The 72,089-nt window shown below is 41.6% G+C and overlaps 1 protein-coding gene across 1 annotated transcript; it reads right to left on the bottom strand.

Annotated features, from left to right (window-relative positions):
• Nucleotides 1-15,720: 15,720 nt before the first annotated feature.
• On the bottom strand, nt 15,721-56,348 carry KCNJ6 (potassium inwardly rectifying channel subfamily J member 6). The gene is made up of 2 exons (XM_009811070.1): nt 55,421-56,348; nt 15,721-16,046 (listed from the first exon to the last, which is right to left on the bottom strand). Exons 1-2 carry the CDS (start codon nt 56,346-56,348, stop codon nt 15,721-15,723), a joined length of 1,254 nt encoding a protein of 417 aa, XP_009809372.1.
• Nucleotides 56,349-72,089: the final 15,741 nt, after the last annotated feature.

The raw sequence follows: 72,089 nt of genomic DNA, 5'->3' as shown, positions 1-72,089 counted from the left end.
TCTACAATGCTTCAGGAGAACATAATTCAAGAAAGGGAAGACATATGCAGTAGATTAGATAAAGTGCAGAGGCTGCAACTGTCAACACAGAAATAACTGAAAGTGAATTTGAGGTAAGAGATATGAAGGATGAACAGCTATTAATAATAATGAGACACTGAAAAAATCCCACAGCCGTTGATGGAAGAAATCTGAGAACGTAATGCTATTAGAAGGATTTGTAAAAATAGTAAGATATGTTTGCAGGGGATGTTTCTCAGTCATGTCGGTGGAGTAATGGAATATGAAATGCAAGTTTCTAGAGCTGGCGCATCAGAGGTCCATAAGCAAGTTAGATTTCTGGAGTTAACTGAAGGAAGCCAGAGGAAAAACCTTACAGAAATAGCTCAACTGCTGTATCAGATGACTGCAGCGAGACTACATTTGATATAGCATGGAAAGCAGAAACACTTGTACACATCAGTCAAGAGTGAAACGTGACAGGAAGAAAGCGGAGCGGATAAAGCTCAAAGAAAGTAAATAATTTAAGCTAGCCAGAAAAAGAAGAAGAAAAAAATTCTATGAAATCCATCTACTCTTCTGATGCAATTATAATTTTCAATGGGCAGAAACCATTTTTTTTCCAGTCACTGAGTCTGGACATGAATATGGTGTTAAAAAAAAAATAATAGTGCAGGCTCAGCAGAAAAGGTACTGTGCCGTCTGCCCTCAGTGATAACAGGGTTTTTTTTCCATGAAGTACAACTGAAAGAAGAGCTGTCTGGCTGATAGCTCCCTCTTTTCTTCACAGTGAAAGCTAAAGAAATCTGTTTGCATGCGTTTAAGCATCTCTGACCTGATTTGCAATTTATAGGAGAAAACATTTACCAAAAGAAAAAAATTGTTCCTCTCCTTTTCAGTATTAACATAAAAACACAGGATGTCATTATGGTAAATTGTTAACCAACAATAGCGTGACCATTTGGCATAGAGTACCAAATGGCATAGAGGCATTCCTGCATGTCCCTTGGACCTTCAGCTTACAAGCAACCTGAGTCTTAAGAAATTTAAAGGAAAGCATCAATTTTCATGGATTTCACAAGACCAAGGCAAAATAAAAAATCCCCCTATGAAATGGATTATTTCACATAAATACTCCTTGTATTTGCTTTTGTTCACTGAGAACCAGGAGACCCTTACTAAACCAGCAAGATTTTTTTCTTCCAGTTCCAAATGAAGCCTAGAAAAGTTTTCGTCCAGCTCTGCTGATGGCTACTGGTCATTGCATAAAAGCATCCCTCTCTTGGAGGGAGATCTGATCTCTTGGATAGCAAACAGCTACATGCAGGCAGCAGGTTGAGCGTGTCTCTGGAATTAAACTGGTAACTTGCACGCCCTGGTTATTATTGTTCAACGAGGAGTAAATATAACAGCTTTGCAGCCCACCATGTTAAATGGAACTCAGTGATGTGCCATTTACAAAACCAAATGGTTTTAAGATGATCCTGCAATGTGCTGAGTAGCTCTTATAATGTTCATAGGTTCTAATTTGGGAAAGGTATTTGTGCACACCCATGACCTTAAGCGCACAGCTCCATTGCTGTGCTTAAAGAGAAAATTTCCTAAATTAGTGTCACGAAACCTTCAAATCTCAATAGAAAAAAAATCACAGAATTAAAACGAAAATGTTGATGAAAATGTGACTGTCTTTTCTCTTATTCCACCACATTTTAGCAAAGCACAAACAGCATTATTGCTGCATGTTATGCTAATAAAATATGCATGTTGTTTGGAGGGTGTAGGCTCGTGGTTAGTTTGTATAACCGCAACTGTTTTCTTGGGTTTGTGCAACATAATTTTCTCTGAAGAGTTAGCTGATTTTTTTTTGCTATACTTGGTCCTTTTACAGACGTTATCTAATGTGATGTAAAATTTGGTGTGAAGGGAGTGATAATCTATTGACATCTTATAAAACTATATCTGAGTATACTCAGTTCTTTTATACCAGCAGGGGACTGAATCATGGATAATGCTCTTTCTCCTCTTCTTTGTTTCCATAACAAAATAAAATCAAAGAAACTGATTTTCCATTATTTACTAATTTAAGAAAAAAATGAGTATCAGAAGTCAGGTGCGAGGGTTGTTATGCATTTTAATGATTCATATTCCCAGGATTGGGCTTTTTTGCTTCTCCATTCATTTTTGTACATTGAATTTGCTTAAATTCTTACCTACTTTTCATGATTTTTATAAAAAAATAGTTTGAATCCAAGCATTCAATCTGAATATTCAGTTTAGAGGGAATATGGTGCTATCAAGTAGTTTGAAGTCCACTCCCCTGTTATACAGAAAGCAAACAAGAACTAAGTATTTGCAAAAAGGTGAAAACCAGCTTGAACTTTGGGGAAGAGAAGAAACAGCTCATGGAAGGGTAGAAGGACCTTTACTTTTGTCTTCTTCCTTCCCTTGTCCTGAAAGGGCTCCTGTCTGATCTCTCAGACACATTTTTATTCCGTCTTCTCCTTTTTCTTCCCGACTGAGGTTTTTTTGACATTTTATCACAGCACGAGTGCTTTCACCCATCTTCCTCCTTCTGTTCATCTCTCAACTTGCTGAGTGTAACGTTTGTATTCACTGGCATCTTTCTCTTTCCGTGCTGTCCCTTGTCCCACCCTCTCCCTCGGGCAGAAGCACCCTCGTGGTGATGTGGGGAGGTTGGTTTGCAAGCAAATCTTGGAAGGGTGCTCCATCTGCCTCCAGCCTTTGAGTTGGAGGCACATGATGGCCTTTGAAACACCAGATAGCCGTTGCCTTGAATTCTCCCTTCCGCTGGCTTTCTTCTGTGGGGTCTCCTAGAGATCAACTCTGTGGAGTTGCTTTGTCAGCATTTCTACAGAGGTATACCTCACTCCCTCTAGAACTTGCTGTGGGAGTTTAGCGACTCTCTGTCCTTGGACGCCTCCTTCCCAATACATCCCCATTTCTATCCTATCCCATCCTTTGACAAAAAAATCAGCAGCCATCTGTGTGGAAAACTCTGTAATCTACCTCTCTGCTCCAGTTCTGCCTTGTCTGTCTCTAGGGTCAACTTCGCTAAAAAGCAGATTTATGGCCCGTAAATTTAAATAAAATGTATATTTAAATGCAAATTTTAATATTATAAATGTAAGGGTAAATTATCAAAAGTCTTCTCATCTTCCTTGTGTTTCTCTTCTGCATTTGAGAGTAACTCTCCATAAATAGTAACACAATAGTTTTATGTATAGCTTTAATTTTCCTCCTTGTAGCTTCTACTTTTTTGTGACCGTTACAAAAACCTTAATACTGGCTAGTCCACACGTTCACTGATATTGAAGCCTTACCCGACTTAACAATGATTGTGCATTGCTTCCTTTTCTCTTCATATTTTTCTGTTGTCTCTAGTTTTATAACTGAGAATTGTCTACCCAGGAAATTAGTCTAAATTAGTTAATGATATAATGATATAATTTGAAGTGGATTAGTTTGCACTGAATCTGTTTATGGCACTTACTCAAAATATAAATGGCTTTAATTTAATTCAGTTTATTCCACTATCCAAATAATGATCAAATAGTGTTGAGTTAGAGTTAATTCTTATGGGCTTTTCAGAAAAAGCAAATTATAAAGAAGTTGAGCAATGAGAAGGAGAGATTTGCCTTGGGATTTGGTGCAATGGGTGGCTGGAATTCGGTGTGGCAAAAAGAGTGATGAGCCAAGGGACAGGGTACGGAATAGAAAGCTGAGCTGTCACTGAGAAAACTGAATTCTGATAAATTAAAATTTGCGTAACTATAAAGCATATTTAAAGAAATATCTATTGATTTGATATCTGATTATAGTACGTTATGTGATAATCTAGTGTTGTAATATTTAGAGAAAGTATAAAGGAAATTATATTTTGATATAATGTGAAAAAGTGCCACACAAAACTGAAACTGTTGAAAACTGTTGAAACTGTTGAAAAGCAGTTTCAAAATCTCTCAGAGACCCGGACCATTACCCACCAAACCCCATTATTTAACATTCTATATTTGCAGTGTATTAGCTGTTTTTCCCACATAAATCAAAGCAGAATGCCACAAACATATGGGCTATAAAAAATATCTTCATCCTATTGTCCTATAATCCAACGAAGCATTATTAAATTTCAAGTATCGTAGTAGCAATAATGAAGCTCTTCCTAGGACAGTGCTTGGGGGCTGATTTTTCATAACGGGTTCAGGAGCATAAGACCTATTGAAAAGTATCTTGCCATTTTAAATATTATGCCTGTTAAGGTAATCTTGTAACTTTTTACCTTTTTAAGCACTAGAGTTTGTAATGCTGGATAATTGAAAAAGCACCTTTTAAAGGTTGTATTTCACTACTAGGTTACTTAAGTGTTAGAGGGAGAGTGACACTTTTTTTTCCTCCCTTTCTTTCTCCCTTGCTTCTTTTCTTTCAGCAAATTATCAATGTTTACGTGAAACGGTACAACTCCTCAGTGGCTAACAATGAAGAGCTATGTTTATAGAAGAAATGTGACTTGGAAGCACAACACACAAACCTCATCAGTTTTGACCACACGTAGATTCCTGACAGATAATTTCTGTGACCGAGTATCCTCTGTTTTCAGACTCATGTTGGTGCGTATTCCTGTAGTGCCATAAAAGCAGTGACCGATGTATACCTACATGTCTTGCGCCAGCTTTGAACTGGCTGGTTCAAGTCCCAGCAAGGTGCCCACAGAAGCAGACCCTCAGAGACCTCCGGAGCCCTTCAGCCCATGTCTAAGCTGTGTGCGCCGCTAGCATTTGTGGGCCAGATGAAAGTGAGTTTGCAGGCAAACTGGACGCCTTTACTCAGATGGCGTTTTGCTAATTTCCCGATAAAATGATTGCCAAATCAACAGGGAGTGAAACGCAACGTTCTGATGAGGAAGGTAGCTTGCCTTCGGGTGAGGGAAGTAGAACGTGAGTCAATGAAAGATGTGGCCCACTTCCAGACCTGAGGCTGCAGCGAGGTCCTTGTTCACCCACACCTGCTGTGACATCCATCATTTCTCAAAATGTGGAGCCTTGTAGGCAGACCACCTGCAGGTGAACGCAGGCTCGCAAAGCCGCTGCTTGGTCTGCAATAGGGACGGGAAGAAAACCCAGCTCCAGTCATACTCACGCCAAGTTTAATTAATACTGCTGTGAATCAAAGTCCAGTGAAAAGTTGTATTCAAAAATGCTTGTGTGAATTTTTCCCCTTGGTCCTGGAACTGTGTAAGAAATACTCTGGAAAACCAAAGATGCAAAAAAGGGGAGCCTGAACTCGAACTCTAGGCTATGAACTAAGGAAAGCAGATCTTCATTTTCAGCTCTCACCCATAGCTGTCCCTTCTGTTAATAGCACAGTGGTATTTCGGTGAATTAAACACAAGCAAATTAAATCAAGATAGTGTCCCAAGCTGTTTATTGTACCAGAGGAAATAATTTATTTATTTATTAGTATCCCTTTTCTTACAGTGGGTAAACAATTTTCCTAGAACAGTAGTTTCATATATGTTTTATTAAAAAAATTAATTAGTTGTCTAAATACATTATTTTCTTGTGCTTTCTTAATAAATAGGCTTTCATCATTACCCATTCACAGGTGTATCAAAATTGTTTCTAGGAAAAGACAACAGCATGCAAAGGTGGTTTAACAGCCAAACTATTACTTTTGCATGCCTACCTCATATCTTCTCTTATCTGATAGAGTAATGATATAGACTGCTATGGCAGCAAGTAGGTAACTGCACCTTCCGCAGAAGTTTTTTTCTGATTCCTCCGTATTTACTAAGACACTTTCTGCATGCACATGTACAGCTTTACTAATTTATTCATAAACTTTGATGTAAGTATTTTAAGGTACATACAATTTCCCAATTTGCTAACCTAATTGTGTTAACATTCAACTTCTGAGATTTATGCAGAAATGCAGACAAAATGTATTTGATATGTGATTATGGTATAATTTCTTATGCTACTGGGAATGATATAGCAGACTTCAGGCTTTGAAAAATTTGGAATTTGTGACTACTGATAAAGTAGTCTAAACTAAAGTAAAAATTTTCATTCATGTTTATCTAAAGTAGTGGCCTTAATTTCTGTTTGTCCATTTCCTGGATTAAATGGAAGAAAAGATGGTAGTAATTGCCTTTCAGGCTTGGACTCTAGCCATTAGTGATATTAATATGTGATGTTCCTTACAGGAAACTTTAAAATGCTGTCACAACCTTTAAAATACTGTCATTTGGTGGTTTGATTAGCAGTTAAATTACCATTTTGGTATTAAAAATTAACTTTCATAGTTAATTTTTGTAAAATGACCATACTAAACAACAGAAAATTGATTTTAGGTGGTTTTGTGTGTCAAGTGGACATTGTTGATCCATACCATGAAGGTTTTTGGGCACGTAATTTTGAAGATGTTTGCCTTTGTCCTTACTGTACCCACGTGAGGTTCATTCTGTGGCACATGGAAAACGTTGCGAGGAAGGCAACAATGAGGGCTTGTTACCAGCTGGCTACCTGCAGCACAGATTACTGAAGGGCCAAGGAAGCCGAGAGGAAAATGTTCCCTGTTTTGAGGGCTCTACCCAGGACTTCCAAGAAGTGTCGATTATTTGCTGCTACTTACTTGAATTGTCAAGAAAAAACCTTGATAACAAGTTTTAATTTATTATTGCTGAAGGTACTCTAAAGTCACAGTGTTCACCATCAGACAGGTGCTTGTTCCTTAGGAAAAGCGGGCTTCTCTTCTCACAGTGTTTATCAAGAACACCACCAAGAACACAGTTATCAGGCTGAGGTGGTAAAAAAACCCACCAAAACCAAACACCCACCCCCCCCCCCCCCCCCAAACGGAACCCAAAGTATACAAGTTAGTGAGATATTCAGAGCATCATTTGGAGAAAGGGGAGCAAGCCTTTTTTTTCCTTTTTTCTTTTTTTTTCTTTTTCTCCTTTTTATCCTTTTTTTCCCTTTTTTCTCTTTTTTCCTCTTGCCCACTGCCCCCCCCCCCCCTTTATTTTCCTCCTTTTTTTTTTTTTTTTCTTTTTTTTCCCGCAATAGAATTTTTCCATCATGGGACAGCCACGATGTGGAAAAAAAGCAGTCAGTGCTTCTTCAGTGTTTCGGATGAGACTCTGAGGACTGTTGCTGGAATACAGTGGCATTTCCATCCCTGTTTTCATGTAACCCTTCCCCTTTCTCCTGCTGCTCACAGGCTGTCAGCTATGATCATTTTTTAATCATTCATTTCTTAGATGGCTATCCGCTCATTCCAGGTAGACCAGGATAGAGTATTGCCTTTCAGCCTTTAGAAGCACAGCTCCAGTTTCAGCCAGTGACTAGAGAAAGTCTTTGTATCTCACTGTGAATTTAATGGTAGATCTGCCCAGAATTTTTCAACTTAGCCCCAATTATTTTTTTTTTCTTCTTTTCTGGATAGCTCTTCAGAGATTGCCACAGATTAACTGATAATTTGTAACCTGATGGATAGAAACTGCCAGGGGAGGAAGGAGATCTGGCTTGAGCTTCTGCAACTCTGTATTTAAGATGATCTAAGATCAAAAATTTCTGAGTCAGTTACAGCAGGAAGTTGAGCCCACACTTCCTAAATCCCAGGTGGGTCCTTGATGTTTTGGTCCAAACCCTTCACAAGTCCATTTTTGTGAAAATGTACAAAATGTCTTATTGGGAATAGTTTAATTTTAGTTGTAATCAGAGTCATGGCAATGACTAACTCGTACCATAAGGGTGAGCTTGGTGTCAGAATTCTTCACTGCTAGATATCTCCAGCAGTGTATTTTATTAAAAAAAATATTAATACCTATTCATTTTTACAGTAGGTAAACTGACATTAATTCAATGGTGTGAATTAGTTCTTTATCTGCAAAGATGCATAAAAATGGGTTTTTCAACCTACTTCAAGAAAGTCTTCAGCTGAACAAAGCATTTTGTTCTAATACCAAAATGCTTCATTACTTCATTTTGGAAATGTGAGGGGAAAAAACTGTGAATGGAATATTCCCTTCTGAATGTAAAGTGATGTACTTTAATTTTTGTGAATTTTTTCTCTGAAGCAGTTCACTATATAGATCTTGTTCTAATTATCAGTACTAATCCACAGATTACTCAATAATTAATAATTAAAGACCCAAAATAAATTATTTCTTTACAAAACTGGAATTACTTTTGAAAGGACATATTTTTATGGTCACGCAGATTTTTAGCAAATCAATCAGAGTGTTGACACAAAGAGAGAACAAAGTCTCAAACTTGGTGTTACTTTAATGCTTTACTTTACTATATTTATTAATAGTAATTTTGTGCATGTCAAAGAAATGATACTTGTGTATAGAAAGTAAAAAACGGCCAGTAGCATGGCTTAGCTTTGAACTCTTGATTCCAGTGGCCCTGCCCTTTGGCCAAGATTTTGTTGAGTTTCATCTGTAGACTTTGCACTTACTTGTATTCCTTCCTTTCCAGGGATCTTTTGTATTTGCTATGAACCATATCACCTTTTGATTAAAAAGTGCGTTATCTTGCTTTCCTGTGTTTTAAGCATTGAGCTTACTAGAAATGAGGATTGCTGGTTTCTCTGCCAAGTGATGGCTTCCATTTTTTCCTACAGAAGCTACAGCACAAGTGCAAGCTGTGCGGCTTCCTCTTCTTGCCCTGATGCCATGCCTTAAACAGATTTCAATAAAATGACGTTAAGAGAGTCAAGTCATTCTTTGCTCTTGTTTGGTAGCGTCTTTAGCACATTTGACGGTGCCTTTAGCGATCCCTAGGGTGCCTAAAAATGTGTGGCTAAAACCTACTGCAACATGTGTGGGTTCTCTAGGACTTTGGCATGTATTTGATGTGGATGGCATTTCAGTGAGGTGGAGACCTCTCCTAACTCCATCGTCTCCCAGGAAGCCGAAAAGTAGGAGCAAAACGCAGCACCAAGTTCTTAAATCATCATCTGAGCAGATGGTCTCTCTTCACAGAAATGCCTCCTAAATCCTACTGATCTTGGTAAGAGCTGGTAAACGTTCAGCATTCTGAAAATCACAAGCAGAGATTTAAGAGGTTAGCTCTAGCATCCCATCCATCTAAACCAAGTATGTTGCCTTGAAAAGGAAATAACTTCTACACCATCTAAACAAGATTCATTATAATGACTTCGAAGTGCAAGAGTTTGGGTTCCTCACCACTAATCTTACTGATATTTTCAGATTAGAGATTTCTCGTTAAGATTTCATAATTTTTTTTAGAAAAGGTTCTTTTTACTTTAATTTGCTTAGAGTTACATTCTTGGGAAGATTTCCTAGCTGTGTAAAGAGCTCTGCTAGCGGCGCTATGCTCCAGCTCCATTTCCTCAGCTCAGCAGAAGGCTGCGTATGACATGCTGTGCATGTGAAGTGGATCGAACACCGTACATTGCATTGCCATCCTTTCTGAGCTAGAATGGTGCCATGTCAATCACCACATCACACATCCTTTAATACGGCTATTTCAGTGAGGAATTTGGATCCTCTTGGTCACGATGATGGGGAAGCGGCCAGGGAGGGTGTCTGCGAGGATTCGTGCTTGTGTGCCGGGCATCCTCCTCTCCTGAGCTGGAAGAAGTCCAGAGGACTCCAGTCCAACAGACTGTGAAAGGCATGTGGAGGAAAGTGTGGTGGAGTAACAGTTCTCCACCAGTTCTTCCAGTTTAAACCTTCCAGAAAAGTTAATGCAAGTGACTGCCTGTAATCTTTTGAGGGAAAAGAGCTCTATGGCTTGGAAGAGTGGCTGATACAGACTTCAAAGCAAGCTGGTAGCAGGATGGTGCCCGTAGCTTCCAGAGGACTACCCATGAGCTGCAGCTGTGAGTTTGGAGCTGCTGCCTTTGAATTAAATAAAAAAAGTGGGGAGAGCTCTCCCCAGTTCTGCCCTCTGAGAAAAAAACCTCAAAGCAGCTGGTATTATTTGAATTTCTAAAGTTTTTATTCTGTGTTCATAACACACAAGTTAGGGAGGATGAGGGAAGAACTGTGGTTTACACTTGTGAATTTGCTTAGAATAGAAAACAGATTTCACACTTGAGATGAAATAGCAAGATATTCGGGTCTCTTTAGAACGCTGTCTTTGGATGTGATGTCTGTGTGCTGTCTGTGTGAAACTGTATTAGAGCATCAGTATACAGACAATAAATGGGAGAATGGCAAGTGGTAAAATAAGTACGCCATTACACTGAAGTTGCCATAGATGATAATTTCTGGAAATCCAGAGGATCTGAAAAATGGAAATTGGTAGAAGTAAGCTTGAACTAAATGCACAAAATGAAGCATGCCCTGTAATGTCTAACACCAGCCCTCCCCTCCAAAAAGCCAAATCCTAGAAGTTTAAAATTCATTCAGGAAGCATAAAAGAGTGTAATTTAATATGAATAATAAATAACAGCTTTCAGGTCTTGTCTTTAAGAATTATTTACAGTGCAAACCCCAAATTTATGCCTGCTTTCCAAGCGTGTGTTTCCAAACAGCATGTTTACAAGCTGAAAGAACAAGAGTGGAAGAGAAGCCAATTTCTGTTCTTATTTTATTAGGTCTGATTTATAGCCTAAAAAGTGTCTGAGTGAGGTAACGTGGCTGTTAAGGAGGCTGATATTCTGAAAAAAAAGATATTTTGATGGACAGAGAGTACCATAATAATAAAAAGTTTATGTTTCACAGTCAGAAGCTCTGGTGGTAGCTGCTAAGAAATGTCCTACCAAAGGTTCCCGACCCTCCTATTGCCGTATAGACAAATTATGTTTTCAGCATTGAGCCTCTAATTCACATCCGCATTAAATAACTGGAGGGAGTGGTATAAATTCACCACTTGCTTAAATTCAAATCTGCAAAAGACAGGAGTCCCAGACACCCCTTCCTCCTGCCAGCCAGGGATTCTGGGCGTAACATCGTGCATCCTTCTCAGGGCTGCACACCGCTGTACCTGTCTGACAGTGGAGCTGGAGTGAGGTAAAACGACTTGGCTTCCCTCCACCTCCACCTCCCGGTGAGGCTGGCCTGGGAGTGGTATTCGGAGCACACCAACCCTGGCCTTGCGGGATTTGCCTTCCTTGGAGACGCGGTAGCTTGTTGCATTCAGAGACATAGGCAAAGGCCGTGGTGCTGCCCCTCTGCAGATAGCAGCTGACTGCTGGCCATGCGGGCTCAGGAGGTGAGAAACCCAGCACTGTGCCTTCGCCAGCCTGAGGTCTGCCATTTAGCCAGGGAACGCCCTGATCGATAGGGTGGAGGCTGTTACGGATCCGGGGAATGAGGAATTTTCCATTCTTCCATTAAAAACACAAGGACTTAAAGTTTCTTTGAGCTAGCGGGAGAATCCAAGAGCCAGTCAGCCCTTGGTGTAGGTGCTGGGGCTCTGCTGTTGCTGTTATGGCATGGTTAGTTTCTGGGGAGAAGTGGGTTGTGGCTTTGAACCTCCTGGGCTGAAGAGAGCACTGAATCCAGGTCTTCCCTCTCCTAAGTAGCCCAATACTGTGCGGCTCAGCAAAATGGAAGCTTCTGCCCTATAGCTGAAAAGAGAAGAGGGATTTCTTCCCTGGTTTTGAAAGACCTGATTTTCCTCTTTCACTCCAGCAGAGGAACATGAGCAACCCCAGATCTGGGCACCTGTGTGCACCAGGGTTAAATCCAGAGCCTGTCTTGAAGTTAACTTCAAACCATCCGCCAAACAAGATTTTCTCTTGCATTTGCCAACACCTTGTCCCACCTGGTTCGGCAGCTGCTTGCTGGGGACCCTCCTCTGGCATGCCACCTCCTTCCTCTGCCATGCCACCTCCTTCCTCTGCCTTGCAAGGGATGCACAGAGCTCTGACTCAGGGCTGTGCAATCCTCTCTGCATACACTGCAGGTACCTGCATGCTTGCAGCAAGGCATTTCGTAGAAGCAGACATTCCATTTTGATCACAGAAGTTAGATTTGTTGGGATGGCTCTCGTCAATGCCAGTGCCTATGGTTTTGTAGGGCAAAGATCTAGATCATAATAGCTATATACTTCTAAGGGAATGTTTGCTTTTTTTGATGCTTATTTTGAAATAGTTTCTGAAATTTATTTTAGTGCCAGTAAGATGGTATTTATTGCTAAAGAATAAGCCAGAACTTGAAGTATTTACTGAAGGTCAAATTCTTGCCTGGTGTAAATTTGTATTGCTCCATTAAAAGCATTATGTCTATGTCTGTTATCAACACCTGAAAGATCTGGTTTGGAAACTTGGGTGAGGGAGAAAGAATTAGTGTGTTATTCAAAAAAAAAAAAAAAAAGAGAAAGAAAAAAAAAATGAGAAGGAGCCAGAGAGGACTGTGTAACACTGTACATGAAGTCTGTACAAAGAAGTACCTCTGCGGCATTTCTGTTCATTGAAGAAGGAATTAAGAGCTGCAGTAGATTACTGAGAGCTCACATTTATCTCTGGAAATCCTTTTGCTCCTGGAAATCACAAGATACTCTGAGAAAAAGATATCAAAACATATTGGTGAACTATATAGAGATGTAATGGGTCTTGATTAATTATGTAGTCAATTATATTAAACGTTGCATTATTCATGTTCCTTAAATGTGATTCGCCAATAATATTCCCATCGTGCGCTGATATTTCAAAATATATCGTTTAGGATTAGGAGGTGAAGTTTCCAGGTTATTTAGTGTTATAATGAAAACACCACTCAGTATATACGGCTTGAAAATCCATTGTTAATTAACAGCATTCAATTCTTAATCGTCTTTTTACCAGTTCAGTTGAAATCATTGACACAAAATACATTGTTAAACTGCTTAATCAATCATTGTAGAAAAATAGAGGTGTTTGATAGGGACATTCTAGTACAAAGTTTATGTGAAGCTTCCCCGTTGAAAGCTTTGGAGGCTTCTATTTTTTTTTTAAGCTTATGTTACAAAAATGAGATTTCATAAACTTTACAGTCCATACTACAGTATTACCAAAGACAATAAAATACAGGGGGAGAGAGAGAAAGAGACGAACACACACACCTTAAGCTTTAAGTGCCCTATTCACAAAAATATAGCTTACACATGCACATGCCCCAGTGGCGGAAAGTCTATTTTTTTGTGCTAAAGGACACAAAAAAGGTTTAATTAGGGCCCTGAGCTGCTGTTCTAATTAACGCAAACTTTTGTTAAACTGCAGCAATGAATTATAGAGTGGCCCAGTAAATTACAGGAGCAAAAAGCAGGTTTATCCTCAGAGTAATGGTTTGCTTTCAGCTCGTGCACCTTTCGCTAGGACTGACACACGCGGGCGGCTCATAGCTACTGATGCTGCACTCCCCCAGCTCCTCTGCTATAAGGCTTCTGTCTTCCAGTGGAGCTGTGGAGCCACCCTTCCTTAAAAACACTCAGTACCCCTCATAGGCCGCCTTACAGGTGGGTTGTGAAGGGTGAACTGGAGCACTCGACAGCTGCTGATGCTGGGGCAGGAGAATGAGCAAGAACTGTAGCAAAATGAGTGTTATGTCACAGAAGTTAAGTGTAAATAACCTTTACTGAGTTGGTAGAATCAGCCATCCTGGGTGGAGGGAACAAAAATTCATATTCTGCACAGTTCCTTACATCATGCTGCTTTGTTTCAGAGCTGAAACAAAAAACTCCTTCCATCCAGCCTGATCTGCCAGTCCCTGGTGTGCAACCCTTTCCCCACACCCTACTCTGCCCACCTCAGCATGAAGCGCAGCTAGAGGACCTGCAGAAACCCCTCTGATTAGCCACACTCTGTGAAAATGAGCAAGGGGCAGTTGTTTTAGCAAAAAAATTGAAAACAGGTGTGAAATTCTTGTGAAAGCTATATCACAGTGCAAAATTTCCACCTGCCCACTAAGTTTCTCCTGAGGTTATTTTTTTTCTCTTCTGTTTTAACGTAAATGTTTCTGTACAAAAATGCTTCAGATTCTCTTCAGTGTATTCTTCCTTTCCGGAGTAGGCAGGTATAAAAAACAAAATTAAGGCTGCAGCTTCTTCTCCTTCGCTGACAGCAATGCTGTTCTTGATGGGCCTGAGCAAAAGCCCACCAAAAGCAACGCAATCTCTTTTCAATTTCAGTATTTTATGCACGCTGGGTCTGACTGAGCGGTCCTTAGCACTGGGCAATGCCACACCATGTGGGCAGCCCTTTATGGAGCACATCCGTCAAACTGTGACCGTACACATCAGCTCCCCTACTCGCGTGAGTGTTGCCACGTAAGCTATGCAAATTATCACTGCCCTATTAATTTTAAAGTTGTCAAGTCGGAATGTACAGGATCTACACGGCTTCACAACAGCCAAGGAGCTAACCTAAGGTGAAGAAAGTCGTTAGGGAACCAGTCTCCTGAGCACGGGTGGCAGGAATCGTGTGTTTAGCTGATGAAGCATATACCCAGGGATGTCGCACTATCCGTGACTCTGCAGGACCGGCCAAGCACCGGTGTTGTCAACAAATGAATTTCATTGATTACGGCTTCAGATTAAATTCAGCTGTTCCTTTCCCAGCTGAGTAGCTAAAATCCAGCCGCTAAGGTGCAACATTCAGTTTTCGATGGCTTGTGCTGTTTGTGTAGCAAACTACTCTGCTGAAATCCCATGGTTTGAGTGGGGAGAAGGGAGAAGTTTCCCTAGATATTGCACATAAAGGATAATACCTCCACATGAAACATGCTCAGTATATTAAGAGTATACAGGAAATTCTGGTTTGCCATGAGTATGTCACAGCCTAAATTTTAGGTTGCACTGCCAAAAAAATAATCAGGAACAGTTTGCCTTTTTTGTAAACATTTTCACAGTATATCAGTATATATATGTTACAATTTCTCTACCCTGCCCTCTCCCAGACTTATGGCTTTTTAGAGTCAGCAAAATGACCTGTTTGGCAAACAGTGAGGTACTCTAAATAGCTGCCAGTCTGGTACACTGAAGAAAATGTCATGCACTAGAAGAGCCATAGATATAGGGGAAAAAATCAATATTACAATCCAAATATTAGAAGAGAAATGCCTACTGAATGGGTAGTTAGTTTTTGCAGCCCAGTATTTCTAGAATTCTGTTTCTAAACCTACATTAATTACACATCTATGTACATTATTTAGAAGATCTTTACTACAGTACTTTTGTACATGCGGTGTTTATTACTAAATGTAAAGAGAAAGTAATTACATAAGGCATATGTACAGTATCATGTTGGATTGCAGATCCCTCTGCTCACCTTTGTCTTAAAGCTGCAAGGCCCATTTCATAGAGGCTTGTCATTCAGTATGTGAAGCTGTTCTGAAAGACATAAAAACTGGAGCCAAGGCCCATTACTTTGATGAGCATTAATTAGCCTTTACTTTTAAATCCCTTGTATATATTCTCACTGCTTTTGGGTTTTTTTGTTGTTGATATGAACAAACCTGAAGGTCTGAACTCAGAGAGGTGCCGAGGAAGCCAACAGTCCATTACCAGGGTGGGGATTGAGATTCCACCATCGATAATGGGTATTGCAGCTTTAACCCATGCCTTTGCTTAGTCTGTGAATCTCTTGAGTTTAAATTGGGCAGGTAGATATTTCGCATCGTAAGTATTTATTTTCCCGGAATTAAGAATAACAAGGAAGAAAAAAAAAAAGGCATCGGAGAAAGAAAAGGGGAGCAAAGAGGGAGAAGATAAAGGAGGTGGTGTGGCCCTTATGCCTCCAGTGGTTCTACACTTTGGACTCATTCTCCAAGTTGGCCACATCACCATTTCTTTCGTTTTGGTCTTCTTGATTCTTTTCTTCCTCTTCAGTTTCCAGCTCAGCATGCTGGTCCAGCTTGCTGGAAACAGACCACGTCAGGGGAAGTTCTGCTCGGCTGGCCATCTCTGCCAGCTCTTTGGCACTGTAAACTGGTGTGTTGGTCTCATACGTTTCATGAAAACTGTTGTAGTCAACTTCATAAAATCCGTCCTCCAGAGTGAGGACAGGGGTGAAACGGTAACCCCACAGGATCTCACTCGTAATGTATGAACTTCGAGCTTGGCATGTCATTCCTGTAACAGAGAAAGAAGGAGTGCTGTAATAAGGACCCACTGCTTTCCCAAATCCTTAATTATTTATTCATATAGGCAGAGAAGTGTTTGTAAAAAGACACAGGCCAGAAAAGAAATGTTTGGCATACTATGAGGTTGAGCTTGGAAAGCAATTTCACAACATGTAACCTATTTGATGCCCTTTCCTTCTGTGCGTGTATGTAATAACAAGTGGCGAGTCTGTGAACAATGATTAACATTTCTTTATTAAATGCAGTTCTTCTTCCTGTATTTCATCAACGAGTAACTCACCCCCTGATGAGTCTCAGATGGCTTATTGAGAGTGTATGTGACTTGCATTGTGCCATCCTTTGGTTCCCTGGCATGTAACGAACCCACGCTGCCAGGTCCAGCAGTTGCCCAGGCTGAGGAACTTCTGCAAAAGCTTTTCTCTGCTGGAGCTAACCCCTGAGCCTGGAATCCACAGGTTGACTTGGTTCCCCTAAAGGTTGGAGCTGCCTTTTAGTTACGCTGCTTTGAGGTTTGGGCTGGTGGCCAATGCACAAACATTGGCAACACTCCTGAAGGACACTGTGATTGTGTGTGGTGTTGAATTCAGATAACTGGGACTAACTTCTTTGTTACCTTCCCTTCACAGGTCTGCTGAACCTCGCTCTGGGAGCTGCTACAGGGCAAAAATATCTCTAAGATACTATATTTTGCTAAGAGGCATGGAGAGAGGCAGCTGTTCCAAGCTCAAAGTGTAGTCCAGAGAGTCCAGAGTGTCCTCTGGGTGAAGAAACATGCGGCCATGGCAGGGACCTGTGACTTGGAAAACCTGCCCCATCTCAGACAGACAACTTGGGGAAACACTACAATAAAATATTAATGCTCAGTAGTGGAAGGGGAAACCCAGCTGACCAGGAAGAGGGTCAGGAGAAGTGAATTTAAGGGGCAAAAACATGCTGCCAACAAAATGGGAGTACACGGAGAGAATGTGGTGGTTTTCCTTTAATTATTTGCACATTATTAACTACGTATTACTAAGCAAACGTCAGCTATATGGTATATGTCAAATACTTAGTAAATAATGATACATAACCCCTGGACAAGCCTGCCACACATTAGCTATTTAGAAGGTAATCATAAGCAATTAAAATTGTTTAATTTGGGGGCACAAATGGCAGTATGTAGAAATGCACATCATTTCTCTGTGCTGCTGGCATTATATAAAGTCACACGGAGAGTCACAGGAAGAGAAAACATTGGTAGTTTAATGTCTCTGATCTTTTTCAGGGCTGTGCAAACTGCTCTAGATAATTCTGCCCTCATTATCTCGAGCCTCCTCTCCAAGCTCAGATAACTTGTTTCCAATGGGTGAAAATTGCTGTGTCTTGGTACTGTATCTTTTTCACTGATAACATTATGTTTAGAAAGATATTTACCAGCTGTTACCGCACTGTGGTACTTCAGCGCTTCTCCATCGTTTTCCTCCGCTTACTGCAGCGCCTCAGACCCTGCAGAGGGGTGACTGTCAGGGAAAGCTTTAGCATGAAAACTGCTGTACTATACCTACCTGCTACAGCCAGGCAGAAACGGGACCGTACTTCTACTGTGCTTACTGATCTTAATTTCTCTTTCTTTTTGCCTGACAGAAATACTCAAGCCTTTGTTTTTCTCAGTTTTGTGGACAAGACATGTTTGCATTTCAATTCTCAGGTAATGCACAAATGGAAATATAAATATCTTACCATTTTTCTGTTCATTTCACAGGTGGGAAGGGCTGAAGGGCATGAAACCATACGACAAAATCACCTCTTGTGAGATTCCCTGTGTGATTTTTAGTCTAAAGAACTTCTTTCCCACAAAATGACAGAGGCGAACTCAGCAGCTCACAGAGCACTATACATTTGGGAAACGCACTAGTTGTGCAGCAGCTTCCCCAAAGGGTCATTTCTTTTTTTTGCAGTGCTCTTCTGGGCAGACCCAGAAGCATGGGTGCAGTATTTGATGGGATCTCCCTGCCTCAGGACGGAGACATCGGCAGGCTGGGGGCAAGAGAGGGCCAGTAGCAACCAGTGCTGTGGTGGTGTCTTCCCTGCTGCCTCAGGCATCCCGCTGGGCTGCTCTCCTACCAGCCCCTTTGCTGCTCCTTGGTGGCACGCCAAGACCAGTGACCCCTGGATGGGATTCCCCAAAGGAGCGTGCTGTTCCTAAGACTCATGTGTTTCTAATCCCCTTCTCCGCTGCTGAAATTTAACTTCGAAGTGAATGGGAAATTTGGAGTTTTCATTACAAGGGCAATGAGATTAAACAAAAAAAAAAATCAAGTCCCTTTGAAACAGTATTACCTTCCTTTCCTATGCTCAGACCAGTACTCAGTGATCCTGCTTTGGATGGGAAAATTCATTTGACTGGTGGGAAAGAGGGGGGCAATTTTCTGCAGAAGTCAAGAAGATTAATTGAATTATGTTAGAGTTACAGCTCATTAAAAGCAAACCCTCATCTGAAATTTTGACCTTAGTTTTTAATTTAGTCCCCCGTTCAACAATGATTTAATACCTGTTTCTTTTCCACAGCTAGACAAAATACTTTCAGAGCTAGAATGAAAGAGTTAGGATTTTTCAAGCAAGTAAGTTGAAATCAAGAAAAAGACTTTATCTAGTGAGGGATGTGCATATGAGAGAGACCTTATTATGCTCTCTAAAGGCTTGAGAAAACTAATACAGAAAAAAATTGTAAGTGGATCACAAAGATTCCAGATTAAAATGTGCCACAGTTGTGGAGTCCGTTGAAGTGATTGCCAGTGCACCTGCATGGCTCTGGAAGCAGAACAGAGAGATTTCTGCAGTTCTGCATGGTGAGGTTTTACCAGCCTCTGCCTGTGCTGGCTCAGAGGTCCTTCAACTCCACAGTCAACAGAGCTTCTGGACTGTCTTTTCTGCATTTAATCCCTTATCATATATTATGGTCTAATTTACACATGTTTCATTGTACTCCATGGTTTTAATTGTCCTGTAAAAGGAAATGTGAATTTTATTATTTGCTGTAAGTTCTCAACATGCTCTTGGTTGACAGGGGAGGCTGCATCCTGAGTGAAGGCGTTTTAGTCTTCAGGTTTCCAAGTATTGCGTGATTTATTCAGTAATTGTGTGGTTTATATGTAGCCATAGATCTGTTGCACAATGGCTTTAAAAATGATTGTGGTTTGACATTTTGACTAGTGTCTCATTTTAATTGGATCCCTTCAGGGTAGATGAGAGCTGGGGAGCCTTTGGAGCTACTTAGCTCAGCATTAATGGGACTTTTTCAAAATAAGCCGGGAAATTAAGAAACCCAAATAATTCATTCTAAACTAATTAAAACTATAACTGGAAGGAACGGCCTATTTGAGAAGGAGCGTCGAAGCCCAACGAAAACCTCGAGGCTGGACTCTCGGGCCCCACTGTGACGGGCATTGAGTGAAGCCGGGGCAGCGGGCGGTGACGGAGCATTCCCGCTGGGATGGGCAGCTGCTTCCCCCTGCACCTCCCGGCACGGCGCGGGGGCTCCGCAGCTCCCTGCACCATCTGTCCCTGCTGCCTGGCATGGGGGGACGGCAGCGGCAGGATTAGGTTGCCCTGCAGTGGGCTTGCGCTTGCACCTGTTCACCTCACTGCGTACTGTATTTTAAACACGCCGTGAGCTGATGAGACCTCTGATGGTTGCCCTTAACTGTTGTCTCACTCCTTTAAACTCAAAGCATTTTTAATGAGTGGTAATGAGCCTTTGTATATGTTGCAGCTTTCTGTGAGGTCTTGATGACAGTGTTTCAGTCTGTTTGTTTTATGTTTGCACAGGTCAGTCACGACCAAGTGTTGTGCAAATACTTGATTGCTGGGCAAGTCGCATAAGTAGTAGAATTAATTGCTGTCTTACTTCATCATGGGTTTTTTTATTATGTTTAATGTTCAGCTAGAGCTTTGTGGGCTGTAACCAGCATTGTAAGAGTTGCCACTTTTCCGTGAAAGACACATGCCATGGTGGATACTGTTCCTATCACTCCCCTGTCCCCATTCCTGGGTGAGAACTACGCAAGGCGAGTTACAAGCTGAATTTTGGTCCTTGTTATATTGGAGGAGACAAACTAAGTTATGGGGGTTGGGTGAAGGAGACTTTTATTTCTTTGAGGCAGCCAAGCTAACGCAACATTTTTATTGTCTTGCTTTCAGATAGGAACAAAAAAGGTCCTGCTGACAGTGCTGGGATTAGCTCCATGTATCTGAAATCAGCGATTAGTTACTGCTTTGGATAGTCTCGTTACCACAGGACCAGTGTGATTAAAACTTTAATTTATCCTCTAAATGCTTATTATTCCCATTCAACAGGTGAGGAACTGAACTGCACAGAGACTTGAGCAACTCTGCAGAGTGAAGAGTGGCTTGTGAGCAGGAGCCAGCCCGCTAAGCCGCTTTCTGACTGCATTGAATTTGACACACAGCTGGGCTCCTGCCGCAAGGTACCTGTGCTGGGGTGGGGGTGCTGTAGCAGGCTTGGTCACATCCATGACATTATGTCCTGTTTGCCTCAACAAGAAGTTGGGACTGTGCTCTGGTTCCTGATAACACGTGGGCTGTTCCTCTCCAGAGCACAGGCTGCGGTAGCTCCCTCTGCCTGACTGGGAGCATGGATGCTATTTCAGTGTACCCCATCAGCAATTTTCCTTGCAGCTAGAATGAAAGGTTTTATCAAGCTTAATGTTTGCACCATGCAGTCTAAGAAAATGACAGAATAATTCCCCTAAGCTGTTGCTGATATGCGGGTAAGGTTACAACCCCACCTTTGACTGATCAGAATTAATAACAAAGTTGATGCCACCTCCAGATTCATTACTCTTGAAAAGTCGCCCTGTGCAGTTATTTTGAGGTTACAGTTTGTTCATGCTGTCTACTGCTATTTAGGATTATGCTTTGTGCTGTCTTACAATGCTACAAGGGTTTGGTGTGGTGACCCAGAGTGACTTGATGCATTTCCTCACAGCGCACTTAATTTAAGATTTCATAGGAGCTTACACAATAATATGTTGTGTCATGCACTCTTACCATATATTATTTCACTTTGTGATGGGAGCCATCAAAAATAAAATGCTATAAAAAAGTCAGAGGAAAAAGCGTACTTCAGAATCACAGAATCAAATACATGTTGGCCCAAAATACAGTGATTTTCAACTCTGGGTCAACCTACTGCAGATTACACATAGCGACAACCTCATTCAGCTTTTGTTTTACTTGAGGTGGACTTTATTACAACAGGACTTTTTATTTTCAGATTCCACTCCTGTGATAAAAAAAGGACTCTAAATGAAATTAAGGGGGCAAGAATTACAGCCCATTACTGACTGCACCTTTTTGGCTGACAGCCACGATGTCAAGCCGATTTCAAGGTTCAAGGTTCAGCGATTTCCTGCTGGCACTTAGCAGAACGAGGCAGACGTTCTGCTGCACAAAATTGAATGGGATATCCCATAAGAATGACCCGTTTTCGGTCATTGCATGGGAAGTTTGCTTCACAGTTCAGCCTGGAGTAAGACCTCAGCAGCAGAGGACTCATGTGTGCACAGAAAACAGTGGTGCCCCCATTTCTGGGGTGAGTGGAGTTTCACTCATGTACAGGAATACAGAATTTGCTCTGGGGTCTCCAGCTGGGAGCTGAGACTTCCATGTGCACGTGTGATGCTCCTATTATATTGCTTTCACCCTGTCTTAATTCTTTTTTCTTCGTCCTTTGCTGAGGTATCACTGTAGAGGTTTTGGTCTGCTTCATCAGAAGGTTCATTTGTATAGTAAGAACCTTTTAAAAATGAAACCAAACATGTAGGAAATTCTCTGCCCCTTGAGATTAATTCCTACAGCCTATGAGTCAGTGCTCATGATGAAACTATTTTGCTGTAGGAATTATGAAGAAGGGGAGGTGCTGACCCATAGTGTTAGACCTGACTCTTGCACCTTGCCTGGGGCAAGGGTGAGAAGACGGGGGAATTTTGCTTAAACCCTGTGATAATGGCACTAATACTGAGGTAATTAGACGAATGTGCACCTCCTGTCTGAAACTCCAGTATGGTGCTCAAAAAAGCTACAGTGACTTTCTAGGTTTGTATCTGAGATTGCTCCTGTGTTCGTTAAGTATCACCAAGCAGCGTGCGACAAGGCAGAGAGGTGGTTTCTGCCTGGATGACCTTTGGGTCTCAAATATATTTGGTGCAAGATTTTTTCAGTCTGCTATTTTTAGATGTTAAGGAGAATGAGAAGGCAGTGTGTGCTATTAAAAACAAGCAAAAGGCTAGGAGTCAAGAACTCCTGATTGATACCTTGGTTCTCCTGCAGACATTGTGTGGGCTTTGGCAAATTACCTAGCTTTGCTGGGTCTGTTTTATTGGTGTGCCACAAGGGACATGCTGAGATTTAAAGGCGGTGGATGTGCTTGCAGTATATTCTCTTCCTCATCTAGACTTTCACTGTCAAATTTGTACTAAACAATTCTCCCTGGTGTGAAAATGATTGCCTCAAAAAAGAACAGGGATTTAGAATAAAATTTCCATAGTTATTGTCCACCAAGTTATTGTCAGAAACATTCCATATTAGTTAATTTGCTCTCTTTAACCAAGCTAAAAAAAAAAAAGGAAAAAAGTCATGTTGTACCCTGAATGCACCACTTTTTGTAAAGCCCGAAGCATCAGTTGTCATTGCTGGAAAATGTTGCAAATACCATGTTGTAGTAAGACATTTTCCCCCTCCTTTTTGTATTTGTGTACATCTGACAAGAAATCAGTGGTTTTTTTCAGTTTTGAGTAAAAAAAATTAAATATATATAACCTCTTATTCAGAGCTAGCAGTGGGAAATTCCCAGGGGTTCTGATAACTTAATTCAGAACAAACCTGGAAATTGGATGCTTATCTCATCCTGAGCAATGTCTAAAGCTCTTGAAAGGAGTAAAAACTGGAAGGGTGCTGGTGAGCATTTCAATGTATCTGTGTTTCAGCATGCCTGGGAATCTATGCACGACATCCTCGTGCGGTGGGTTATGAACGGTGTGCGTGTCTTCTCCATGTCCCAGCTACATCACAGCATGCCCACTCCCGGTTCTGGTGCAGCAACTGGAGAGAGGAGTGTGTGTGTGAGTGGGAGAGGAAGGGAGGGGGGACAGATGTTTTTTCTATGAGAACATAAGGAATTAACTTTCATTGGCTTTTTTGTTTGTTTTCTTTTTCCTTTTTTAATGTTAATACTGGTGCTTTTTTTCTGTAAATAATTCGAGTAATTTGGTATTTCTATTTTCATATTTCTTACTTAATCAGACCAAGAAGCTGATCGTTATACTTGAAATTTTATAGCTTTGGTCTAATGCCATCTGTGAATTCTGATCAGAGGTCTTTGTGGTAGCTGCTGTCTTCGTCTCACAGCTGATGACGGGACCAGGGGCAAGCTCCACATCAGAAAATGCAAGATGCCATGGAGTGGGTTGGAGCGGCTGGCCTGACCACCACCACCAGTAATAAAATCACATTCCCCAAGGGGAGAAGGCATATATTATTAGGTCATGTTTGCACAAGAGGTGAATATGCATAGGAAATTGAGCTGGTGAGAAGCCATCATTTCGAGTCAGTGGGACTTTCTGACACTCCAAAATCTATTTCTTTCTAAACAAGATGACAACAAATAACAAGTATAAAAAAATGGAATTGATAGTAAGTTAAATTCTAAACAAAGTCTAGCTTGAATCAGTCAAAGCATTCTGTTTTCATTCTGATTTCTTCAAATGTGATATATTGTATAATGCAGCATCTAAATTAGAAAAAGAAGGCCATGTTTTAGTCTTTTTCAAAACATTAAAAAAAATGCACATTTTTTTCCCCCAGTAGGAGATTTCGATGCCAGTGAAATGATATTTTCCGATGGAAAAATGCTGAGTTAGAAATGTTTGATTTATTTGGTTAATATTTTTCCTATCAGGAATTAAATATACTTCATTGAGTATTTTGTGTCTAATTTCTCGCTTTCTAACTGCATGTAGCTTAGTCTGAGAAATGGTACATGCATAAGGCAGAAAAGCTTGTCTGATTCAATCTCAAATGTGCTGCCACTTTTAGCTAACAGGACCATACACATTCTCAATAAACAGCTTCTCAAAGAGATGGTACAATTACTATTCAGCCAATATTTAACCTTCATTTAGCCTTATATTCAGGCCATGCCCAGCAAATCAAGCTGCCTGATGTGTATGAATTTAATCATTTTTTCAGCTGTGCTTTTTTAAATGGATGATGATTACATTTTTCTGTCGACTAAATCTGTGGAAATGTAATATATCAAATAAGGCAGTGTCTGACCAGAGAGAGAAGCTTGTTCCAGAATTGGCACTTGGAGTCCTTGGAAACAGGAGATTCAATTCGGTGGAGCTGGAACATGAAGTACCAGGATTTTGTACCCTACTCTGTGTTTGACTGTTGGGATACATTTATAGATTCAGTGGTTTCTCAGACATTGAATCAGCACCACACAAGTGCTTTATTTCTCCTAGCAGATACCCGCACAGGAGGACATAGGGGAATTTTATTTTAAAGAAGCTGCAGTACACGGTTGTATCTTCGGTGGCTCTGCTTTCAAGACGCGAAGTGCTGAGTAAACAGAAGACCTGTCCTGACCTTTTAAAAATACATTACTATTAATCTGCAGGCTTCCTCCTGAATTCTTGCGTGCAGATGGGGCGCTCTTCTCTGGCTCAGTGTGCAAGCAGCTTGCTCCGCAATTCCCTGACAAACAGCCAGGAGCAGGCAGCGAAGGCACCAGGCTCCAGCTGAGCTGCCTGCTGCTGCCTCACCAGAGAAGGGTCTTGGCAGCATTTTTTGCTAAGCAGTGCAACCTGACCCACCAGAGTGGAGCAGAGAGGATCCTAGGTGGCAGGGGGTGTGGAGAAGACCCCTAGCAGTACATGAAGGCTAATAGTCCTGTTTATGATTTTGGACCTATCCAGCTGTCTTGCCTATCCATCTGTCTTGCTAGGTTTCTTCCATAACAGAGAGGATGACCAGTCAGCAAGAATCACAGCCTTTGAATGAGTTCCCATTGGCTTCCTACTTCTTTTCCACAGTCATAAGCAACATCTTCAATTCTTATTCCAGAGAACTTCAGGAAATATATAATTCACACAATTATTCCAGTTTAGTTACCTTGGCATTTGAAAGCACTTTGGGTTCAGTCTGTTTCACGGTCTCTCTCCAGACACTAGATTCACTGCTGCTGGGGAAAAACTTCTCATAAAAGCACCAGGAGAGGAGAGGATGGGGGACACCCAGCTGCACACCGGTGTGCAGCGATGCTGTGCCACAGCTGGCTTCCTGCAGCATGATCTCAGGCTGAGGGAGGCTAAAGGGAGTCCCTTTTCCTCCATGGGCTCTGAGTCCCCTACCCCTTCCATCACCTTTTACGATGGGGTGGAGGGCCACAAGAAAATCTAGTTTTGGGTAAAAGAAGGGTGAAGAAGGAGTCACCTGAGCTGCTGCATTACTCTGGGGGAATAAAGCAGTAGAACGGCTCCTGTTCTCTGCTCTGCATAAACCCAAAGACTAAATGAGATCAGCAACTCAGAAGCAGGTTCCTCTCTCTCCATTCCTTGCTGGGGAGGCAGAAGGTAGGAAAGGGGTAGATATAAATCCCAGGTAGGAAATGAAGAAAAGAAAAATGCATCCTCTAACACTTTTAAACGTCACAGTTTGATAAAACCCTGCGTCTTTTTGAAAACTCCAGCTTTGACATGCAGTTTGGATGAGAACTGCTTCTTCTCCAAAATGTTTAGGCTAACATTGCAAGATGCAATCACTCAGATGCACCTGCAGCAAACGTCCCAGGGCAATGCCCATGGATGGCGTTAGTAGAGCTGGATGTTCTGCAGATTGCCTGCTTAACTGCTGAGAATATGGACCCTAAATGCATTTGGCCTTGGAAAGAGGTAGAAGCGTTGTTTATGTGAGAGCTCTTCCAAGATGGCCAATCTTTTGTGGAAAAATACAGCTGACTGCTACATTGGCTCTATGCTACATAATGCATAGCCTGTGCAACCCTCTTGAGGAACATGTATTTAGCACACAGTAGTAACTGGGACTGAGACTAGAACAAGGCATGTCTGGGCATTGCTGAAATCCCATGTTAGCATTAATGCCAAGGGATGGCTGGGAGAAAAAAACCTTTAGTTGGAACGATGCTTGCTGTGAAAGAAGCATTTTCTATAACGGCTTGTAGCTGCTGCACACTTGCGCTGTCATGACTGTGAGATAAACATTTAATTAAAATATACGTGTGATCTATTTCACCTCTTGCTGTGCAGACTTCTTAAACACATAATTTGAGTCTGCATGTTTGGATGGCTTTTGTTTCTCTTCTTAAAATGCTACTTACAAAGAGAACAGAACATCCAAGGTTTGCTCTATCCTGAACTTTACTGACTTAGAGCTTTTTATAAAAACGTCACATTTTACTGTGGAAATGTTTGTGAACCCAGGATTAAAGACAAAACAGTGTGAACATGCAGCTTGGCATGCTGTAAAATTCAGGAAATAAGGAAGATCACTAGCTTTTTGACAAAGTCTGTGAATCACTCACAAAGTATTCTGGTGGTTGTTTCTAGGTTTGTGGCTAATGGTATTGCTGAAGCCTGGTTTAGCTGTTGTGAAATCGGAGGAGGAGATGAAAGAGAGTTCAGGATAAAGCACTTGTTTCTGCCAGGCAGATGTTGGTGCGAAGTGATGTTTGGAAATGCAGCACAAATAAAGAGAAATTATGTTCTATCTAAAATCACTTGGATTTTTGGTAAGCAACAAAACATTTCAGTGGGGTTGCCTGGGCAGTTTCATAATGGTGCATCCTTCTGGGTGGGCTGGAAAAAAAGCTAAACGTGGGTAGGTGGTACTTGCTTTTAGAAGAGACAACTTGAAGAAACCAGTTTTTCTAAAGATATCTTTGCTTCAGAGATGACATTTTTGATTTATATATTTCACCCAAAAGAGTTCCAAGAGGACTGCTGTAGAGGTGCTCTGTGGTTTTCACAAGACAAATCTAAATCCTGACGGCATCGCTGAAACCGTCATAGCTACCATTTGAGAAGGCCAGCTATTACCACATGTCAGCCTACAAAAAGCAGCTGGGCATGGAGATGTGTGAGAGCTGGATCGATCCAGCTCTGTGGCACCAGCTAATAACAGCACAGCTGCTTTCTGGTTCCTTAGCCAAGAAAACAAGCAACCAGCCCTTTCTCTGGGCATTTTGGACGAAGCTCAGCTCCTTGAAGGCATTGGCCTTCGGTGACAGTGGTGGGACCTGTGCTTAATTCAGCTGGCACCTGCTCCTCTCTCCTCTCTGGTGGCTGAAGCATGGACCTGCATCTAGCCCCATTCCTGTTCCTATGGCCTGTTGGCAGTATAACCCTTGGGAGGTGGAGAAATTTTGCTCAGGTGTTTTGAAGCATGAGCCATGTCCCTGGTTTTACAAATCTTCAGTGTAAGAGCTGAAGGGGCTCAGTGCTGCGGTCCTGTCTGAAGGTCCCCCACACTGTACATGGCTCAGAGCTAACTTACCTGATCTGAGAGGAGGAGGAGGAATAGCTGGGCTAATTTTGCTAGTATTTCAAATGATGGGTTTGGATAGTAGACCTTATAGCCTTTCATTTTCCTAATGGGAGAGAGTTTAAGGAACCAAATACTTGTTCATGCTATTATTTAGTGTGATTGGTCAACTCCTTTATAAAAATCTTTTTAAGGGAGACTGTTAAAAACACTAAGCTTAAAAATTAATCTGTCATAACAATAATCTTTAATTAAAATTTAAATAGGGTTTATTGATGCAGCTATTGTTATCTTTATCACAACAAAAGAATCAGCCAATCCCAGACTTCATGCAGTTTTTGATGAACTTTTGCAGGCCTTCTAGCAGTTATGCAAAGAAAATCATCTGTGCTGTTAAAATCCTCCCACTGAACAGCAAGTGGGTTTTAATTTTTTTCTGTTTTTTTCAGTTCATAGGATGAGACTTATTAAGTTGATGCTTTCAGGTTAATAATATTGGCTATCTGTCAACTTTAGCAGCATATTTTTGAAATGCAGGACTGAGCAAAAAACTGGTTGCCTCAGGGAATGAGATGCAAAATCTTTCACTTCAGAAACACTATTTAATATTCAACTTATGTCAAACTTTGTATCCATATTTTAGCTGCTTGGCATCCTGTCTGATAATAGGTGCTATTAATATACCTGCTAGTAGATCAAAGACCATTTTAGAAAAATTAGTATTTCGCTTGGTTTTAATTGACTTTGGTTTTATTTGAGATGGTGAAGAAGAAGCTGATTCTGATCTTTAATTACTGTCTAGCATTTAGCAATGAGTCCAATAAAGGAGAACAGCAGCAGTAGAGTTGGGATTTTAGGAAAGCTTCAGTACTACTCTCCTGATATTTCTGTTCTGGGAAAAAATAGGAACAACACATTTCAAGCTCTAGGCTTTTCAATCTAACACTTTCCTCAATGCCTGAATTCATTTAAAAGGAAAAAATAAAGTAGCAAAGAACCAGCAAAAAGTTATTTTGTCCTATTCCTTCTTCATGCATTGTAAATATTTAGACTAACTGTTTCTGGGAGAAGCACAGACAAATCAATCTATGAGAATATGTGTCTGATTTTGCCTCAAATATTTCCACCTGGTGATGGAGCAGAGAAATTCTGAGGTTCTTTGACATGTGCACCTCATTTATGGACGCAACAAAGAGGCATTAGGACTTTTTAGCACCCCAAAATTCTCCTTCGTTTAACAATATTTATCTCAGCTAGTGAGAAAATTAGTTGTTTTAGTACGGAAAAAATGATGAGCTTGAGAAGAGGTGGCTAGGTATGTCATAAGCTGTCTGAGGAAGCAAGGAAAAGAGGGTGCTCACACTCAAAATTACACAGTTGCAGAGGAGAGGTACCTAAGATAGTACAGAGGAGTCCTGAAACAAAATGACTGGGCTTTTGGAGCAAGAAACACTGTGTATAAAAGCCTGAATAATAATGTCTGTTTTTCCTGAGGAATATGTATTCAACACTGAGCATGGGCTTGGTGTTCAGCAAAGATGCTAAGCTTTTTCTCCTGGAACAATGTTCACAAAGCACTTGTTTGGCAAAGGAGTATTTGTCTCCGGGTGTTGTGGCGCTGGATGAAAGCTGGCTGGGTACACAGGGCATGAGCTGTTCCAGTCCTCCCTGGCCGTGGGCACTTGAGTGCTTTCAGCTTTACCGCTGTGGGTTGTTTCATTCCTCTGTATCAGTCATGAGGTGGCACTCTTCTACCAGAAGAGATAGCTTAGAAAGATTTTGAGGTGTGCATATATCTAAACTAAGAAAAAAGAAGCAATGCCAGGAAAATATTGTTGAGACATTATTGCAAAAGTTACTTTCGAAATGTCTGGGCAGGCAGGCAGGTGAGACACCACCAGGATGCTGCGTGTTTGTGGCAGGAACATAGTATTTGAAGGAGATACCTTGCTGAACTCTCTTTGAGCTAGAGGTTAGTAGCTTACTTCATTTTCTTCTGACTCCCATACAGATCTGAAGCATTTCTGTACACCAGCTGCAGACTATATTCTTGTTCATGACAAGCACAATTACACAGTCTCTTTCTTGCAGCTTTTATGACTGCTGCCAGACCACTGCTAATTTGGAGCACTTTGTTGGTATGCTTTGTACAATGAGCGCTTGGCTAAAACTGGACATCCTTCACTCTGATGATATCCTGCCTCCCAGAGAATAAATTAGACCAGGCTCCCAGCTTCAGAGGTAAATGGGGGAAAAAAAATAAACCCAGGCATTGCTGGTCAAAGAGATCTGTCTTTAACACTGCATACGAGTGTTTAACATGAGGTTTTAAAAAATGTATGCCATAGCAAATAGAAAGCACAGCGCCAGATTCTAGTCTCAGTCAACAACAGTTCAAACCAGGACCATCTTCCATCAGGTTATAGCTATTCCAGACTGCAGACCTGACTCAGATCTCCACAGTTTTACACCTACATGGGATCCTTGCTAAGTCCCAAGCAATCTAGCAGATGTCTGCTTGTGAAGGAGCATCCCCTGGCTCCTGCTGTGTTCCTAAGACGTGCTTAACCTCCAGGATTGGAAAGAGAAATAAGACTTGGCATGCTGTCTTTGAAAGTTTGCTGACCCCTTCTCTTCTTCATGCTTGCAGTGAATCAGGCTTGGGTAGTAGGGGAGCTCAGGGATGGCTTTAAAGCTAGCCATGCTTCCTTCAAACAGTGTAAATCACAATGCCTGGGAGGAAAAATGCAAGGGTTTGGAGACAAGGAAGATTGGTGAAGGGGATGTGAGTTTGGGAAGAATTCAAGAAGGCATTGGAAGAATGCCAAATCCAGCCAGCTCTGTGCCATGCAGTGAGCCCTTCTCTCCTCCCACCATGACAAAAGTTTTCTCTGGCTGCCAAATGAAATACTCCACCACTGCCCTCATTTCGTATTTACTCCAGGCAGAGATTTTTTTAACCAGAGAAATGAAAGAAGCAAAAACTCTGCACAAGGCACTTTAGTATCTAACTAAAGCTGGGAGGTGCTCCTGGGACAGGTGACAGATCGATAGGGCCACCTTGGCCTCTTCCCCTTGCTTCTCCTCTCAGCCCAGCTGAAGATCTGGGCCCTGATGTGAATAACTGTTCATCACCCCCCCGAGGCTGAACCCCTGCCTGGCTAATCTGAGATCAGCGCGGGCAGAGCTGTCTTGAAGAATGAAGACTCTTTTTTCTTTTTAATCACACGTTTCTAAAGAGAAAAGGGAGAAAAAACTGCGATTGCTTGTTCTCAGCATGGATGTAAGTACTGGAAATGAATTGCAAAATGTAGCTGCACCCCAAAAAGCCCAAAACCTGACATTACACATTGCTTTAAGGAGCAGCTACAGAACTGGCACATGCTGGGTCCTATGTGCATAGAGCATTAGCTGCTACTCATTTGGTACAACCCAGATTATTTGCTTCTTGTGTTTCCTATCAATTTTTAAATTACATTTTATTCTGATTTTGCTGGAAATGGAGGTCAATGCAAATACAACAATACAAGTGCAGAATGTATTATGCCAATAAGTTTGCATCAGAACCCAGAAGCCCAGCAGGGAACAAATTACTGACGCTCAGAAAGGATAGTACTAGTAAAGTTTGGCTCTTATTTCCCGTGACCTTTTATCTGGAAGTCTCAAAGGAAGGGAAATATTATTATTTTTGTTTTACCAATGGGGAAATTGAGGTAGAGAACGGTGACTTGCCCTGAAGCCTCATAGAAGGTATGTAGCAAAGAAATGCTACTGTGGTGAGGATACATACATTTTGATAGTCATTTGGGGGTATGCTGGCTATCTGCTGTCCTTTGATGTGAGCAAGGAGGAATTTTTGATCTAAAGCAGTGATGCAGTTTTCACAGAGAGCTAATGTTTTGGAACAGCATTTTTTTCCAGATCCTGTTATTTCAACACAAGGCAAGCTTCTGCTCATTACCAGGGTCTCAGCAGAGCTCAAAACCTTGCCTAAGACCATTTCTCTCCTTTGTTTTAAGCAGACCAGGATATGGATGATGAAACTGCAGAGCTTGTTTTGGGAACAGAAGGCAGATGAGATGGATCATGTCATGGAACATGAACACGTTTTCCTGGAGTCGCAGTTGTGCTTCCTCAGCCTTTCCTTGTTGTCTGCGCAGTGGAGCTCTCCCGTTCTTTTAATCGCAAATGAAAAATTGCTACTATCAGAATAATAAGAGATTTTGCCTGTGGTTGTGCTGTGATAACATGAGGCTATGGCATGTGCACACGCACACACACACACACACAGAGATACGTAGAGATGTACAGAGATACCGAGGTCAGTGATTTTGCAGTTCTCCTATACCCAAAATAGCAAATCCTTGATGTGTGAGCCTTGGAAATGCTCAGTCCCTTCAAATCTTAATGAGATATGTTGATTATCATCAAATGAAAATTACTTCTGTCGTATGAGGTGGGGAAAAGAGAATTTAACTGGCAGCAGTGAGAAGACAATTAACAGACTTCAGAGAGGCACTGGGACAGTTAAGATGTTGTTACAAGAAAATAACTGGGAAATGATGGATAGATCAGGCTATTATAAGCATACAGTGAAACTGAATAACAAATCACCACAAAATACTGTGGTATGATGGGATTAAATCAGCCAACACAATGAGCAAAGCTCTGTTGCACCATCACGGTGCAGAAATGTTCGGGTTTTACGTTTTTAGAAAAGTTTAATGGCATTCCCTCCTTCTCCCCACACACAAGAACATTTGTAGTGCAGAAAGGTTCACTTGATTTCTAATTCAGGAAAATGCTGTACGAAAACTCATAATTCTTTTTCTGCACAGTTTACCAGGGTCATATTACACATTTTGGCTGCAAGAAAGCCCTGTAATAAATGATAGCTCTTTCAGCCTGTTGGCAGTATACGGTCCAGCCATCAGTCTTGTAAATGTTCCCATAACCATTGAAAAGTTGAAATAATTTGGAACTGTGGCTTAAAATATTATGAATCACAGAGCAAAGGGTTTGCTCTGATTTCACCAGGCTTACTAATGTAAAAAAAACTGTGACCCTCTAAGATGCCAGCACAGGGATAAAAGCACACCTTATCATACACTGTCCTATGATCGAATACAGGCTTCAAGCCCAGTATTTCAGGGAGCATTCCTTAGAGTTTGGTCAAGTATGAAGGCTTTCATTTAACAAATCCCTTTGTAAACTTGGCCAGGTTGTTTGTGTGTTGATGTGTGTGTGTGTCTCTGAGTGAAGGAGAAGCTGATTAATATCTTGTTCACTTTCCTGTCTGATAATGTGAAAGAGAAATATAATACGGTCCCCTCATGAACTGACTGCTCTAGCTGTGATGTGTGCCTTTTGGGCCAACCAGTGATACCATTTCTACAGGCTTTGAACCAGCCAGCTGATGGGTCCCAAAGACAATGACAAGGTGATGGCCCAATCCAAGATTCACAAAAGTCAAAAGTATCTTCTTGCTTCATTTCCTGGCTTTTGGAAGGGAGTGGTTTAAGTCTGGATGAGAGTGGGCTGCAAAAATCTCTATAGGAGTGGTGTTGCTCTTCAGGATCCCTTACCTTTGGGGAATTTCTTCAGTTTTTTGTGTGACTGTTGAATTACATAAATGTTTCTGAATCCAAGTGTGGTAATATATATGGAGTGGCAACAAAAGAACTCATTCAAAGGAAATCAGCACAAGGTAATGAAGATGTCATGACTTGGGTTATTCATATCTAAAAAGTATAATCCAGCTTCATGAACTCTGCAATACCTAGCAACAATACCACAACAGCTTTCCACTACATACAGTGCCACGTTCAAGCCGGATGAGGCTGGCCTGCTGCCGTTTGGGTTATTGTTGTACCTTGAACTAAATTCCTCTGAATAGATATCTCAAAAGAAGGAGCACAATCAGAGCCCTGACACTGCAAAACTCCTGAATAATGCTGTAGCTCGCGGCTCTGTTGCTAACAGGGGAAAGATGGAGATTAAGATGGCAGCTGCAGAAGAAAATTCACTTTGCAGCCTTTTTACACTGTCACATTTAAGAGAGAAAGCTCTAAGTATAACTGATGAGGTATGATGCTTTAGAGGAGGACAGTTTGGATTTGCAAGAAGCTCTGAACATCTTGTTTTCCCACAAGTGCTGCCATCTCCCTTGGTAAGCTAATTTTAAAAGTTAATGGACTAGATGCTTCGATGTGCTAATGCTGCATTGTACTGTTTCAGCGGTGCGAAAGAGCCCTAAAGCAGTCTCCTTCTGTCGCTGGAGGTTTTCCCTTGTCCCAGGGAAATGCCGGGCAATATGGGTCAGCCAGAAGGGATCTTCCACGACCCCTGATATGTCTGGAGCAAAGACTTCTGGGGAAGAAGTGGAATGAGAGGTGTAACCATACACCCCGATTCTGAGTGACTACTGCTCTAGGGCTGTAGGCTGACAGCAAAAATAATTTTACAAGCTACTGACAGAACAAGTATTCCCAAGAATGGAAGAACATTGAAAGACTCCAAGTGGTGTTTTGCATTGCCACTGCTCCTCCACCCATTCAGTAGATGTGGGTCCCTGCTACATTTGACTGCATACTTGGAAGAAGGCATGAAAAACAGTGAGGGATAAATGATTCCTTGCAACTCGTTTCCCCAGCTGTGCTGACTAAACAGCCAATTCCCTTTTTTAGTGTGAGTTATGCCTGCTAGTACGTGGCTGTGGTCGATGTGCACTGCGCCGAGTTAGGCACCAGCTGCTCTGGGACATGAGAGGGGATGCTGTTCCAGCGCGGCACTGACGTATCCACTGTGCAGTCAGAGAGGAGTCTAAACTAAGGGCTAGTGTTGTGGGTTGCACCACCTACCCAAATCCTGCAGTGCACCCACTTACTAACTACATGATCCAAACCAGGGGTTTTGAAAGGTTTTTGTAGATACCCTGGAAAACCACAGGGTGCAGAAGCAATGGTGTCCATTAAAACAGCACCAACTGCGATAACGTTTGTCAGAAAGAAGAGGAGGCTGGCAGGGAGCAGTAACAACTTTAGCTGGCCGGTTTTAATCTGCTGTCTTAAGTCAGTCTGACTCCAAGCTAGGGAAAGACACTGAAAGAGGGACTGACTGCACAGAGAGAGCCCTGAGCCCCACTCTCTGTTTGCCTCACTCTTCTGATGAGAATACAAGCCCATGGTAAACCATCATGAGCAGGGCATCTAAAAAAGGAAACAGCAGTGAATAGGCAATCAGACTGGTCGCTGTTACAACTTGGTGCCATCATATAGCAATAGTTTAAACTTTCTGCCGCTTAATTCTGTCATCACCAAAGAGTCTAGACAGGCTCCCTGCTCTTCTGATTCAGACTGGTTGTTTTCCACACAAGAGCTTGAGGTTATTGTTGCTGTTTTTTAGTTGAAGGAATGATCTTGTTGGAATTAGTCCAAAACAAGAGATGTGGACATGTCTTAGCACAGCTGATGGTTCTTCTCCATTACAGGCAAATGAACTGACTTTGGGCCTAAATAGTCCTTCATCTCCTACCTGGGCAATGCAATACAGTTTAGCAGGGCATAAAACCACAGGTCCAATCCATGCTGAATGCCAAAGCACTTCCAGAGACACATCTTACCTGTCATTTGATCTCTATAGTAAGAATAAAAACCTGTGCTTATTTTCAAAATGCTCATTACCTGAGAACAGAATAACTGTGAACTCTTTCCATCTTGGGTAAGGGTGGTCAAAATTAAACTTTTCTGTTTTTACAGAGGTAAGAGACTGAGAAATCAACTCCATTGACAACTAAAACTCAGTAGTTTTCATCTGAAGTGCCAGACAGGCATTTTTGACCTCGTCTTTTTAATACAAACACAGAATAGCATGGATCAAAGATAAAAAAGAACCAACCATCACATCTGACACACACTTCTCCTGATGCAGGGAGGCTATGGGCCACTTCTGATACATTTCAGTTGTGCTGCATAAAATCTTTAGACACTGCAGCAGCAGGGATCCGTCTGAGAATGGGACAAAAAGGAGCTCCCTGGGTAGACAGTAATGAGATCAACAGGGAACACTTCTTCCTGGGAGAAGTGTCATTTACAAAAGGAGTATTGTTTCTTGGGATGGTCGTGAAGGGGCTGTGGGAAAGGATACGGCACTGAGAAATCTGAAGTACAGAATAGCAACTTGAGTGGTCAAGAGCATCTTTTCTTTTTCCCCAGGGTACACGAGCTGCTGGGTACAAGATGAAAGGGCAGGTCTGAATTTTCCTTTTCTGTTCTTATTGTGCCAAGTATGAGGAAGCAGAGGGTCAATCAGCTGAGCGACCCATGATCGGAATGGATGGCTCAGTGGGACAAGCCCTCAGGGGTCATGACCATCTAAGCAGGTGGGGTTGAGGGCTGATTCTTTGTTTTGCATTAGGCTTTGATACACCGGAGGGGACAAAATCTCTAGGCTAACCCAAAGATTGCTGCTAACTCAGTCCTATGCTGCACTTCCCTGAAGGACTGCCATGCAGGAGCAGCACAGATAGCATCCAGGCTGGGCAAAAATGCTGTGTGGTGGAAAACTGAAGCTGTAGAGAAGTGGCTGGCATAGGAGCAGACATGCCCCTTCTGCCTTGTAGGTTAGTACAGCTTCACAACATGACACAGGGAACTTGAGAAAGATGTTTTGATTCCAGAAAATGTTAGTCCTAAATCTCAGTGTTTTATGGCAACATGTAGAGGCATTACTCTCAGGGTATACCTGTAGGTTGTCAGCACCAGAGCACAACCTAGAATGTGAATAACAATAGCTGGAGAAGTTTTGAACTCCGCACATCAATGTGAGCTACAAGAGCAGAACAAGTTTCAGATGTTCAGGAAGGATGTGCATATATTTTCTGTGTCCTGAGACATTCTGATCCTGGTGTTGGTAATGCTCTTGCTACCAGTTGTACAATTCAGCTTTTTGAGGTGATAACTCAGGTAAATCTGAGTTGAATATAAATCTGGCCTCTGTGTGGCAGATCGGCCTTAAGGGAGGGCAATGGGGACCATAAGAAAACTCTTTACTTTTTCCTTTTGTCTATTCTTTTCTCTTTCCTTGTCAGAGAACGACAGATGCCTGTATGTCAAACTGACGCACCATCAGGTATAATCTTGAGCTGAATGAAGGCTGTAATTTGATTAAGGGGCTCTGACAGGTTTCGAAACAATGGCAGTGTTTTAAGATTGAACCAGGAGGATTTCATTCATTAACAGTGTAGGTGCTGCATAATATAGTTTTCATAAACCTTTCTTACTGTAGCAGCTGGAACATCCCTCCGTCTACTTATCCTGCTGAATTCAGAGGGACTGAACAGAGCTAAAAGATCTTGTGAAAGGGGCAGCTAATGAAGTGAAACTTCAGGGAGGTTGGATTCAGAAAATAAAGACCTGCAGTGATTTGACAGCTGCAGAGAGAGCTGTGTGGAAAAGAAGCTGAAACTCCCACAAACCACAGAATTGGTTTGAGATTAATTTCTCAGCTCTCAGTTCAGACTGATGTCACAAAATTAATAAACTGGTGTCACTTGACAAAGTCTGTACTTACACATGGGGCTGGTATAAAACTAGTTGAAACTCAGTAAAGTTGATCGAAGTCCATGAAGTATCAGCACAGATACAAAGCTTGAGGTGAAAGCTGTAGGTCAGAATTGAAGAGGTTTTTTTCACCTGCGCTTTCTCAGAAAGTAGTCCAAAATTGTTCTCCTGTATCCCATATGAGGGCCTTAGCAGTGGGGTGGGAATCAGTCATGTGGGTCCAACCTAATTGCCCTTAGATTTAATGGATCAGGTCCACTTGGACTCTGGTTTGCAGATAGGTAGATGGGATGGCCTTATGGGGCCTCCAGGAGAAAGGTGGGTTTGTAAACTGCCCATCATTAATGTTTTGGCTAGAAGACTTTGGATGTAAGCAAGCTAGTTAAAATAACCCAGTATTTTTCTGTTCATCCAGCACCATGAAGGACACACAGAGGAAAAGGCTCCAGTTTCTTTCTGATGGAGCCAGGGTTAGATCACTGGGCGGACAGTGGGACATGGGTTTCGCTTCTTTGGAGAAAGCCAAAACATCGTAATAAATAAAAGTATCTCCTGGCCCCAGAGAGAAGGAGGACCCAATCCTCTGTTAGAAGGAAGGGAATCTCTTTTTCATTTCTGAGAGTCTACTTCAGTAGCACCCACACACTGTTCCTTGTATTGGAAACTTAATAACTTCACTTGAAAAATCATGTCTTTTTGATGGCAGTGGAAATAACATGACTTTTAAACAAGTAGAGGAGACTGTCATTGAAGTCGAGCCAGTTATGTGGGAGTCAGATGATTAAGGTAGATATGATGTAGGAGGGAAGAAATACTATCATTTGGAAAAAATACTGTATTTTGAACAGGTTTAATGTTCTCTTCCAGGAAAGTGGGGTTGTTATTATTAAGTGCACTACCAACATTAGATGCAGGGCTTGATTCTCTGTTGATGTGCCTTCTCTGTAATTGTTCACATCCATGCAAATTGCCTATAAAATGAGTCTAAGTTGTTACTGAGTTGTACAGTTGAAGTCTAGGGGAACTGTGTGCTCATTTTTCAGATGTAGAAACAAAGAGGCAGAGGGTGAGGTGAGAGGGAATTGCTCTCTCTCATCCGGGTCACGCCAATGTCTGCCTGTCTGTCTGTAATGCAGCAGCCCAGGGATCTATTTTCTGATGCGTTCATAAGGTCTGTTTCATTCCTGTTGGCCTGACCTGAGTCCTAGTTCAACGCTGCGTGATGCTGTTCCCATCTTTTCAGAGGGACAGTGCTGCTCCGGCATGGAAAAGTAGGCTCTTCCAGGATTCTCGGGCTTTGAGTCTTTTGTGGGTGTCTCAAACTGGCCTCTGAGGATACAGCCCAGCAGCCTTAGAGAGGCTGTTGCGTTGGTGTGTGCAAACAGCCCATTAATTTATGCCTTGGCTTAAGGCACGTGCTCAGCACCTGGACGCATAGCAGTGCCCACAGCTGGCACCACTGCAGGCAGCCCAGTGCAGTGCGAGCAGCTGGAGGCCAGAGGCAGCATCGCTGGGCGAGCATGCTGCTGCGCGTGAGCTACAGCAGCTGGGCACCGGCTGATGCTGAAAGGCCTATTCTTGTCCTGAAGCAGGTTTCACCTCTGAAGCTTCAGGCTCTCTGCTCCTCTCTTCCCTGCCCACTGAAGTGCTTTTGGAGAATGGCTTCTTCACTGGGCCTGTTCCTGGTTTCTCTCTGTGCGACCAAACCAAAGCCAAATGAGGCCAAAAGACTTGGATCTGAGCATTTTTTTCTTCCCCACATCTTATTCCAATGTGGAAGCAAAGAGCATTGTGCATAATTTGGGAGTTCAAATTTAGAGCTTGAAGTATTCATATTTAGGCTTGAAGTATTGCTCACATGGTACCATTTTTTTTCCTAATCAAATGGCCTACTTTCAATTACTCTAACCTGAGACAGGATGGGGGAAGTAGAAAACCTGCACTGAAAACCTAATAATTTCAGCATCTGAGACAGATTTAGTGTAATATCTTATGGTCTGGATGCAATAAAATCTCAATGTAGTGATTATGCGAATGTAATGAGCCCTGGTGACGATGCAGTTATGCCTAAATGCAACAGGAATCTTTCTGTTATTTTAGTGAATTCGGGGTGTTCTCACACACACTGGCAGCTGCTTCATCTTAGGGTCTCAGCATTTTAATATAAACAAGTGCCCCCTGGGTAGCAGCCCATAGCAATACCTTTCAAAACGCTGTATTTTACAATCAAAATGGTTTTGTGCTGTAAACAAAAGAAGTTCTCCACAAACTAATTTCCTTTTCTCCTCCTTGACAAACCTGTACAACTTTCAAACTGGTAGAAAAATAAGACAAAGCATAATCTGTGCTCTAAATACTTTATGACATGTTGAAGAAACCAGCTATTTTCTCTCTTAGCACAATTACTAGCCTCTGAGTTTGCAGTGGAGGAGCTGATTGACCCTGAACTATAACCAGGATGACAACTGACTGCTGTATAACTCAGCCGCTGAGCCAACAAGATGTTTTGCATTAGCAAGTATATTTTGATTTGTATCAATTCTTCTACTTTTCTCTAGCCTTTCTTCCCACATTTGTAAACACCATATCCACAAAATGAGTTAGAGGACCCAAATACTCATTTGTCACTTTGCCTGGGATTTGAGTGACCATGTATAGTTGAATGGCCTCTGCCTAAACACTTTCCCTGGTATTTATTGCAATCTTATAAACTCTGTGTTTTTTAAAAAACTGGTTTAAAAACTCATTGAGAAAATTACATTTCTTCCTTGGCAGATTACAACTGTTTTCAGGGTCCCTTTAGCACCAGGCCTTCAGACTTATGATAATGAAAGTTCAAGATTTTACAGTCTGGAGAAAAGAAGGGTACTCCCCCAGTACAAATATTACTTTTACAAGATTTTCTAGACTGAGCTTACTGTAATTACATGATGTATATGGAAAATACAGTCGCTATATAATATCACCACCTGCTTGGAACATCCTCTTTATATCACCATGGCTTCAACATTCAGGTGCAGTGTGATGCTACAGGGTCTCATGATAAAGACATTATGATACATATTATAAATGCCAGTATGGATTTATGAGCCAACCTGCATTTTTTTGCTTTCACAGCACCAATTGTACACTGAGTGCTAATCTTCTGACAGTACACTTGTTCCTGCCCAGTGCTATTTTCTTCTCCTTTCTTTTAAACAACCTACAGGTATATTATGTATTTTGTCCATTTAAGTGTTCATCCTCAAATTAAATATTAAATTGCTTTAAAATCGATTTTTCCTTATCTTCTCAAGTTCTACATAGCTGGAATAGTGGAGACAAAGCATTCCCTACTGTATTGTGCCATTTTTACCTGGAAGGTATCTGGCTGAAGTGTACTGCTCTCCCAGTGGCCTGTGATAGCCCTGTGCTGGCATTTTTTGGGAAATGAAGCTAAAGGGTGCTACTCAAGGGCAGACTCCAGCTGCCTCAGGACTGCCTGGACCTCCATGGGGTCCCACAGGTGTGATATCTCCTGCATCCCTGCAGGACAAGGCACATTTTTTTGGTGTCCTCACATCCTCCCAGGTCCTTGGGGGGAAATGCAGTGTGCTGCTGAGGGTCTGGGCTGTGAGGAGGGAGAGAGGTGCCTGGCTGCCTGACATAGAAGGTATCCATAAAAATTGGGTAGCGTCACTCTCGGTATCTGTTGAATAGACTGCTGAGAGGCAAGCCAGACCTAGAAAGCTTGCCTTGGAGAGGATGGCAATTTGAGCTTCTATTCTCCTGTTGCGGCTGCTGCATTCTGCCTTGCTCAGCTCCCCAGACTCCCTCCTCTCAGGTCTCAAACCATCAGCCTTTGTGTGACCACAGTACAGCAAGGAAACAGCTGTCCTGTGAGCTGGGTGTTTTAGCACCATACGCTGAAAAATCTCTTTCACATTTCCATCACACACTCAAAGCAGTGGTTCATATTTGGTGCAAAGAGCATTGGATATTTAATAATTTGGTTTTTAGATGTTACTTTTTGTTTTCTTCATTCTTCCGAAGTTTGGGGGCTCTGAGATAGGCTTAGCATAAATAATTGCTGGGATGGCAGAAGAAACAACTCATACCAGAACCCAGTTTAGATGAGCATCTCTCTCACATCCTCAGGGACAGACACCATGACTTAACTTAAATATTTTGTATATCTTTTCATACAGCTGTTTTATACACACACACACACACATATACACTTTACCCATGGTAGTGTATAAGATGTAGTCTTGCCATAGTAAGTTAAAGACATCACTCCTACCCTATGCCTAAATGCCTCTCAAGTGCCATGAGCCATCCCTCCACTTTGTTGCAATTCCTCATACCAGTCTTCCTCAGTCACACAAATCCCCTTTCAGCTCGGTGCAAATCCATCTATAATTTTTCACCTCTAGCTTGACTGCTGATTTTGCATCACTGGAGATTTACATTACCGTTTTGGCCCCCAAAAGATGAATATCGTCATTTTGTGCTCCCTCCACATGGGTTTCTATGTCACAGTGCGGCATTGCATGAAGCTGGAAATCAAAACTGGTTGAAGAACATGGGAATGGGACACTCACAGCACTAACCTATCATGCCCTGGCTGTTCTGCAGTCCTCAGGGGGAAGATGCTGTATTAGTTGCCAGATAAAAATTGCTATGATCATTTATTGCTTTCTGTGCATTTTATTTTGGTTGTTTTCTAGACATCAGTAAGACTTAGCTGCAGCCTTTTCAGGACCACAGGTTGGGCTGTTGGGCTCTTCAGAAGACTACTTTGAAATATTAAGATTGTCTGCCTATTGGGTCCTAAAAAGAAGTGAGAAGACAAAAAAATGAGGAGGAGGGGAGCATGGCAGTACTAGAACAGCGGTGTCCAGTTCTCATATTATAAACAGATTTTCATGTTCAAGAAACCTCCTTGCTTCTGAAGGGAGAAGGGCTTAATGTGGAAAAAATTTCCAGGGTAGCTCCTAGAGATATTTTATTTTTTTTGCTCTCAGTGTTCTTCTAGTCTGCTTGATGTGATATTTACATAGTGTAATGAAAAGAGTTTCGAGAGAGATCTGATCTCTGTCTTGGCTGCCATAAAGAGGATCAGCCTCGAGATCTGTGTGTGTTTACAAGTATCCCTAGCTTTCTGCTCTAGTTCTGTTATTTTTTAAATGAAATCATTAGCACATATTTGTAATGGACCTGCTACACCTGGTGAAATTTTGGCTTTTGCTTCCTTTCTTTGTAACAGATTATGCACTAAACCGCATATGACAGATGGAAAGCATGGTAGGAGGCGGTGAATTGAGCACATAAGAAAGGGAGATAGAGTAAGGTGTATTTTCATGGACCGAGCATTTTTGTACATAACAGTGTTTGTATTTGCTGTGAACAGTTTGTATGATGAAATATTCAAGATTTGTTGGGGCTGTCTTTGTGGAACGGCTTGTTCCATCCATATGCAGAAGGAACAGTGGCTGCAGAGAACAGAACGAATGCACGACTGCTGCAATACGGTGTGCCTGAGGGAAAGATACGCTGCCTGACACCACCATTCTTCCCATAGGTATGGGGTCTCCTCAAATGTTGTGAAGTCCCCTTTTAACAGACAAAGCTTCCAGTATGGATACTTTATCTACATTATAAACATTTATCTGCTTCTAATCTTCCATTTGCCTTTTCATTAGTCTTAATTGCTTCTTCTCTGAGGCCATTAGGGAGCTGACAGGCATTGCATAGCTCAGTTTATTCCTTTAGGGTCCTAATTCAAAGGCCACTGGAGACTGAGACCTACGCCACAGGTTTGGGAGAGCTTTGGATCAGGCTCAAAGTTGTATATTAAACATTTGATACACATTGGCAGGGGGTGTTTCTGGACTGGATTTCTATCACTGATGGCTTTTGAATACTTGAACAGTATTTTATATCCCTTTGGAGGATAAAGGAAGGCAGATGCAGCAAGGTTAAGAATCATCTTTTGTGTCTTAAACCCTGGATCTTGACTAATTTAAGAGGGTTTTAGAACCCTGTTGTAGTTGTGTTCAAGCCCTGAGGGGAGAGTCTTAAAGAGGAATTTGAGCACAGTTACAGAATAAGCTGTTCTGGAGCACAGACAGGCAACTTCCATTCAACTGTTTCTAATTCATCTGTAAGTTGAAAAATGAGTACTGGATCTGTTTTAAAGATTAGTCTTTTGAAAGGACTTAGTCACCATCACTGGAGGTGTTCAAAAAATGTGTAGACGTGGCACTTCGGGACATGGTTTAGTGGGCATGGTGGTGTTGGATTAATGATTGGAATTGATGATTTTGCAGGTCTTTTCCAACCTTAATGACTCTGTGATTCTGTGATTATTCTTTGCTACAGAAAGAAAAAAAAAGCAATTTAATTGTAAAATCGGAAAGGGGAACATACCAGTTATTGTTCTTCAGGGGAATACTTGGAGGAGGCCAGTCGTGAAGGGTGGGCTTACGCTCATTCTGCACTAGCTGTTGTGATGCCTCCCTTGAGCTGATGTCAATCCCTCTGTCTTGGTGTCGGCTCCCCTTCCTGCCCTGCACCACACTGCAGGTCATGGTGGAAGAGCTGCGAGTGACTGCTTTGCTGTGGTCTTGACACACAACCGTAATGCTACTTACAGACTTTATTTCTAAACTGAATAGTCTGCAAAAATGCTCTGGAAAGGCTTTAGTTGCTGTAATAAGGGCACACAACATGAGGCCAGATCAATCACTTGTAAAGCACCAAACTTGATTAGTCAGGTGCTGGCAAACTGTGGGGCAGTTGTATTGTGAAGTCAGCTGCTGGCCTCTGTCTTCCCAAGAGAGCCTGCCCTTGACTTATGGTAGGAGAAGGGCATTTTCCTAGACTGCAAAGCTAAGCCTCCTCTGCTTCACAGCTGCTTAGCCGTGGCTACTGCCTTCACAACAGATTTTTGGCCAGACAAGAATCCTTGACTGACTCGAAACCTTTGGCTTTGGACTCTTCCATACTTTTCACGGCATCCGTCATGGCCCTATTGGCAGTTAGAAACTCATTGCTGCACTTATTAGCTGAAAAAGTAGCTCATTTGTTGTCTTCTCACTGTAAAAAGAGACTGCTGGAAAAAGAATCTGAAAATTATGAAAAGGGAAGGGGGATTTTCCCATCCTGGAGATCTAAGTGTAATAAATTAATACTTCTTATGCAAGGGTGAAAAAAATTGAACCTAATGGCTGGTTAAAAAAGTGCCAGCACAATTTAATTGGACTGGCTGAGTCATAAATCTTTTTTGTTATGGTGGTGCCTGGCAGCTCTGCCATAGTCAGACTGATTTTTCTCCTTTAGTGGTAAGCTCCTGTCTCTTCAGTTCACATTAGTCTGCATCAGTCGGAAATGTAGAATAAAAGTTGTTAACCCTGACGTGACTTAGGGCTCCCCCCAAAGACAAATCTTAAACGTCTTGACTCCGTTGCTAGATACAAGGCTATGTGGTGATGATGATGATGACAATGATGATGATAATACCAATAATGATAATTGAACAATTGCTTGTAGTTGGATTTTGTGTTGGCAGCTTGAATCACACAAAGCCTGTCCAATGGAGAGAAAAGCAGGCAACCACAGCAATGCTGGATGTCCATCTCAACCTCCCTCACTGTCTAGAGGGGCAGAAAGATGCAAAAGAGGGTAACTGCGGCCAGGGGAGTGGGACCAAATCCAGGACAAGTAGTCAATGCTGTGAGTTAGTGCAATCTTTATATCACTCTTCAAAGACTAGTTGTCTGACAGAGCGCAGACTTACGAGTTTAAGATTTCCTCTTCCATCAAACCTCCTGGAGCAAAGCTTGGTTGCACAGGCTGCCTGCTGGCCCACAGCAATGAAGGCATGCTCCTTACCCAGTTCTGCCTGCCCTCTCTGAGGCACTGCTGTCTCCAGTGGCTCAATGGTGGCCACAGAACAGCTTTCAAGTATGTAAAACACAATTTCTTAAATGGCGACATGGGAGAACAATGCAAGCTGTTAGCTGGGCTATTAATTTTTCAAAGCCATTCAATTCTTCACAGCTATAAAATACTAGGAGGAGCTGGCTTTGAGTTTTATAATCACAGACTAATTTAGGCTGGAAGGGATCTATGGAGTCATCTGACCCTACCCGCTGCACAAAGCACAGCCAAATAGCTTGAGTTGCTCAGGGTTTATGCAGTCAAGTTATGGATATTTCCAGGGATGGTGATTCCCCTACCTCCCCGGGTCCCTGTTTCAGGATCTTACCAGATTTATGGTAAAAAAAAAAAAAAGTTTTTCCTAGTGTCTAATCAGAATTAGCTGCATTGCTACGTGCACGTGTTACCTCTTGTCCTGTCACCCTGCCTACATCTTCTCCGTAATCTCCCATTTGGTAGGTTCATATAGCAGTAAGATCCCCACTGCACTGCCTCTTCTCCAGGCTGAACAGTCCCAGCTCCCTCCTCCTCTCCTAGTGCGTGTCCTGTGCTCCAGCCCCTGACCATCTTGGTAGCCCTGCTGGACTTGCTCCAGTAAGTCCATGTCCGTCTTGCACTGGGGAGCCTTGAGCTGGACACAGTATACAGTACACGGGAGGTGACCTCGCAAGTGGTAAATAGAGTGGAACAGTCACTTGCTTCAAGCTGCTGTGTACACTTTTACTACCACAGCCCAGGATGCAGCCAGCCTTTTTCGTCATAAGGACTTATTTTGGTGTGTATCATTTGCTTGTTTAATAGCTTCCGCTAAGAGTTGTAGTTTAAGGGATTGCTTAGGACCGTGTTTGCAGAGACTCTTATTCATTTTACTCCAATGAATTTAGTGTGGGCAGCAATGTTCATTGTACGTGTGAACCTGAGCCCATTCATCTTCTTGGGAAGCCTGTACCTAAGGGCAGAGGTAGGCAGTGGTGCTTGCCAGCTTCCTTCCTCATCTTGTCTTTTTCCTCTTTTTTTCTCACTGTCACTTTGGTGACAGCAGGGACACGCTGGCCTCTTCCAACTCTGTTCAGTAACAGCTATGAATTCTATGACAAATCCCTGGGGCTTTGGCTCCCCTGTTAGCCTTGGCCAGTGCCATGAACTGTCCTGAAGCAGTCGTCTTGGCTGCCCTTTCCGCTTCCCTTGCTATGATAGCGGCTTACATTCACACTGACCTAACTGTATGACATTGCCCTCCTCTAGTGCTCAGGGTGTGAGGTCAACTCCTGATCAGTTCTGTCTGGGGAAGCTATTTGTACAGTTCATGGCTTTGTAAAATTAAACTGCTGGGAGGAGCCTGGGAGCCTACAACCTGGCATCCTTTGCAGGCCAGGAAATCTCCTAGAGTGTGCATTACTTTTCCCACTATTTGTTTCTGAGAAGTTAGTGGAGCTGATGCAAATATTCCTTCTGAAAATCTGTTTTTATTGATTTCTTTCATTTTTCCTTTGTTTTCGTGTTTTGAATGTTTCTTTAAATTGAGTTTCTTTGTTTGAATAAGTTGTAAGAATGGAATATCTCAAATTCAACAATCCTGTATTTAACATCCTATTTTTTAAACAAGAGTTTTGTTCCATTCCACAGAAATCCCAACAAATGAAAATTGTCAAAACCAGGAAGAACGGAAATCTTGGAAAGCTTTTTTCTCTAATTCTCTTGGGAATTGCAGGAATAAAGGTGAGAAAGTGAGCAAACAAATGCACAAGGCTGATCACACCAGTTCTTTGCGCTTTTCACATTTGTTGTCACAGCAGCTGCCTCATCATTCCCAGAAGATCCTCTCTCTTTCCATCTCTTCTGCCAATGCAGCAGGTTTGGAGAAGCGAGGAGTGGAGTACAACCAGAAAAATGATATGTGGGTTGCTTGGCAGTTATACAGGTTGTTAGAGGATGAAATGTTTTTTATGTCAAAATCAACTTCGTAATACTAAACTATAGATGTTCAGCATCACTTACTGGAATATTAGCACCTAACATTAAATGACTTCTTAAATTAATCTGACTTGAAAGCTGAGAGCATGCTGCATTGGATATGGCTATTTGGTAGCGTATTTTCACATTGAAGCTCTGGATTGTCCTCCCCGCTTAGTGAATAAAGCAGGCCAGCTTCCCTACAAGTGTGCAGCACAGATTAATGCTGCTACAAATTGCAGGAGGGAGTCCTGAGAAATGTGTGGCTACTCAGTATAAGCAGTCCATGTGTGTACGCTGTAATCGGTGCCTACACTGCTGCTTGGACTCGGGCTCAGACTCACCAGTGTGGTGTTAGTTTGCTTCTCTTCAGTGACACAAATGAGCAGCTCTCTGAACCCCCTTTGGCTACACAGATAAACTAGAGCTCAGCTGCTTTGTCATGTCAGGGTGGTGAAAAACAGGCAGAGCACATCAGCGAGTCCGCACCTGTGTTTGAGTTGCTAGAGCATGTCCAAGAAGGGCAACGAAGCTGGTGAGGGGTCTGGAGCACAAGTCTTACGAGGAGCGGCTGAGGGAACTGGGGTTGTTCAGTCTGCAGAAGAGGAGGCTGAGGGGAGACCTTATCGCTCTCTACAATTACCTGAAAGGGGGTTGTGGTGAGGTGGGTGTTGTTCTCTTCTCCCATGTAACTAGCGATAGAATGAGAGGAAATGCCCTCAGTTGTTCCAGGGGAGGTTTAGGCTGGATATTAGGAAAAATTTCTTTACTGAGAGAGTGGTGAAGCATTGGAACAGTCTGCCCAGGGACGTGGTGGAGTCACCATCACTGGAGGTGTTCAAGGAACGGTGGTGTTGGGTTGATGGTTGGACTTGATGATCTTACAGGTCTTTTCCAACCTTAGTGACTCTGTGATTCTGTGATTCTGTGTGATTTTCCTTGAAATGCCATGGTTAAGACCACTGACACCACTGCAATTCTTTGTGATTTGTTTTTGCTGGAACCCCTTGAGTGCTTTTTTGTAGTGGCCTCAGGAAACCCAGAAGCTATGCCAACGGGAGTTTTTAGTGCTGGCAGCAGCTTTCTAGGGTAGCTAGCATATACTCGTAAGTCTTCTCTTTTTCATGTACTTTGTGTAGCCAGTGGGGTTAGCTGCTGTCCATAGCCTTGTTCTTTTTAATCTGTCAAATGTTGGGTTTGAATTTCTGGTTTACTTAACAGCTTTGCTTGCTCGTTCTTCAATCTTTTAGGTCACTTTTGACTTTACAGTTACTGCTCTATGCAATTTTGTGAAAACTTTCTGCTGAAGGTGAATAATCTAACTGTTTACATTCATTAGAAACCGTGGTAAATATTTGTAACTTTAGAGATGTCTTACTGTTACCAAGGACTGTAATGTAACATGTATATCCTTCATTACAATTCAGTGAGACAGAAGAGGAGGAAACAATATCATGCATCTGGAAGTAAATAAGCACCAAGGTGAGAAGTGAAAAGGTCTTTTACAAATATGGGCAAGAACAGACTTTGCAAAAAATATTTCCCATGTCTTTGAACTGCAGGCTAGTTAAGTATGCTTCATATCTGGAGATCAAACACGAGCAAAAAAGATAATCAACATGAAAGAATGAGTTCATTTCGGCAACAGTTCCAGGAGTGAGCCACTGCCCTGACTCAAATCAGTGTGTGCTGGAATTTCATCGCAGGTGCTCAGCAGCCTTCGTCTCCAGGTTGGTAACAACCTTGGATGACCAAAACCAAGAGTTTAAAATTAGAAATGATAGCTATATTTTTCCCCTTCCAAATCAGCTGTTTCAGTCTGATCCTTCATTTACGCCATTCCAAGACCAAGTGGACAAATGGAGCATGCTCAGGTTAATAGCCGTTGTCTTTAAAAGTGCTCAGAAATGTAAAAGACACTTCATTGTCCTGCAGCACTTCTCAGGAGGGCCCAGAAATCATGTCTCCACTTTGTAAGCAGGTGAAAAATGTTCAGTGAGCTAATTCTGCCTGGGGAACCCTTTGACCTGGATAAAGCTGCTGTGCCCTTTGCAGAGAATCATCTCTTTGGTTTTGCAAATTGGAGTCCCAAGGACTCCACAGTATCACCTTCGCAGGTGCCTTACTTCTGTGCTAAAACTGCTGGAAAACACAGTTGTTTGAAGCTATGCTGGAGGCAGCAGTGTTTGTTCAGTGTCTGGCACCGCAGGGTTTTGGGGGGAGTCTGCCAGTGGTGGCCGGTGAGGTCTGGGCTGGTCAAGGAGGAGGGTGCCAGCACGGCTTCCTGCTCTGCCCTTCTTCGAGGGAAACAGCAGCAGGGCCAGGGTTAAAGCACAGATTTGTGATCCTGTCATTCCTCTGGCGGTGGAGATCATGAGCACTGCAAGGGATAACGTGTGTAGGCTCACGAGTGAGCAAAGACCATCTCCCTCTGCTTACCGCTGTGCTAGAAAAGGTGCAATGCTGACAGTAGAGGTCTACGGGAGTGTGCAAAGAACTGGAAATTGCCCTTTCTCTTTGCCCGGGGTGACCTAATACAGTTTGCAAGAACATGAAAGAAGTTGCCTCATTTAAGCCTTATCGTCACCTTCACCAAATAGACTAATCTTTTCTACCTGTAGAGAAATCTTCCTGAAAGAAACATCGCAATGAAATTGGAGTGCCTTTCTTTGCCGGTATTCAGAACTTTGGCTCATGACAGCAATCACTCGTGCTAACTTCCCTAATTTTCTGTGTTAGAATTAATAACAATGACACGTTTTGTTAGAATGAACAAAATGAAAATGTGAGCAAGGAACATAAGTGAAAGGGCATACTGGTAAGCACTAGGGAAATGGGGATATATGAGAAGGTGAACCTAGATGTCTAAGTCTAGAACCTAGCATCACGAGATGTTAAAACTCTTAAAACAGAAAGAAAGAAAAATGGAAGACTGGAGAGCCATTGTATTCTGACCATTCCTGAAATGATGATGATCCAGCTTAGAGCAGAAGCCATTTATTCTTAACCCTGTTTAAACTGCATTTCAGTCAATGCACTTTGGTTGCATCCCAGAGCACAAAAGCAAATCTACTTTCACCAGTTGCCTTGCAGAAACTCTTGGGTATGAGAAATCCTAGTTTCTTTCTTCCTTTCATCTACATCCCCTTAAGAAGCAATTTGAGAGCATAAACATCTCTTCTTTGAAGAGCAGTAAAAAATTCTAGTGAAAAACTGTAACCCGAGCAAGGCTTGCTTGGAGAGAGAGCAAAGTCTGCTGAGATGTTTTGAAAGGTTGGAACTGCTAACATACATATCAAAGGGAGATATTTGTTAGGATTGACCAAGGATAAGAGGTAAATATGGCAATACATTAGGGAGAAATAAAAAAGACAATAAATCAGTTCGTCAAAGGGGCTGTAGTGAAGAGTGGGAACAGCTTTATACAATGTTTGTCTAGTCGATAGCATCATTACTATATAAATAACCATCTATGTGAACTTTTTATTGCTTTCCACACACATTTTCCACAGCTGGCACGTGTGGTTTTTTATGTATCTATAAACCATTCTGCAAATACTGCTCTCAAGCTGCCCGTGTGTCAGAATTATAAATGTACCCTGTTAGAAGTTTATTTGTAAAATTATCCAGATGAACATAAAGTTATCTGTCTAGCTTTGTTGCTTATTTTTTGACAGTTATGAATGTGTAGATCATTTTCTTTCCTCAGTACTGTTTCAATTGTCATGTTTTTATTTTTAGGCAGAGGGAATTGCCAGCGTGTCATCTAGTGCCCCCTACTGGCCAGAGAGAACTTCGCCAAGTTTGACGGTCTTGCTGACTTAAGTAGGTTGACATACTTCTTATTCCTTTCCTCCATTAGACAATGCTGTTTTCTGTAAATTCATGCAGGTTTAGAGGAGGGATTTGAACCAGGCTGCTTATGTGTCAGGAACTGCATTACCAACAAGGCTGTGGGCTGTTCAGGATACTCCTCTTTCTCTCTCTCCTTTTTTTGTAAATCCCTCTCTGAGTTTCTCAGTTTCTTTCTCTCAGTTTCTCTAGCTATTGTAACATACCTCGCTTTCCCACTTCACCTCCACAAATTTAAAAGACTTTCCTTTTTCTGGTCGTGGTTTATTTCCTATATCAGAATTGTACATTTGGAAGTCTTGTATAATTTTTTAAAATGACTACTTTACTCATGATGATAAGACCTCCCTTAAAAATAGATTTCACTAGGCAGAAAAGGCTTAATAATTTCAAGCCTATTGTTAGGAAGAGGCTATTAAATTATAATAAAAAAGTCTTAATTGTAAATTTTTTTAAAATTTAAAACAAATAAATAAGTTCCTTGAATCCAAGATTTTGTGCCTGCTGTTCAGGGGAGACAGGGTTCAAGAGCCTAAGTTATTTTGTTGGTCCAAGGTCCAAGGAAAAAAAAATGATTTTCTCAAATTCCATTACTATAAATGTTCATACCCTAACAAATATTTTAATTGGTCTCTAACAAATCTCTTAATTGGTCTCCAGAAAATAATATGAAAGCAGTGGTGGCACTTTAATATAAACCAACTATTTTGAATGGCAAATATCAAATACTGCTGAACAGAGTTCAGCGTGTTTGTCATGTTCTTTCCAGTTAGTTCATTTGCATTTAACGTTACAGCTCTCCCATAAGCAGTGGAGGGATGCCATAATCCCGCTTTTTAGGGATGCGTAAGTGTGGGACCAGAGCCTTTGCCAGTATGGGGCTATTCTGTCAATGCCACAGCTGTAGTCTGCTACTAAAAGAAGCATAAGCGTCTCAGAACCGGCTTCCCTATTAAAGGTGAGTGTTACTTTAGTTTTTGCAGAGTTAGTATCAATCCTTGAATTGCACTGGTGCTCCTACCTGCTGTTAGCATAGGAGGAAATGGAATGGGGGCTGCAAAAGGTGGACATAACAGATGTGTCCTTCAGATATGACGATGCTTGGTTGGGCTTTTGCCCCCCGATCCTGAAGGCTCATTGGTTGCTTCATGGCAGCCTAAAGTACTTCACACTATGACTGGGTTTTTTTGGATGCTTGAGAGATGTGCATCAGTGTCAGGAAAACCACAGGAGTAAATGTTTGCAAGAGTGCTTTTCTTTGAACCCAAAGGGATATTTTTGAATGTCATTGTAAATAAATAAGGAAAATTGCATATTGGAAGAATTTGTAATAAACATTTTAAAAAAAAGTCTTATTTTGAGTTTTTGTTGATGCTGCATGAAGTAGTCAGATTGACTTCACATCTTGTTGAAAGTGCCTTGTTGAAGATTCTGCCCTCAAAGTAATCTTCATGGTAGAATGAATGTGAATAGTCAAGGTGTAGTGATACTTCCTAAGCCGGTATTTTGATATCTGCCTTGGTAAAGTCATACCTACTTCTTTTTGTGTCTCAGAAAGATATGGTGATGCTTCCAAGGGGAACTAGGGGGGTCCTTGATTTGATCTTTCTGCTGAATTTTAGTTTGGTTAATTATTTCAATTTCATTTAAGGAGATGCATTATTCTTCATTTCCTGTCCTAACACGCAATGCAGAATTCACATGACACTACATAAACAGTTGTGTTTCATACTAGAGGTAGATGTACTTTTGGAGCTATTAAGGTGGAAAGTATTATATATGTATAAAATGATATCACCTGCTTAGTAAAAGTTTAAACAGAATAATATAAATAATTAATAAAAACAATGGCAAATGTTTATACTTTGCATTTTCCACTGTGTTACTTCTCGTTAAAGGGATAAATATTGTCAGAGTGGGGAAGCTCTGAAAATAGAGAAAGCATTGTTTTCACTGGTCCAACTTTGGCTTTTCTGATGAATAACATGAGCTAATGATCTCAATCTGGTTTTCACCCATGAGCAACGATACTGAATGATGATACTGCTATAACTGAGGTCACAGTTTCTTAGCTTTGGCTTTAAGGTCTTTATATCCCATGGCTTTGATCAATGTTAGCAGGTATGATGGGTAGTGTGTTGCTTGCCCTCCAGGGCTGGAGATCAACTTATAAGCAACTTCTTTTGCTGCTCTCACTGTACATTTGGTGTAAGAAGGAAAAGTGAATATACGATGGCCTAAGTTTGCTTTCAGTGTTTACTGGGAAGTAAGTGGAAAAGATTTGTAAATTAAAAAAGGGAAAATGTCTAGTTTTGGCAGAAAGCTGATGTGATTGCACCTTCAACAAAAATAACCCAATACATGTAAGCAAAGCACAGAAGTAGCGGCTACTTCCGCAGGAACATGTTTTAGAAATTGTGCTGGTAATTACAACATTAATCTTTCTGATGCCATAGTTAAGTGGCATTATTCGATGCCCTCCCCTCAAATCTCATGCAGCTATGTGCTAGAGAGGTGACCCAAACAGAACAAAATGGAGCAGCTTAAAATGGTAAATGTAGCTACCTATCCAGCACCAGGGTAACACCTTAATCCTGGATGGCTTCAGCAGGTTTTCAAATCACTGCATCCTGTTTCTTTGTTAATATGGACTCTTCTAGCAGTTTAACTTAGAATTTGCAGCCCGAGCAGTCTGAGAGGTAACCCCCTCTGGTGAGGGCTGATAATGGCTGAGTGGAAGCTGTGGTCAATATCAGAGCAACAAAGGAGAGCCCAGAGAGCCATGTGAGTGTGCAGGGGTGGAGATGAGGTAAGGGAGGGAGGATTAAACAATGAAGAGTGATGAGGCTTAAGACAACAAAGCTCCATTTGATGCACTGCAGAAGTATACTGTCTTTTGATCTTATAGGCATTTTCAGTGAGATGTTTTTTGTACTACTGTGACTTGCCAATCATTTTTCTGGAAAACATGGTGCTCAGTAAGCCTCAAAATATCCACCGCTCTTTGGGATGTCAAGTTCATTTAGTTGCAATTCAGAAATTTCAAAATGGTTTCAGCTAACAAACAGCAATTGCCTCTTTTTCTCACCTGAAGGTGATGCAGATGTTTGAAACCTCTGTGCCTACTGCATGTATCAGAAACTCTAAACATTTCGTCTTGATTTCTCTTCAGGACCACCTACTTCCTGGAAAATTTGGAAGCCTTGCATTTACCACCTCAAATTCTCTGCCAAGTTCCTTTCAAGTTTTTTTTTTTTTGCTCCATTTTTGTCTCACACATTTATTATATGGTGACAAATGCAGTTTTCTTCTGACACCACATAATAGATGTGTGAAACACACACACATGTTCTAGTAAGAGACTGCTCTTTATTTCCTGGCTCCAGTTGCAAAACATGAGTCAGGGTTAGAAAGGTTGTACCTCTGTCAGAGATGTGTAATCTGCATCCTCAAACTTTCCTATCTTTTGCTACAGTAGTGGGGAAAAAAGTCAAATCTGGTTCTTCTATTTCTATACTTAGTGTTTCCTCCTCCCCAAGCACATCTTTTCTTCATTTTATAATAACCATTCCCTTCTATTGATTAAATTTACTCACTTCAGAGACTGATGTTGTCATTAACAGGAAAAAAAATCTCTCCAGCTCCTAAAACAAGTATACCAGCACTCTGACTGCGTGAGGTACAGCAGTTTTAGAGAAAGCATCCTCCTACTATTCTGGCTTTAAAGCAAAGAAGAAACATTACTAGTCCATTTGCTGTGACTTCCAAGCACTATTTCATTCGTGTCAAGTGATAGCTGATGTTGTGCTGTATAATTGTGGGTAATGACCAAACAGCCTCTCAACAAGACTCTGGTGACATAACATGCCTTATTTATATATACCGGCTTTAAGTGTTCTGTACACTTCTGCAGTGTTTAGGGGACCTCAGTGAAATTCAAAACCAGACAGATCTTTTGTGAACTGAAGTGGAACAAGCCCCATGTTACAAGTTAAAACAAAACCAAGCAAACAAGCAAGCAAAAAGAGAAAACCGAACACATTATCACTTCCTACTGGATCCAAACAGGCTAGGAATTTCATGTGTGAAGCAGTTATTCTGCAGTTAACCATGTGTGACTGGAAGCAGCAGGAATTATGGTGCTTCCACGTTAATCATAAACAGTTTTGTATTGAGTTTTTTTTCTAAATCATTTTATCCCACAAGGTCCTAGTGGTTGAGTTTGTCCTGCAATAGAATGACAAATAACTGGGTGACATGCTGTGAAAAATTTAGAAAATGAGAAATGTTATCCCATTTTCCAAACAGAGCAGAAACAACACTAATTCCATTAGGCAAGATGGAACAGACAATTAAACTGGGCATGCTTTTAATTTTGAAGCTAACCAGATAGCTGATCCTTTTTTTCAAATGTAAAGACTATTGAAGTGATTCCTTTAACATGAAGCAAAACCACTGATTTTCCTTTCTAAAATTAAAGCATTTACCTTATACAAAGTATAAGAAATGTTACCTGTTGCCTCCACCATTCCTTCTAGGATTACAACAATTTCTAGCTCCTCTTTGGGCAACTGGGCTTTGGAAATCTCCCAGAAAGGACTCTGCTGGTTAATTTCATGGCTGATGATCAGTGGTGAAACCAAAAAGAGACGATCATCCCCTGTGTAATAACCTACGTTGATATCTGTCTGGTTGAGTGGTATAAATTCCCCTTCCTTTGTCTGTTTGGATTTGATCAACTTGGCTCGTATTGATGCCTCTACAATGTGTGAATTCCTAAGGTCTCCTACTCGGAACATCAGACACAGCTTTCCATCCCGCATGGAAATAACTGCGTTTGTAGAAAAAACCAAGGTTTCTGCCCTCTTCTTGGGTTGGGATATTTTCACAAACATGCAGCCAACCATGAAAGCGTTGACGATAGAACCTAAAACAGACTGCACTAAAAGCAGAATAATTCCCTCGGGACACTTGTCCGTGATGACCCGGTAACCATACCCAATGGTGGTTTCTGTCTCGATTGAGAATAAAAAGGCTGAGACAAACCCATTGAGGTTGCTGACGCATGGGGTCCACGTGCTGTCCCCTATATGATCCATATCTCCTCGCATGTAGGCAATTAGCCACCAGATCATTCCAAAGAAGAGCCAGGTCACAGTGTAAACCATGACAAAAATCAACAGGTTGAACCTCCACTTGAGATCGACTAAGGTAGTGAAGATGTCAGTCAAGTAACGGTAAGTCTCTCTGACATTCCCATGGTGGACGTTGCATTTCCCATCTTTCCTAACATACCTCTGGATTTTTCTCTTGGCACATTCTTTGTTTATATTTTTTGGCAGATCCTCTCTAGCTTGTTTGGGTAACTTTGGCTGATGAATAGTGACAGGGCTTTCTATGTCCTGCTCCATTGAGTCTTCTTCCAGTACGTTAGCTGCCATTAAAAACAAACAAACAAGAAAAAGGCAGGCATTATTTTTCTTATTATTTCTCTAAGTCAACACACAACTTTTTCCTGTATTACTGGCATGAAATTGCTATTAATCAATAAAATTATCATCCTTGTTCTTTGCTCAACTATTAGATGCACAACACAAAAGTCACATGATGCCAAGCATCCTCAATTAATTGCTAAATAGAAATACTTTGAAGGAAAACTCTCTTTCTCATTTCCTATCTATCAGGTCATCCTATCTACACCCTTATTTAAATTCTGCAAGATGTGTTCAAGCAGATCTTTCTTCCCCCCACCCCCCTTTACAGTTTAATAAATGAGGTTTCTTATGCACCAAGAAAGATATTCTGGGAGATAGCAGATATAAATGAGGAAATGGATTCGCTTGGGGGTTTCAGTCAACAAGATGAACAGAGAAAATGAGCAATCGTTGAGCTGTTTTTTCTATGAATTGCATTGCTATAGGGAAAGTGTTAAATAAGTATAAGGAGTTTAAAAAACCCAACATTTTTTAGAAAGAACCAATCCTACTCTTGTTGAAGGAAAGGCAGGCTTTAGTGTAATAGATACCAAGAGCAATATTTCCATTTTCCATAGAAAAATCAATGTCTCGCTGATACTGAGACAGGGAATTGTGTGTCCTTCTCCCAGTAACATAAAACATATAGTATTTCAGAACATGATTTCATTTTAATTCAGCATGCCTGTGGCCTTTAATTCAAGTGTGCCTTTTTCTCTAACTGTATGGGCCTACACAGTGTTCCCCCCTAAGCGTCTTACAAGAATTTAAAAAACAGAGATGATGGTAACTGCCCTTTTTTTTTTTTTGCTTCCCAGCCTTTTGAGATAAATAGCCTCATCACGTTTATGTGCAAGAAAGAAGAGTTTACTGAGGAGAAGAGTGAGAAGAGTGGTTTAATCAAATGGGTTTTGCATGAAGCTGAGGAGCTGGTGAGGTCTGGGGTAACTGTTGTCTTTTTACTGGAAACCCTCTGGGGCTTGTTTCTGCAGGAATTCCAGCTCTTGAACTCCTAATTTTCTCCTTTCTGGCTAACTGCTATCATTTTGCTGCCAGGCTGTGAAGGGAAAAGGCTTCTGCTGGCTCTGCCTAGACGCTTGGCTCTGAATATAGTAGCACTGATGTGATGTTGTACCATTGGTTTACGGAGATGCTCTTCCTGAACAGTCAGTGTCTTGACCTGCACGCTGTTGGTTTGCCCTGCAATGGCCACAGTTTACATAATGTGCTGAGGTAACTGCTGTGCTGGCTCAGGTGTGGGCTGCCCAGTACTGCTGCGGGTGGTGACCTTCAAGCAGACAGCTGGAAGCCAGCAGCTCGGGTTGGGTAGCACTTCATTTCCCTGAGCTCTGGTTGCCTCTGAGTAACTCTTGCCTGACTGGGAAATAGGGGCATAAACCCATCAAAGCTCCTGCTTGACCCAGAAGTCCTGTCTCTGGCACCCCACAGGCTTGAGTGTCTCTGCCTGGCACTGCCCTGGGCAATAGACCCAAACCCTTTCACGTGGAGGAGCTACTAGGGAAGCCTCGTCTCTTGTCCAGAGAGAGGGTTGCATGAGGGACTGCTCTTAGTGGGTCAGTATGGCTCAAAAGAGCATTTTAGTCTCTCACTCTTAGAAACATGTGCTACATAGCAGATCATCTGTGGAGTCTCACAGCACCTGTACCTTTTTCAAGATGTGCAGACTCATTCCTGTGGAGAAAGATCACAGACCTTTGAAAAGTTTTAGGGGTGGCTGAAATACCCAGGGAAAAAACAATGGGTTGGAGACTTCTTGTCTTTTCTTCCAGCTGCCTCCACTGCCAGCCAAGCCTCTGTTCAGCCCCATAGGCTTTTTTGTGTTAACAGAAAAGCTCAAAGGCCGACAGTAGCATGGAAACCTGATAGCAGTTCTGTGTTTAAAGCCTGTGTGTTCCATCCTGTGCCACTTTTTCAGTTTGCTGCTGTGTCTAAAGAGACATTATTCAGGCTGATGGTAGCGGCAGCACTAGAAGTCCTGTCACAAGGCAGTCAGTTCTGAATGAACTTACCCCAGCTGGTGACAGTGTGCCTACTTGCATTATCATTAATGCTATGTAGTGTATGACGAAATAAACCCAATAAAAAGGCATTGCAGGAACTTTGTGAGGCAGACTTAAGCCAAAGCCAGAAAATGTGAAGTTAAGGCTTTACACTTTACACTTAACTCTCTACTGTGCCTAAGGAAATTTCAGTCCACAGGAGCTATCACATCACTGCAGTAATAGACCCCTCAAATACTTATGAACAGCCTATGAAGGCTCTGGCTTTTGAGGCTTTAATGCAATTTATGTTAGACTGGTAATGCTGGTTTAATGTGGTTCATTATCTTTAAGGCATTATGAATATTTTGCTTTCCCTTCCCAGTTATAGTCTGGCATGAATACAGAGACAGGGTGCAGGTGTCCCCTGTTGCCTTTGAGAATATACCTTACTTCTGACTTTGCTATTAAAGGCAGCCATGTCCTAGAGCTCCCTGACTGAGCATCTCTTACCAGAAACAGCAAAGGGCTGGAAGGGGACACAGGTGCTGATTTTATTAGTAGCACCAGGAGAAATCTGAAGGGACGTCCCCATCCAGGGATGCCTACCAGTCATACGCTGCACCCATCTAGCCTGCTTTGCAGATGGTGTTTATTTCCTATAGAAGTACTTGCTAGCAATGAAGAGCCTTTTATTCGTACAACAAATTTTAGTGATGCTTCCAAAATGCTTTCTATTGATTAAGCCCTTGTGCATCATAACCAGCCTTTCCTATCTCTTACAGTACCTGACCTGACCCACAAAGAGAGGTAAGGGCCACATTTTCTCAAGCGGCCATAGGTTTTGCAGCAGGAGCAAGGAGCCGCTGTGCTCCCCAGCACATGGTGGTGGGCTGTCACTGTCACTGCAAGTGGGCTTCAGAGACCTGCCCCTTCCAACATGGGAGAATTGTTCTCAACTTTGAGAGGTCACAGCAGAGCTGACTCCCATCTGCATATGTAAGAGGGCAGCTTTGGACAACCAAGCCCAGTGACTGCATTTAACCTGCCTCTTTCAGTATAGCATCTCGCTGACACTCTTGCGGACATTTTAATCTCCCTAGGGGCATCTGGCCATTTTGTAAACTCCTCAGTCTCTTTCGAGTGCTGTCATTTCTCAACTCTCAGGCAGTCTTTGAGAGGAAATATTAAGGTCAAGTTTTTAGTCTTTTTCTCTTTATGCAATATGCCCTTTTACCCTTTCCCTCACCCATATTCTCCTACTGTGAGACCCAACGAATGCCTGTATGGGGAGGTTTCTAGATCAGAATCACAGCCCATCACCCTCTTCTGGTCTGAGTTCTCACTCCAGAGTGAACCTTGGGAGCAGCAGTTCCTGAAATAAGTGATCCAAGGATTGTGCATCTGTGTGTTTCCATGGAAATGCTTGATGAATAAGTTTTAAACACATGGCAGGATCCCTTTTCACCACTAAGGCTGAGGAACAGCCACATATTGTCAGTGCCTTTGCCATAAAAGACTTTGGCTAATTATATTTTTACTTGATTATCAACCCAATTAGCTTATGCTGTTTATTTCATTTAATTTTCCTTTTGGTTATATAATGGCTGTCATGGTTCCAGGAACAGAGGAGTGAATAGCAGCTATCTCATTTGAGAGCTATTTTTGCTCTCTCCGCTTTTCTTCACGACAAAAATATATGCATATTATTAAACTGCACTGCAAAAAATGTATGTACTTCTGAATGCTTCCCCCTCTCCCAGTAAACATTATGTTTGTTTGAACACAAAGGCCAGGTAGCAATACCGTGCCAATTTAGGCCAATTTAGAGTATTTTGTTCAAAGTATTTGTTTCAGTGAGTCCCTTAGGCAAATGCATACAACACAGATGAGATTGCAGTGACTTGTTTCATTTTCCAGCAAATGACAAGGAGTTCTCCTAAATAAGTCCCTGAATAGTTCACTCGTGTTTCATCATAGCAGTATGTACTGGCTATGGCTATATTAGTAAATTAAATGTGCCCAGGCCTATTCTTTAGCATGGAGGCTAAATGGAGTGGTACAACCCACACTTGTATTATTAAACTCCCGTTGTTTTCAAAGCAGGGTAGTCTCATACAATCTGCTTATTAGAAATAGTCTGTGTCCCATGCTAATACCTGAAATGTAGCCAGGAATTGTGTGTACTGAGATCTGCACTGGTCAAAACCATGCCAGGGGCTTTTCTAGGAATTTTACCATAAAAGGAATCGGGTGCCAGTGCTCGGGGACATTTTTTATTTCCTAGTAGAGATGCAACTAGTGTTGGTGTCCTGGTCTTGTCTATTCCAGAACAGCATTGGAAAGGCACAATCCAGTGTTTCCAAGCACATATTTTTTATTTAGAGTCTGTAGAATAACATGAACCCAGTGTCAACGACAAAGTATGAGCTGTACAGGAGAGGCTCTCACGACCTTCATGCCTGTGGATGTAACATATTACTATAATGCCTAAGCAATCCTTTTATCATTAGCAATGTGATTTTTTTTGTACTTTGGTAGTGCTTCAGAGATCTTGCCATGGTACAGTACAAATACAAAGCAAAAGGAGGTATGTAAAGGGCATACTTGTCTAATTTAAATACTCATAGCCTATTTTGATCATATACTGTATTAGAGTTGTAGGATGACCTGCAAAATAATTAGGAGTTTCAATAGAGAATATGACAAATTACAAGTGACCTTTTTGTAACAGAAACTGACATAGAGGATTTAGTGAATGTTTCACTGTAATTTAGTAGACTAATTTTATCTCTTGTAACATAGTTCTGAAGAGTTTGTATGCAAATTTATTGAAAATTATCTATTTTCAAAAAATAATTTATAATCTACAAATTGGTCTCATGGGCTTTATTGCATGTATACAAATGTCAAGCAGGCATAGTTTTGACTGTGATTTCTGTCTGCATGCAGGTCATTACCCACTTTCCTAATAGGATAAGGGCAACTTTAAAGTTAAGCAGGCGTTTGCATTTGTAAGGTCCAAGCTTGCCTTTTGTGAACATTTTTCAGTATTCACCTCTCATTTGCTGTGATCACAAGCCTCCCTGACACTGAACTCATCTGTGGAATATTTGGCAGTACCAGGCGGCTATTTCTTTTCCCACTGCCTCTGCGATGTTGTTAGGCTTTGACATCAGGAGAAGGTGGCGTAGCACTGCACAGCACAAGACATTTTCTGCAACATTCAATACTCTGCACTAAGTCTGGGTCTTTCTGTTTCTTTTCTTGCCTGTGATGCAAGGAGAAGTCAGAGAGAGGAGGCAGACGAGGAGCTTTTGAAATGCTTTGCCTGATCTCTGGCTGGTTTTAGTCACTGTTTCAGGGCTTTGTAAAATCTCAGGTCTGATGAGCACTGAGGGCACAGGAAAAGATATTCTCAGAATATCTGAGTTCATCAAACATCCTCAGCCTGTATCTCTCTCAGTGAGACCAGGTAATCCGTACTGCGAGACACTGTCTATTACCACTAGCTATGAGGAGAAAGAGTCTTGTTTACAGAAAAAAATGGAGCTTTTTATGATCAGCTAACAATTGTAAGCAGTCATTATCACAAAATGCAAATTTTCTTCTGAAAAAGAAAGGAATTAGGATCTGGTCCTGCGCTGCTGAAATCAATGCAAGATTGTCTATTCACTTGGCTGGGAACATTGTCTAGTCCTCATTTTGAAATGTTGAAGTATTCAATAAACACCGACTTGGCAAATTTCTTCAAGAACCAAATTACTTATTTGCACCCAAGAATCATGAATATAATTTTAGAGAGAGCATGCGTGTGATTTAGATTTATTTCAACAGCAGTTTTCACTAGAAAAGAAATGCAAATTGAAGTATATTTATGATTAGAAAAGAGGCTGTAAGGTTAAGACCTTGTTTTTTTCACATTACCTGCTTCATTATTGCCTTCTAATCCAACGTGATAAAAATAATGTTCTACTATTTTCATTTCTTTTAAGCCTGTACAGCTGCAAAAAATCAGCCCGAGTAACACTTTGGCTCTATGCAGTACAAACATTTCCATTCATTTCTGATTCTTGTCCCTTTTATTATGGAGGACAGAAAATGAAGCTGATATGTGAATTTAAAAAAAACACGACTCCATTTTTGGTAGTCACCTGACCTTGTAGTTTTTGTCTTAGATTCTAACCAATTTTGTTGTTACAGAATTTACCACTAAAGGCTCCAGAATGCTGGTTTTACATCTGCTTTGCTAAATGTACCTTCATTTGAGCACAGGGAAGCCAAACAACTTCGGCTTTGTTACGTATATGGGGCAGTGTAAAAAGGCTACATATTATGAACCTGCAAAGATGTGTGGAGACAGTTGGTTATCAATGTCTTCTGCCTTTCATTAGGCTGAGGATCCCAAATTGGGTTATGAAACTTGTTTACTACCTGAAGTCTGAGTGCTTGGAGTCAGCGTTAATTCAAAGCCATCTCTAGTGCAAATGCCTGGCATCGAAAATATATTTGTGGAATAAGGAGAGTTTGCTGTTACATCTCTCCTCTTGTCTGATTAGTCTAGTTATACATGATTTTTACCAGACTTTTGGTTTCCAGAAAACCTTGAGCTAGAGGTTCAGAGCAGGTAAGGGTTCTCCTGAAAGCCTTTGAATCTACACAAATTAACCTATTGTTTTTGATGTCAGCGTACATGCTGGCCCTTGGCCCCTTATGTATATGGTGACCGGGTCCAATGTCCAGAGTGTTTTTTGGGGACCCAGTTCAGTGCAGTCTAGATCACAGAATCACAGAATGATAGGGATTGGAAGGGACCTCTGGACATCATCGAGTCCAACCCCTCTGTCAGAGCAGGTTCACCTGGAGCAGATTACACAGGAATGCTTCCAGGCGAGTTTTGAATATCTCCAGAGAAGGAGACTCCACCACCTCTTGGGCAGCTTTTTCCAGTGCTCTGCCACCCTCAAAGTAAAGAAGTTCCTCCTCATGTTTAGATGGAACTTCCTACGATCAAGTTTGTGCCCGTTACCTCTCGTCCTGTCACTGGGCACCACTGAAAAAAGACTGGCCCCATCCTCCTGGCACCCACCCCTTAAGCATTTATAAGCATTGATAAGATCCCCCCCTCAGTCTTCTCTTCTCCAGACTAAAAAGACCCAAGTCCCTCAGCCTTTCCTCATAAGAAAGATGTGGCAGTCCCCTAATCATCTTCGTAGCCCTTTGCTGTACCCTCTCCAGCAGTTCCCTGTCCTTCTTGAACCGGGGAGCCCAGAACTGGACACACTACTCCAGAGGCCACCTCACCAGGGCAGAGTAGAGGGGGAGGATAACCTCCCTCCACCTGCTAGCCACACTCTTCTTGATGCACCCCAGGATGCCATTGGCCTTCTTGGCCACAAGGGCACATTGCTGGCCCATGGTCATCCTATTGGAATTTCCCTTACTGAAGCTTGTGCCCATTGCTCTTTGTTTTTCCCTGTGCACCTCTGAGAAGAGCATGACTTCATCTTCTCTGCAGCTTCTCTTTTGCATCTGAGCTGTTGACTTACAGCTCAGCCTTCCAGGGAAGTTGTGTGAAGGCTGTTTAAATCCTGATTTCTCCACATATTTTCCTTGCTGATTACACAGAAAAAGAGTATGCTCAAGTTTTGTGAGAAGGGAGGGGGAGAATCAGTTCCTTCTTCTCATGATTTTTTCCCATTAAAATTTTCCCAACTGAAAACTCTAGGAGCAAAAATTAGCTGATCAGCTGAACGTATTGTATAGATAATTCTGACTCATTTAATTCTGCACCTATAATGTCACTGATGTCTGGGGAGTGCTCCTGGTTGTTTCTGGAAGCTGAAGTGTAAATAAGAACTTGGCTGGCCTGTCCAATGTTGATTATCTGTACTGCTAAATGTTAGCAAGCTACCTGTCTTGGCTTTGGCCCATGCCCACTAGTGCTCTGAGACAATACGTGGGAATGGTTTGGGACACAGTAAGTGCCAGGGACTGCTCCCATTAGACAGCATGGATGAGATTGCATCACGTTTGGCTTCTTTCACTCTCATCTTCCAACACTGCCCCAGCAGTCTTTGCTCCATCAGAAATCTCCACAGGCCCTCATGACACCTCTGTGTCAAGCAACATATAACCTTGGTCTGCAACACAGACATGAGGAGGAACTTCTTTACTTTGAGGGTGGTAAAGCACTGGAACAAGCTGCCCAGAGAGGTTGTGGAGTCTCCTTCTCTGGAGATACTCAAAACTCGCCTGGATGCATTCCTGTGCAATCTGCTCTGGGTGAAGCTGCTCTGGTGGAGGGGTTGGACTAGATGATCTCCAGAGGTCCCTTCCAACCCCTATGATTCTCTGATTCTGTGATGTTATTTCAGATAATCTGAAGTGGAATAAATCACTGTCAATATACTAATTATGCCTTAAAACCAAGAGACATAAAGTCCACACAAGACTCAGGGCCAAGTGCTCTGCAGCATGGCGTGGACATCTTGTACCACTTGCTCTCAAGGTTGCACAACAATTCCCGGCCTGGTTTTATTTAGCATTGTAGATGTAGTCAGACTGGTGATGGGCCTGGTGCGTATTCCAATATGTGAAAAGTTTAGAAATCAAGGCAGGCAGTTGTAGCCCTTGTCAAAGTCCATCTGTCCGGTTAGGTCACTATAGAGGAGACAAATAGACCCTCACAGGAGTTGATATGACCAGTGTTCCCACTCTCATGTTGGCAGGAGAAGCCAGCACTTCTCTCTCTTTGCTGTTTTCTATCCCAACTCTATTCCTGTCCTTGTTCCTCCCCTTCCTGAAATAAGGGTGGCTTTACTTGATTCTTCATCCTTGGGACAGCCAAATACAATTTTTGCCTGCACTGCTGAACAACCTTGAGACAGCTTTGTGCCTGAATATTCACAGAGCAACTTGGGCAGGTGTTGGAACCATCTTGACTGTTGCACAGACATACTCTGACAGCTTGCTTTGCTTTGATCAATGAACTATCATAAATATAATAAGGCATAGAAAGAATGGGAAAGAATATTTTTTCTCAGAAAGGAAGGACTTGATTTAATCAATATGCTGTACCAGTTGACTGAAACCAATAACTTAGGCAATGAGGTAAGCCTGCAGACCAAGCACAAGAACTTCTAGTGCTTTCCTACAGAAATGGGCAGAAGACGCTATATATTGATACAGATCTTGGACCTGATCAGCTTAGGGTTAGGGGATCTGAGGTGACTTTGAGAGTGTTTACTTTTTCTCTGCAAAACATCACCTACACTGGGTAAACTTTTCTTAGGTCAGGATGATCGTTCACTGAGGAAATCACCTGGCATTGGCGCTCTGGATAGTGTGTGTGTGTGCTATGATGCAAAACAGCACACACATGCTGCCGACTGCTACTTTGCAGCTGATTTTGCCCACCAGCAGCTTCCTAGTGAAGCAAGGCTTTGGGAGAGCAGTTTGAATGCCATTGGTAAAGACGAGGTGTTTGAGCTAGAAAGAACTGTCACTTGTTATGTCTGCTTTTTCAAGAAATATGGACTACAGAGAACAGAGTGACTTTGAAGTACAGATACCTGATTCTTTCTACCTGCCAATTCTCGAAAGAAGAATGAAAAAACGTCACAAACTTCCTTCCTTAAATTATATTTTTTGCCACCTCAGTTTACATCCAGCTGCACCCCAAACAGGCTGCTCCCAGGTCACAGACATTGCCTAAGCATATTAATTTTCTTTCTGCTTTACTGTTGCATGAAGTTACAGAAGGGGCTGGAAAGACTGGAAAATTGAAGAAGCCAAGAACTTTATTTTTTTTAATCTGGTAATGGCGATTTCTTTCTTGATAACTTCTTTGCAGTCAAAGGAGGATTTTGGTGGCTTTTGCTTCTAGGCAACCTATTTCAGAAGAGCAAGATGCTCCTCCCTTACAAAAAACAGGCAGGATTTTAATTTAACTTTTTTGCACAGTTGAGAAGAAAAATTACTAAAGTTTTTCTCACAGATGCTGGGGAAACAACATTTCTGTGATTGTTGCTGTCTCTTGTGGAGGTGACTTCGTGGATGTACACAGTTTTTTGTCGGTTGAGGTGAGTGACATTGTTCATTTGGCCTAACATATAAAATCAAACTCTTGCATCCAAACATTTCTTCAAATAACATTGTCTCAGAGACCAGGCAGCTACCCCTCTTACAATTACTTACTTTATCTGAACAGCTGCCATGTTGTTTCCACCCCCCTCCTCTTTCATTTCTTACTGCAGTTGATACCGGCATTCTGGCTGCTTTCTTTAAGCTGAATAATTAGGCCATCACTACCTTCATCCCCTTTCCCTGCCAAAAGAAGTCACATTGAAATACAAAGACCTAGTTTCTTGCTACTGACTTCCCTTTTCTAGTTTGTGCAGTTTATAGACTGCAGAGAAAAAATAACTGAGAAATAAGGCTGGAAGTGACATTTAAAAAGACATTTAGAAGAAGAAATTTTTTAAAAAATCCATAATTTCAGCTGGATCAATGTTTTTTTTCAGGTTGTGGTATTTTGATAACCTGGAAATAGTAAGTGCAGAATAGTACTTTAGCCATTTCCACTAAGGAAATGAGCCTTATCCATCACTCTGTCTGGCCTCCCCCCAGTCACTTCTGAAACTTTCACTGCTATTTAGGCTTTCAGATTTCTTTCAGATCTTCAGTTAGGTTCTGAAAGGTAGGCATAGCAGCATTTGACCGTGTGTGGAGGTCTCAGAAATACTAAATTCCTACCAGTATCATGAAAACAGACTGAGTTAACCACACTATCAGATGCCAAGGAACCTATATAAGAGGGAGCTACAAGACATGTTTCTTTTTCATGAGCACTGCTGCTCCCAAAGCTACAGTCAAATATTTTTTTTCAAATAGCTATTCCATCCAATGTCCCTGTGAAGTATCTTAAAAAAAAATGCTTTTGCTTTGTGTGAAGCCTGAAGGGTTGTGTGCTTTTATTTTCAGGCAGTAAGAGTGCAGCCACAGGCTGGATCTGCCTGTTGCTCATATTCGATAGAAGGACTTCCACATTGGACAACAGGTTTGTTTAGGTCAGAATTTGTGGCTTCGTCTACAAAGCAAATTGAGGTCAAGAAAATAAAACTGACTCAACTCATGCTTTTTTTAAAAAAATAAATAGTTTAGTTGAATCAGAACAAAAGATTGAATGAACATATGACTTGTTTCAATCCAGATTTTTTCTTACCTTTGTTTAATTTGAATGGAAAACCATATACCCTTTCTGCAATGGGCATCAGCTATACAGGATTTTATACCCATCTACATATGAATTTGTTAAAAGGTATATTCAGGCAAGTACAATGTCAGACCCAACATGACTGAAAATATAATTCAAAACCACAAGAAAAAAGTTTCCATATCAACAAATAGCAATTTTTTGTCTTGAAATAAGCAATTCAATGGTGTCTAAACTACCATTTACTATGTTATTTCACTTAAGCTACATAATAAAGTAAATAGGTCTATAAACTTGTTTGAAAAAAAGAATCGAAGGAGTTGCTGTGAAATTGCTATAATTGCTATTATCCTTTTCTATAGGGAAATAGGTAGCAAAAAAGAATTGTAAGCACTGAAACATTTTGAAAATTGAATTTAATTGGACCAACAGGTTTTTCCAAAATATTTTATGAAGGAAAAGACATTTAATTTCAGACTTTCAAAAATGTGGTATTTTGTCTGTGAAATACTGAAGTCCAGGAACTTTTAGCAACAGTTTCAGAATTCAAATTTTCATCCCTTTTTCACAGTAAAATTTTGCGTAGTTTTAGGAAACAAAGTTGTTCAAAAGGATTAAATAACCTCAAAATGGAGTGATTATATGAAAAAGTTTGTAATGCCTATTTTGGGTGAGGTAGGGGTTTTCTGTTTGTTTTTCTTACTTTGTTAAAAAGTATGTAAAAGTCTTTTTTATTTGCTCTTAACTTTTCCTATAGTTTTTTCTAGTCTGACTGAAAATAACCACTCACCAGGATTGTTCCATGCACAAGTCACTAGGTCACCAGTTTCCTCTCTAAAAGTAAGGTACTTTGAGAGGTAACTGGAACCTTTCTGAAAGACTTGACCGTGCCAGGCTCTTGTGTTATCCCAGCTGGCTAGATTGCAACATCCAGATTCTGCAAATCTGTTAAGGAGTCTTGATCACATTTGATTCTAGGTGGCTGAATGTAGAGTTTAATACAAAAATGAAATACTAGTGTGGATTTAAATTTTCTTTCTACAGTATGTATGGATCTTACCAGAACAGCCTGAACTGGTATTATGTTTTTTTAAATAATTGACATTTTAGATGGTACATTAGTCTTCAGCTAGCAAAGCCCATCTATCTTTATTGGAGCCAGCAAAGCTCAGCATGAGCACAAATAATTCAAAGCTTTCGTAGCTTTTAGATGTCTTGGGAGAAAAGAGTAGTTCTGCTTTTCACGTATCTCCTGATTTGTATAGGGAGAAGATCTACCTCTGAAAGGTATGAGCTATCTTTCAGCAATTTGCTCATAGACATCAGAAATACAGATTGCTCTTGTCAGAGCTACTACGTGAAACAATAAATATGCTGGAATAAAATGTGAAATCTATGTCTTTTTTACTTGGGTACATGTAGTCGGACTCACTTAAAGAAATAGTCGATAAACGAGCTGACCTTTTAAAGAGAAAACAGCTCCTGTGCAGTAAACAAAAGTAATGAGCCCACGGAGGAGAGCTTTTGATAAATTAATAGATTGGTAACAAGAACACATTTCTTGTGCATCCAAAAGCAAATTTAAATGGAAAACTGAGATGGTAAAAATAGAGCTTGGCTGCTTCAGAGCGTCTTTCCGTGCATGAAACAAGAGTGAAATATTTGCAAACAAACTAGCTTGTGTATTGGGCAGGTTTCTGGTTTTCTTCTGTTTAAAACTAACTAACTCAAAGCCCATTTGTGAGGCTGAGGCCAGCGGCAAAAGGGTAATGGTTTGCCAGGAATGATGCAGGATTTCAGCTGCCTACCCTGGTGCCCGAGTCCCCCAGCAGCTCAAGCACCATGGGAGCCCACCTGGCTGGTCTAAAGGATGTGACTAGTGGCTTCGTGGATGCCCAGGCTTTCTCAACAGGGACAGCAGCTGCAAGAGAGTGCTTCCAGATCAGAGGGCGTAAAGTGGCAGGTATGTACACAGATTCATTTTTAATGAAATGACAAAAGCTTTAAAGGACCTTCCCTAGAGGGCTGATTGATTGTGCTCTCCTGCTGTGTGTGTCAATGTGGGAGCATCAGAGGACATGGGTGTCTGGGAAAAAAATGAGGATCCTGGGATGTCAGAGATGTGGGGGGATGGTAGAGAGGCAGAGTGAAATATCTGGGCACTGGCAAGGGTACGTTTAAACAGGCAGAAACAGAAAGTGCAGGCAGGTAACTGGTGAGAAAGGAAGAAGGAGGCACTACAGTAACAGAGATTAGGGACCGGATTTGTATTTGAGAGGGTGATGGTAAAGAAAGAGTCTGCAGTATTCAGGCTTGTCTGGGTTTGTGCATAGGATGAGAGATTCATTTGTGGTGTTACAGAGCGTACCTTTGTCCCACTCCTTTCAATTCTGGTGGCAAAACAGCCCCTTTATGCTTGAGCTGTAGCTTTCTTCTCTTTGTCCAGGACAAATGGTGATGGGATGAATTATGATGGGACAAGAAAAAACAGGTGACAATTCCTTTCGGTGACTTGCCCGAAGTCTTACTCAAGTCCTTGACTCTCATCTGGGGTCTCAGCTGGTGCTGGATGCCTCAGGACTTGGATGTACCAGCTATGAGGATAGAGTACCTGCACAGCTTCCCTGGCATCCCATGGATGACCAAGACGAATCTTAATATTCCTCATTTCCCATCTGAGACCTAAGGCCCAAGTGCTGCTTTGCTTCCAAAAAGGAAAAAAAAAAAGATGATAGTCACAGCTCCATTTGTTCTCAGGGCCAGGAACCACCTTCTAAAAAAATGTAACATCGTATTGTACTGTGTGCGTGCCTGGTCCCTGGACCTCAGGAGTCCATGGAAGAACTGGAGAAGGTAACGAAGATGGGCAGCCAAAGGGGTGGAGGAGTCCCAGCACTTGCCACTCAAAGAGATGGTAAGAGAAGCCTGGACTCTTCAGTCTAAAGATGGTGAAGGCCGAGAGGGATGGCATGAAGATGGAGAATGGAGAAGCCTACGGTACTGTGGATCTCACACAACTAGTAGGAGATTGGTTTTAAAACAGTTGCAAGAAAGTATTCCTTTAACTTTTCTTCTTATATTCTCTCAGCTGTGTAGTATACATGTTTCTCTGAGGTTGATGGGGGAGTTCATAAGAAGTGGACAGATGCTAAGAAAGATATTTTATCTCTATTCTGATAGGATAACTTTGTTGTTCATGTAAATACTGCGATCAGTTGGCATCAGAGGTGACTGGACCTTACTTCACTGCTATAAAACAATTTCCGAGTTCAAATATAGAGTCTTAGACTTATTTTTTCCTAGCCTTGCCAGTTTCCGAGGAGATCTAACCATGTAGATGGTCTGCAAAGGTGGTAATTAGCCAGCAATGAACAAGATGGACACAAAGAACTTCTTGGCAAAAATCAATATTTCAAAGCAGTCCTTTCTTTTAACGGCTGGTATGCAGAATTAATCTGATCAATTCTTTTCAGACTTTGAACAGGCATCCTCATTTGTCTTCACAGTACGGTTTTGTAAACAACTGCCTTTCAGATTGGTGGTTGAACAGAAAAATGAAAAATGTCCTCAGATTGATTTGGATAGCATTTTTTTCAGAATATCTGGCAATTAAAAATAGGATTTAACAAATTATTCTGCCCGCCTATAAATAATAATAGTTTGGATTTATAACTCAGTGTTCAGAAAAATGATAGAGTCATAAGGCAGGGAGGAGCAAAGGCAGGTGCCATTCATGAAACATGTTCCTCTTGTTATGCTACAAAGACTCAGCAGTTACATGGGATGAGGATTCCTGGATTTGCCTTTGAGTAAGGCAAAGACAGGATTTGAACTTGGGCTGTCCTTTATGCCTGATGCTTATCATGGGTGTTGGGAGTGAGGAAGGGTGAAAGAGAGGTAAGAAGGGTCTTAGCTCTTACTGACTCTCTTGGGAATGTCACCTGCATTTCTTTATTAAACTAACCCTCAAATATAATACTGTTTCTATGTATAATAGCTGTATTTTCCTCCTTAGGAAAAATTAAAAAAAAAAAATTTATATGAAAAATATTTACCTGGTTTGACCCAAATGTACAGATTTTAAGCTAGAATACTTAAAACATCATTTGTTCAGTAAATAAGCTATTTGCCATGAAAATGCCTCATAGCCTATGTCTCAATGTAACTTTCAGGCACGTCTAGGATGATGCTAAAAGAGAAGCTTTAAAAGAGAAGTCCTTTGCAATAATAATTGTGGAAGGGTCAGTGTGGCTGAGAGTTACCCAGACACAACCTCTGGGTAGAAAAGTGGAAAATCTGCCAGTTTACTCTGGCTTGTCACTTTGGGAAGTTTCATCATTATTATTACAATTTTTATAAGGACTGGATTAAGATTTTGATCTTGTCTCTGACTTTCACACCTCCCATATATCCCAATATGGACCTTATTTGTGTTAACAAATGAGTATTTATTTCCATCTACACAGTATATGTGGGAGTCGTGTGAAACGA

The sequence above is a fragment of the Gavia stellata genome, chromosome 1, assembly GCF_030936135.1.
Source record: "Gavia stellata isolate bGavSte3 chromosome 1, bGavSte3.hap2, whole genome shotgun sequence".
Classification (NCBI taxonomy): Eukaryota; Metazoa; Chordata; class Aves; order Gaviiformes; family Gaviidae; genus Gavia; species Gavia stellata.
This window is presented reverse-complemented; position numbering and strand designations above follow the sequence as displayed.

What these genes read in the sequence shown, in the direction of transcription:
- KCNJ6 (XM_009811070.1), bottom strand. Translation starts at nt 56,348, where the DNA reads ATGGCAGCTAACGTACTGGAAGAAGACTCAATGGAGCAGGACATAGAA. An exon ending in AGGAATGGTGGAGGCAACAG is followed by an intron (nt 16,047 to 55,420) that starts GTAACATTTCTT and finishes TCTCTGTTACAG; the next exon opens with GAATGACATGCCAAGCTCGA.